Source organism: Aulonocara sp. 'chitande type north' Nkhata Bay, linkage group LG20 (genome assembly GCF_057382095.1).
Source record: "Aulonocara sp. 'chitande type north' Nkhata Bay isolate Kocher_YH1m ecotype deep benthic linkage group LG20, A_spYH_male_GT1.1, whole genome shotgun sequence".
Taxonomy (NCBI): Eukaryota; Metazoa; Chordata; class Actinopteri; order Cichliformes; family Cichlidae; genus Aulonocara; species Aulonocara sp. 'chitande type north' Nkhata Bay.
In genome coordinates this window covers 2,761,839-2,833,589 of record NC_141363.1, presented here as the reverse complement: position 1 = coordinate 2,833,589, position 71,751 = coordinate 2,761,839, and the positions used below count along the sequence as shown (strand labels likewise).

Below are 71,751 nucleotides of genomic sequence, written 5' to 3'. Positions count from 1 at the left end.
AGTCCAGTGGATTTTACGATTTCTGTGTTTTCAGATTTGAGGGCAACAACAAGAGATCTTCATTCAAGTCAGATGTGATTGGAAATCTAACAGCAAACTCCTGCGTAATACTGAAATCTGTGATGGGAAATTATTGAGTTTATTATTGAGTTTGAGTTATTCTTTCTTCTTTTATTAAAAAATAGCTTTAACATATATTTCAATTTGCGCGCAATCGTGGTACTTGTAGACCTATAGCGGCAATAATTTTGCAACACAACTTAAAATTAGAAAAAAAAGTAGGATAAGGCGGGATTAGCAGAAGATTGGAAAATGATTAGTTTTGTTTTAGACATAAATATATTTTTAGATAGTGGTATAAGCAAAGTCACATTTGGGGAAAGAGTCTTATGAAAGGCTGTAAGATGCTAAATAACACTGCATGTGCTCCTTAAACTGCTACCAAGTGTTTTCAAGTTCCTCTTTGTTGGCCGCTGTGCATTTCTGACGTCCTATACACCCATCCTTTCGTAGTTCACGGACTTCATGATTAAAAAAATGTTATGCATGTACCCTGTCTCACTCTCTCGCTCGCTGCACATTTGCCAAAACTTCTGGTCACGAGCACGCCACGCGCGTTTGGATAAGTTGACGGTGGGTGGGGCGGCAGAGGGAGGGACTTGCCGGTTAAAGGCAAAAAGAATATCAGCCCGATCGTGTCATTTGGAGATGAAAGTTCCAAGCGTACTCATGGCCATCTGAGGGAGCAGAAGATTAAGGGACACTGGCCGGTGCGCGAAGAAAGAAACACAGCAGTTGTGGACTTATCACTCTTTTATTAGTCTGTTTAACATTTAAAAATCTGTTGTGAACGAAGCGAAAACGGATCCCAAACAGGTGAGTTGACATTTTATGTCCAAGTCTTGTGAAAGAAATAGAAAAAAACCCATATGGCTCACATTAGAGCTAATAAATTTAACACATGAAATTTTTGCAGAAAAAAACTCTTAAGCTTATTTACAGCTGTGAAAACCTTTCAAATCACCCAAGCATCATCCTATTATTTACAGTTCTATCTTTTTTATGTTCAGTGGGATGTACAGTAAAGACAGAATTACGAGCCCAAAGTTCGCTCTACAAGTTACTTTAAATTACTTTAAAAATCACAAAGTAGGACTTTTTTGCACAACAATAACAAATATTCTTCGTTTCACTTAACATTAAAGTACAAAATAACATTTAAAATGTGATTTTGGGGCGATATAGATTGCTCTGCAAAAAGTATAATAATAATAATAATAATAATAATAATAATAATAATAATGAAGGTATTCTAACAGAGAAATGTGTGTGTGTGTGTGTGTTGGGGGGTTACATGTTTGTTGATTTGTATGTTGCCTGTTTAATCTTTGAGCTTTATATACTGAGTAAATCCCGTGGTGTCCCAGATTGACAGCGTCTCTGAAAGACTGGAGAATAACAGCAGGGAACCACTCATCCATCTCATTCTGAAAACAGCCATTTATTCATTAATATCCAAATTTCACAGTGAGATTGATTTGAAATAATTACTGGATTTATTTCAGAACTGTTATGCGACAGAGGTGCTTGCACTTCATATAAGTGATCTGTCCATACTGCCCTGCTGAAATGAGAGCACTCTCAGTCAGTGTGTGCTTCTTCTGGTACCCATCAGTTATAAATAATAATACAATTTTATCACGTTATGGGGAAATAGCCTCAAGGATTTACATTCACAGACACTGAATCCCAAAGTATTGAATTTGTTGTGTGGGCTCTTTTTCTTTAGATCAAAATGATGACCAAATCATTTGGGAAAAGTGGGGATGTGAGTGAGCTGGTGAGCTCCCTCAGCTGGCTCGATGATGACGGCAGCTCACAGGATGGAGATGAAAGCCCAGAATTGACGGGGCGCCATGGCCTGACTGTAGGGGGTCGCCTCCGCTCCTGCACAGAACTGGGTAGTGAGGATATGGAAGAAGAGGAGGAAGAGGAAGAGGATGAAGAGGATGGACCAAATGGAGAAAATGCTCCCAAAAGGAGAGGCCCTAAAAAGAAGAAGATGACCAAAGCTAGACAGGAGAGGTTTCGTGCACGGCGAATAAAGGCCAATGCTAGAGAACGTTCTCGTATGCATGGGCTAAATGATGCTCTGGATACTCTGCGCAGAGTGATGCCTTGCTACTCTAAGACACAAAAGCTGTCGAAGATTGAGACTCTGCGGCTGGCCCGCAATTACATCTGGGCTCTGTCGGAGGTGCTGGAAAGTGGCCAGTCTCCAGAGAGTCATGGATTTGTGGAAATGCTGTGTAAAGGTTTGTCCCAGCCTACCAGCAACCTTGTGGCTGGCTGCCTGCAGCTGGGACCCAGTCCGATGATTCTTAATAAGCTGGAAGACAAGTGTGGAGGTCCAGAAATGGGTAGTATGGTGGCTGGCCATCCCCTCAGCTACCCATCCCCAGGCCTTCCCAGCCCACCCTACGGCTCCCTCGAGGCATCGCACCTCCTCCAAATGAAAGGATTCAAGGGGCCTGTATATGACAACCCCTCCCCTAACGAGTGCAGCAGCAGCACTCCTCCATACGATGGGCCCCTCACTCCCCCACTCAGCATCAGTGGCAACTTTGCCCTGAAGCAGGAGCCATCTCCGCATGAGTCAGAGAGGAACTACACACCCCACCATGCTCACTACCTCTCATCCCACCATTACCCCACGTCCACGACAGGCAGCCTACCAGGGGGGCCTCAGGCCCACCCACTCTTACAGGCTTCTCGCTACGAGTTGCCCCTGGATGTGGCCTTTGACTCCTTTGCTCCCCCTCACCTCATCACCTCTCACATGGGTACCATCTGAAATGTGATAGTACCAGTGAATGAGTGACTGTTATGAATAGCCAGAGTAGAAGCACTGCTCCTGTATAAACTGCTGTAAAAAAAGGATGACTGTGGTACTGAGTGTATAGAGAAAAATGTTTGCTTTTATGTTGTCTAGTACTCTGGGAGAGCACTGAATGCTCAGAGAGAAGACTCATCACCTCAACTCAATCTACCTGAAACATGCACCCATAACATTTATTATTGTATTTATTTCACTTTTGTTTATATGTTAATCTTCTTTTGAACACATTGCTCCGTCAGTTTTTAAAGAGTTGAAGTAAAAATTAGTTTACCAAATCAGATGTCCTTGCTGAAGCATTATTCAGATGCTTATGTTTGAACAAATACTTTATTATTTACACGTCTACGTATAAAAAGAAATTGATCAAAAAGTCCCCCATTGTGCACTGAGGCCTACAGCCAGTTTCCTTCTGAATTTAAGAAAAGCAATGCATTTATTTATACCTGTATTTAATATTTATTTTGATAATGTCTTGTCTGTTTTATATTTTTCTCAGCACAGTTTCTGTTTCACTGTCTTGGGTTGATGCCAGCCACTGGTAGCTGTACTGTATTTAATTTATTTATTTTAAGTCTTTCAGGTACTTGTTCATTTGGTGTCACAATTTTTGTCATACTGTACTGTTAATATTTTGCTGTTTCGCACTTAATTAAATAAATATTCTTATATTATATGCTATTTCCATAGTAACACGTGTGCCATGTCTTTTTGTGATGTTATGCTCTCATCCATTTCTTACATTTTAGTTTAACAGAAAGACAAACGCATGCACTAACTGGCTGTAAACACAAGCTTGGTACAGTGATGTTTTCATTCATTTAGATTTCTTTTTGCGTTTTAGTATTACACTTATATATAAAGCACAGTAGATAATACAGAGATGACTCTTTTTGCTAAGCCCTCACATCAGAGGACAAATTATTTTCATCAACTCGATTACAATTTCAGTTAAATTACAAGTTCTGGTTTTAAAAAATAAATAAATGTGAGTCAGCGACAGCTGTTACATCGCTCTCACTAGCTTTGTGCATCGTTTTAGATGCATCATTTTCAGAATATCCCTGTAATCTGGTCATGATTACCAGCAGGTGCAGTATTGGGCATTTTTCTGTACTCATAAATGCATTTTTACATGCAAAATAAATATTACACAAACAACACAGATAGCTAATTAGTATATTTAGATTTCTGTGGCTCTAAATCATTTTACAATAGAAGAGTGTGCCAACTAAAAAAAAAGGGGGAAATCAGCAAGACTGGATGAAGGAGTACTTTGTGGCTGGGAAATAGAGATCTGTTGCATGATATGAGTGTGTGCATGTGTGTGTGAGAGAGAAAGAGTCTGTGCATGATGTCATTCAAAGGCTTGCTCCGGGGTTTCTATCAGGTCAGGCGGGAGGCTGTTGTGGGCCATGGGAAAACTGCTCCGGGGAACAGGTGAACCTGTCACAGCTCTGAGCCTCTATCGTTGGCTTTCTCTCCCATGTGTCCCATTTTCCCATGTAGCTCATGCCAAAACACTGAAGGGCAAGAACTCATTTTCCAATAATTCATCCAGTTTTACTGAATGGTAAACTAGCCTGGCTTTTCTTTGAGACACAGCACATGTGTAAGAAGGATGCTATATAGTAGCTAAGAAGATTAGCTTTTATGAATATTAAAATAATGCAGTCTCTACATACTAATGCCATAAATGGGTAAAAAGTTCAGCAAAGCAGAAATAAGGATACATCAATCCAGAGATAATGTAAAGCTGGCAAAGTTCCTAAAACATTTATATCACTCAACTAATGACCGGAGTATCAGTTTTGACTTTCATGATTGTGCTGAGGGACATGATGACTCTTGAAATAAACAAAGAACAGGGCGGCAGAGTGCAAAGATGAAGTGCATGAGTGTATTTATCCTTGTGGTCTTTTGGCCAATTGTTAAAAAAAAAAAAAAAGGGGGAAGGTGCTTTTGGATGCTGTTCTCTAAGAGGACTCCCCCTTCGTTTCCTTCAGCTACCCCTCCAGAGATTTGTCATTTCCAGTCCTGGCAACAGTGGAGAAGGGCTGGAAAAGAAAAGGGAATGATTGTTTTAGTGGGCGCCACTGGTCTATTGTGAACGCAGCCTGTTCTTTCTCTTGACCTGTGACCTGTATTGTTGTTGGGCTCCTCGTTTGGGGAGGTCAGACAGCTGGGGGAACGGTGGGGGGCTGATGGACAGCTGGGCCAATTTGGGGAGAAAGAGAGAAAGAGCAGAGAGTGAGAGCATAAAAGAGAGAAATGGGAGAGGCAAAGGGAAGTAAGTGTGTTGTGGAAGAGTGGAGAAGTGGAGAGAGGAGCAGAGGGCAGCAGAGGTGACCGAGGTCCTTGATCCTCAATTGCAAGTTTGTCCCCTCTGCTGCTGTGTGTCAGCCGTGATGAAGGAATGACACATAGCTCTACACACAGGCAGACAGTGTGAGAAAGTACTCGTAGAGTAGCTGATGCATGCTCTTTGTGTCCTTGCTATTCGGCTACAGCAAAAACAGTGTGTGCGTGTGAGAGAGAGAATGTAGTGGTTATTTTTTTTTTGGTGGTGGTGGTGGTGTTGGGGGGGCTGTTACGACTTATCCTCCATAGTCCAAATAATACATGAGTGGGTGGATATGGACATAATCCCTATAAATTGACTTTGGATACAAGATTAGAAAACACAGGACAGTCTTGCGCGAGGAGCATGGCGGAGATTTTCATGCAGCAATTTCAGAAATATATACGTGCCATAAGCTTTTAAAATGTAAATTTTTCTTGCTAATTTGTGCAAAAAACCCAAATTATTTTAAAATGAAAAAACCCCCCCAATAATTATTGTAATAAAATACTTAAAAATAGTAGAAAGGTTCATAACTTTACAGTACCATATATCACAGGCGTCACACACACATCAAGTGGCTCTTGTCTATAATAAGGGCATGATGATGAGGGTCTAGTAATGGGAAGGGAACACATGCTCTGTGATGCCATCTTGGCTGAGGCGACAGGCAAGGGAACACAACCTGTAGCTCAATCCCCTGGGAGAGTGAGGTCATGTCAGATATCAGCACACAGGGGTTATGGGTCCCATGCTTCAGCTAATGATTTCTCAACTTTAGTACTTTTTATTGATATATGAATATAGCCCAGTAGTTGCTGACAGCATGAGCCTATGTATAGCTTTATGTCTATATAAAGCACAATTTTTCCTCTAATTCACTTCTCTGCTTATATTTTCTTGTTTTCGTGTACAGCATGCCTAATCCGCTAGCTAAACAAGAGTAGCTCACAGTAAAATGAAAAGGTCCTGATCCATAGGAGGTAGATGGAGGGATAAAGCATTGTGATTAAGACTGTATTAATGGGGCCATAGGACGTTGGAAGGCTTTAATCAGTGTCTGTGTGCCGATAATCCCTCTGCCTTTAAGCTGAGGGTGAACACAGTGATTCTCCCTCCTCTTGGGCCTCAGCGCACATGCATAAACACACATGCTTGCTTCTGTGGGGTGCATAAGGCAATGGGTGGCTTGGTTGAGATGTGGAGCACCCCCAAAACAGAAACACCCTACACTCAGGAGCAGCTAGGATGACCAAGATGATGGCTGGAAAAAAAAGGTATGGGCAAAGACAGAAAGAGAAAATGGAGCACGGTCTGACTGAGTAAAATAATTTTTTAAAAATGTACTGAGCCAGAGGTTTAACTTCATTTATTAACTAAATTCTAAGTAAGGTGTTGTTAAAATGACAGCTTTCAGTCATAAATAGTCAATGATGTTTTTTTCCCTCTGATAAAACACTAAAACATCAACTGAAAGTTTAAATATTTATATTAATGTCAGGAAAAAATAATAAAATAGAATTTAAGGGCTCTTTTTAAAATATGAAACATGAACTCAGAAATGGAGGGGGAGGAGGAGAGGAGGAGGAGAAGAAAGAGGGTAGCTCCCAGGTTCATTACCTATGGAAGTGGGTGTAAAGGTGACATTGTGTGCAAGTGGATGAGGGGTGGACCTTCCCCTCCCAGACTTCTCTCCGAGCATTAGGGTGTTAGAGTTAAAGAGCTTCTAATGGGATCTGGATGCTGTCGTGTTTACCCTGGCCCCCCTGCACACGCCCACTACATTGTGGAAGTTTCTGGGCTTAGGGACACCACAATGGGCTGAGTGTAGGGACAGATGGAGGTCCCTTTGGAACAGGGCACAAAACACAGCCAAGGTAGACGGGCTGCGGTGTCTTAGAGGAGAAGCAGCCAGAAATGAGAGAATATTTGATGAAAAATGAAAATGAAGTGAATGTTTATCTCCCCCCCCCTTTGTAATACAATGAACAGTGCAACTCATTGTCCTTAATCTGGCCGTCTATCAGCAAATTCATCATTTAAACACACTCACAGACTGTGGTCCACAATCACAATGGCGTCTAAGCTTCTGTGTCAGCTGGCTTCTTTACATGCCAGTCATTTATCCTTTTTATAATATTCCCATCAGAACTTTTCAGACGGAGACAAGAGCGTGAGACTTTAAAAGTTACATTAACATCATCCTGCCTTTCTCAGTGTATCCATTGCGCTCATGACATCTTTTAATTTGCCCTTTGTTTATGAGGGGTTAAACCGGGTCATATGAGGGGGTAAATGCTGATGTCATTCATTTTGGGCACTATGGAGAATGAGAGGAGAAGATTCAGTGATAGATGCTGATGAGAAACGTTGGAGGAGGGTAGAGGGAGGCACTGGTTGCAGGAGCAACAGATGGGGCCGGACTGGAAAGCCCAGGTTGTAAAGTTTCTGTTAGTAACATCTGTCAATTTGTCCATCTGCTACACTTGCCGCTTACAGTTTATTAAAGAGAAACCTATTTCATGACCAATCCTTTCTCACAGTCATTAATAAGCTTAGAATTAGATCTGCATGTGTCATAGTGCTCTGTGGACTCCTGTTATTTTAAAGTGTGATTTGTTAGGTTTATTCAGGTCTTAAATAACAGGATGGGAAAAGGTGAAAGGGCATCTTCCCAGCTTAGTTATGATGCAGTAATTTAAAATATTTTACTCCATTCCCACAGATAAGCTCATCTGTTACATCTGTGCCACTTGAGGACAGAAGTCATACCAAGCTATTCTCTTTGTTCATTTTCTGGAGCACACATAAATAAGTGGATTGACACAGGATGTGGGTATAAGCCCCGATTAGAGTTACATTAGCAATTACTGCACACATCCCCCTTATGATCCATGTATTCACGCAAAACCACACCACTTACCCAAACACCTCATCAGTAAAAAGCTTGGATCTTTCCCCATACTAACTCAACATACACCTTCATATCCTTTAACTTTTTTAAATGAATGCATTTAGCTTAAAGAACAAAATATAGTTTGAGGAAATATTTTACAACAGCACTGCAAGAAAGAGACCAGAGGAAATTATAAAAGCAGAACAGTTTATTAAAAATGTTACATCACCTATGAGCATTTTACTTTAGTTTTGTCTAAAAATATTCTCTTCAATTTGCTCTGCAGTGAGCAGATAAGAGAGAATTAAGCAGCTGATCTGGGCTCAGTGGCCAGAGTGTTACATTAGACATTAATCCAGAACAGTGGAAGGTTGGGGAAGGGATAGCATCTCTTAATCCTTCACGTCATCCAACCAAGCCTTCCACAAAACACAGTGAGAAACAAACAGAGCCCTGCATCAGTTTCTCTTGCATAAAGACAGGAGAAAAATTAAAATGATTTTCAGAGTTAAACCGTTGTTCTTTAAGTGCAAAACAAACCCAGTCAAGTGCTTATCATGCAACCATCGTTCCCACGCCTTCTACTGTCAGCTGCAGCATCTCTTGAATTTCAGTCCCCCTCAGAGTTAGAGAAGTATCCTGGCAAGCCCTCGGTGCACTGTCCCCCTATATGTAACAGATGTTACTGGGGCAACAGTTGGTATTGAAAAGGAGGGGCTTCAGGCCATCTGTCCAGGGTCAAGGTTTGAAAAGGGGTGGTAGGGATGGTGGCACGTTCAGGGAGATGATAAGTAAGTGTTTGAAAAAAAGAGAATATAGCCCGCATTGTAATCCAGCTCAATGTGCGCTTTCATTTCAGAGTGAGGTGCATTTGTTAAGGTTTTGATGAGAGATTGGGAATTTCAGAAAGTGTATCAGCGTTATAGCAAAACTGCAGCTTTAATGCAAAAGCACCATCTTGTGGTCAAAGACGGTACTGTAAAGAAAGTGTCGCATTCGCCTAAGGCTGAATTTTATGAACTGCTATCCAATCCGACCAGTGAGTCAGGCTGCGGGTTCTTGTTTAACACTCAAGACTGGTATTGAAATAAAATAAGATGCAATGAATAAATGCATAGAATCAGTCCAGCTTAGATTTAAGCTCCGCAACTGTATGGTCTATGGCATCCCTCAAAAAAGCCATCTTCTTGTGCCAGACCTTTTTCTAAAGGGAGAATGTTGGAAAAGGGGGGGAAAAAAAAAAAAGTAAGAATTGAGGAAGAGTTAGTGTCTTTGCACACAGCCAACTGATGGGCACTTACGTAGTAAATCTTTAGCCTTTTGTTTTCCAGGTGACAGAATTCAGCCATTGTTAGCTTGGTGAAGTCTTTCTCCATGGTTAAGAAGTCACATTTAGAGCGCCTCTCATGTTCAGACCTTGTCAGATGTACATAATAAGCAAAAACACAATTAAAAACAACATAATGCTGATTAGGCAATAATCAGGAGCCATGACTTATCAACTTCATGTAGCAGTCAGTCTTCTGCATATAGGAAACACATTTGAGTAATGTAGATACAAATTAAATGTTTAACTGCTGCACCCCAGGTAGCATATTTTTTCTTACCAGGGATCATCATCTGGTTCCCAGCCCTCGAGCTCGAGCAGACAGAAGAAGCAGCAGGCAACATCTGGTTCATTCTCACTGGGGCAGTGGACAAACCCAGCTTTGGCCATCTGCAAATGTAAAAAGCAAGAGAGACCATATTGTCTGAACCCTTTTGTTGCCAGGCAGGCCAAGAATTAAGAAGTTTTTTTGCAAAGGAATAAGTTTCATTGAAAATGAAACCTGACGATGGTCTCCTTTTGACTTCAGAGGGTAACATGGCACATGTTGTTGCTCATAAAGCAAGATGTCAGCAGCCTGTTTATCATGACAAGACTAGAAGGTACCGGGACAAACCTGTGCACTGGACACTTGAAACTGAATCTGGCACCTCCCTAACCATAAATTGCACACTGCCAGGCTTTCATAAAAGTATGTAGTGGAATACCAATGATCATCATCAGTTACAATTATGATTCATGGAGATGAGTGTAAATACTCCTGTGTACAGTTTGAACCACCTACACTTAAACTTAATTACATATTACCTTTAAATACTTGGTGTCAATACAAATTGTCAAGTCATATTTAGAAAGCAGTTCAACTATTTAAATAAAAATATTTTCCCAAGAAGTCCCAGTTAAACCAACCTGTTCGAAAATAGATTTGACCAAAGGTAACCGCTGTGTAAATCCATAACATATTGTAGATACAACAAATATGATGGAAACAAGCTAGCTAATCATGTTCCAAAGCATCAAGATTTCAGTTACTTGCAATGGGCGTCATACCTTTTCAGGCGTGCAGTTGCAGTCCTCTCTAAATGGCCAGTCTACAAAACTTTGCTCACGTAAAACATGACTGTACATTTTGCCAAATGAGTAAAACCTTTTTGCCAGCACATCAACGCTCGCCATAATGTCACCAAGGATGGACTCAGCCTGACATGTGCTTAAATCACTGCCATGCACACTTCTGCAGCTGTTTTCACTTTTCACTGATTAAATCCTCCCCAGGTTCAAGGCCGCGAGGATCTGTTTAGACTTGCTTTTGTTCTTATGTTCTACAGTTTTTTGTTCTGAATATCTTTATTATATTAAGATTGAAAGTTGTTATACAAGTAAAACTTTACTAACTTACAACTGTGGGCAAAATTAGGCCCTGCTAGTAAAGAAGAAGAAGAACCACTGCAGATATACATTGAGGGGAAAGCAGTGAATGGGAATGAGTCAAAAGTTCAATTAAAAATCATTTAGGTAAAGAAAACAAACAAACAAAACAAAGCAAAAATTTAACTTGTGAAGTGAGGTTTTCCACACAGACATCTGTTTGTCTTTATTGTTGAAATAAAATTGGCAACCTAACCCGCCTTGCCTTCTCTCCTTCCCTCTGGCTTTGAACCAGCTTACAGTATTAACCACAAATACGATCCAGCATTCTTACTGAGAAATTATTAATACGCTTGAGTTTTTTTCCCCTACATGTGTATGTGTCAGAAACCTAACAGTAAATAGAGACACTATAGCCATTAATGGTTTTTGGTGCTACTTTTAATGGCATGTTTATTGCTGAGAGAGACGGGGGCAGTTTTTTGTCCGCAGTGAGTCTCTGTTACTCTGTAACGCTACCCCGAGGCCCCTGGGTGCTAAAAAAATGCTTACATCTATAAACTGCTGTCCTTTCCCCTTCTAACCTTATCTTTCTGCAGAATGCATGGGGAGGTGGGGGTTGCAGTACCTGCTTATTAGGATGTGAGTGTGTGACTCTGTGTATACACACACTCGCACACTAATCACTGGAGGCACTCTAGGAAGTGATGCTGTGTAAGGACATATCAAACAGTAGGCTTTGAATGAGTTGGACATTCACTGTACAGCTGATGTCACATTAAAGCTAGCTCCAGTTGGCCTATGTGGTGGATGACTGCTTACTGCAGAATAGAATTTACCTTTAAATTTCTTCGTGTGTTATGTCGTCACTCTGCTTTTATTTATATCTGAATTTTTGCTTTTTTCATCAGATTTTATTAAACACTGCTGTTGGTTTGAGGTACAGCAGCTGTGCTGTGATCCAGTGGGACCACAGGGTTTATTTAGAGGTTGAAGAATTTGCAGATGTAGAAAGGCTTGTGTGCTTAAGAGTGTTTTGCAAATGTTGGAGAATTCAATCCACATGCTGTACCAAAAATCCTTTCACGGGTGGGTAATTCTCATCTGTTGGTATTGGATCTGACTTCCTCACGCCTTCACTGACATTTGGCTCACCTTTCTGCCCTCTTTGCTGCTGATGAGTCCCCGCTACAGCATTCGGCAAACGGCTCGCTCCTTCCCCTGACACGACTGCTCTCACCAGGTCTGTCAGTAAGAGGGAGGGAGGAGGTATGATGCAGAGAGGTGGAGGGGAGGTGACAGAGGCAACGTGTATGTATGCGGTCTCTATGTCCACATGTCCTTCATATTACTCAAGTATATGCTGTTTCCTTTCACTGATCGTGGGAATCTTTTCAAAATAATGAGAATTTAATTGTTTTTCTTCTACTTGCAAAAAGCCAGATCAGTTTAATTGTACAAGGATTCAACAAAGGAAATAGTTGTTTCTCATTTTACCTAGCTAGTGTTAGAGACTGGACCCGGTCATTAAGAGCAGGAGTAGCTGAAGTCAATGTGGAGCACAGGTAAGAACTGAACCTAATATCATATCATCGTCTTCTGCAATGTGTCTTCTTCCGTATAATGGCAGAGTATGCATGACTTCTATTTTTCTTCAATATTGCAGCTGTGTGGTGCAGTTTTTGGGTTTATAAATATGCCTTGGTTACCTCAAATTAGATTATATTTGACAAATATGTGAACAGGTGTGCTTGAAGGTCACTGCTTGAAGGTCTTTCCTTTTCTCAAGTATACATCTGTGGAGATGAGCGCTGTCCTGACAGCTCCACCTGTTTCCTGCTGCTCTCACATCCAGACTGAGCTCCACACGAGTTTGCTCAAATTTCACACAAACATTATTCAAGGAATACATATTTGAGTGAAACTTGTCCCCGTTAACGAGTACACCACTTGTGTTTAACTGTTAGAAAAAAGCTAAATAAAGAATACTTTGCACACTTTCTTGATGATGATAGATTAGATGCTAGATTTTAGATGTTATCTGGTTGACCCATGTTGAGGTTTAATAATAGAGGACTGGCTGGAGAGATGATAATTAGTCTAAATAAAAATACACTGCTTATAATGTGTTGGCTTAGAGCAGAATAATGCGAATCATCATAGTAAAATTTCAGGAAAAAAGGAGTTGTGATGCAAGTGTGTGATCTGAATATGGCCGGAAAGAGAGGCGCCCTGTGCTCCTGTGGTGCTGGTGTAAAAGTGTCAGGAAAGTGTGAGAGTGTGACAGTCAACAGCGACATTCTCCACCTCCGCAGGCAAGTGTGGATTCACAGGACAGGCACACCCACCTGTGTACACACATCCACATACAGTGTTCTCACAGACTGTAGGAGACAGTCATTGAAACTTTATTAACTTTCTTTCTGAAAAGAAATCATAACAATCATCTTGATAGTTTGATCAAAACATGTTGCTGAAAGGTAAAGAAATAAAGCTTTTAAAAACATGGCTACACGGTGAATTATTAAAATGAAAACAAGCTTAAAACATTTTTATATTTATAGAAATACTCTAAAACACTTCATAGTTTAATTCAAAATTAAGGGAGAAAATCTGTACACAAGGGCACATTGAGTGCTTCTCTAATAGTGTGTCTCATCAACTGTTGGAGTAATGGGGAAAAAATGGATTTCATGCTGGTAAGTTATTTTTGTCGTACTGTATCTGGAATGACAGGAAAACATTTTTCTGTTCGTCTGTGTTTTCTGAAGTGGGACAAAGAATTCAAGCAACATGTTATATGGCTGGCCACATTTCCTGCACACATCCACACCTGATCAATAGTCTAAATTTAGTGGGATGATTATCCCTCACATTTGGAAAGTGATATGCCTGTCAGACTTGCAGGCTCAGGCCGATTCAAGGGGAAAGCAGAGGTCCTTGTGCTCCTGCTCAGCTCCACTTACTCACCAGACAGATTGGGTCCTATGACAAACTCATTATTTGGTTAAAAAGAGAAAGATTGCTGTTTTCCTTTGACATGGTGACTTATTTGTCACATTCTAAGGCAAAGCCAAAGTACGCTGATGGCACCTGCCTGGCCGGCTCACTTTTGACTTTCATAGCCAGTCTCTAAATTCACCACCACAGTGACGAGAGGCACCCAAAGCCCAATATGTGAGCGAGGTTGGGCCTGTACATCAGCATCACCATGCAAAAAAACAGACTTTAGAAGAAGAAAAGAGAAAACTAACACGTCTGGAGAGTCACATACTGTAGTGCCTGCAGGACTCGGAGATGAACTATGACTTGAATTTATGATCAAAAGAAGCTGCATTTTGACTGCGCTCGAGCTCTTGAAGAGAAGTGAGTTACAGTCACCATTGCAAATTTCAGTGAGCGTAGATTTATTGTGTGTTCCCCCAGTAGGATAGCAAGAGGAAGACTTATCTTGGCATTATTTGAAGGGTTGAGTTAGATGTGCACGCTCTTCCTCGGGTTTGATATACAGTATTTCTCACAGTCTGTTGCTGAACATCATTGGATGAGTATTTATAAGCCTTTCATACTCAGCAGTCATTCCTTTTGTATCTGACACTGGCCTCAACAGCTTTGTCTGTTCAACAAATCTGTTGTATATATTTTTCCACTTGAGTGAGGTGTATCTGTCTCAGTCTGACAGGCTTTAAGGCCATAACCAGTTGTGTCAGCTTTCTCTTTGGTTCCCTTATTTACTTCTATGTGTGGTGATGTGGCTCTGAGAACATATTAGCCTTTCAGTTTACATGAGATCATTTTACATTTTGGAAGTTTTCCAAATGCTTGTCTAGTACCAGAGCAGATATTCTGTTTATGCTCAAACAGAAGCAAGGCACCCTGTATTAACAGGCTTACACCAATAGAGGGTAGCATAGATTAAACATTAGCTGGAATCCAGAATTACTTCTGCATACTTTGGCACCTTCAGACTCACTTAAAAGTGATGATAAAGTTCAGTATTAGTCTGTTCTGTGTTAGCACTTTAAAAAAGACTTACCACTTAAAAAAAATAGAGATTTATATATAAAAGTCAAAGTTAGCGTAAGCCTACTTTAGATTCAACACAGTGTCCTCAGAGGTAAGTGAAAGCTCGCTGATAGAAACGGCTCAAGAAACAGAGTAAAAGCGAAGTATGTTAAAAATTTTGTAAACAAGTTGCAGGATTGTTGACATCATCCTTCAAAACATGGTATGTCAAAGTAAATGTTCGGTAATCATAACAAATATCAAGAGTAATAAAAATAATCTTAAGAAGAATTTCTATATTACATTAACCGTCTTCGAGACTACTTAAATTATTGTACTCTTCTTTAATCCTGCCTTATCTCAGCTATTGCACTGACCTATGGGGTAAATCATACAAAATTCAACATAAGACACATAACATATGTCTTATTATTATTTTGCATTACCTTATTATAAATTATTAGTTTGTACAAAAGGCGGGTGTACGACCTTTTAGTTCCCTTTGACCTATGTGTGAAAGTCATTGTGATTTTATAACTTTTGAAATAAAATCAGAAATAATGATAATTATTTTTTTAATCATTGAAGGTACAGATGCAGTTTTTACACTTACATTTTACACTTTCTTGCAATACTTGCAATACTCTATGTAGTGTGACCTAAAGGTTTGTAGCAGTAAAGCACAACTTTCAAACTTGGGAAATCTGACAGTCTCAGGGACACATTTGAATGCAAACAAATTCCTTTAAATGCTTGCTAAAACGACTAAGCACTTTAAAGTTGAAAAACAAAAGCAGTATCTAGCAGTTAATACCCTGCCAATTAAATCTCTATAATTAATTGCTTGTGTAGCGAACAGATGTTTCAGCTGAATGCAACATTGTGTCTGTTTATATACACGGAGCTAATTTTTAGGAAATTCCCCTCCTCTACGATTAGTTTCTGTAATCGGATCACATCGTTCGTGGAAACATTTTTAGAAAATAGTTTTGTAACTATAGACATGCAAATTAAATATGACCATACTTGTTATTTCCTCCACTGATTGTGAAGCAACATTAGAAACACAAGTGGATGGGAGGTGAAATGATGTCAGTTCATTATTCATTATTATCATTCATTATAACAGGTCCCTGGTGGCATAAGTGTCTCTCTCATCGAGAGGTGACAGAGATTAGCTTTAGAAGGCTCTATGAACAAACAGAGGAACCAATCGTAGTAGAGCAGCTTCCTCCCTTCTTGCTCTCTTTACACAGTGTTTCTCTACATCACCTTTCTCCAAACATACCAGTCCAATAATACCATCTGTCCTCTCCCCAGTGGCCTTCACCTTATCCCTGAGCTTCTTACCCCTGTCCCCCTCTCCTGCCGTCTGCTTTGCCCTCCCTTCTTCTTCTTCTTCTTCTTGTCTTTGGACGATACAGGATCTCCATGCTCCAATTTCACCCTCTCATCATGACATCCATTAAAGTGGCGCTGGGCCCTGGGCCCCTGTTGGTCCGACAGCACATTAGCTCTCGGCCCATTGAACAACAACAAGGACCGGCTCTGAATTATTGATACCAACACAACTAATGAGGAAACACTATCTCAGCTCTTTTGCTGACACACAAACACACACACACAAATGTTGACGGAACAACTTGCAAGCACAACTATATTAATAACAACTATTGTTCCAGCTGCTAGTGCCACATTTTCAAAAACGAATATTTTCTGTACTCAGTCCATTTCCTGCAGACGTAATGTATGTCTGCGTGGTTTGTCCAAGGAGCCAGAGGCTAAAATTCTTCTTCTAACCTGTCTGTTCCTTTGCACTTAAAAAAAAAGCTTGTTCCACATCAGTAAAGTCCATTATTTTCTCTGCTGGATGTGTCAGATCTTGCTTGCAGTTGTGAAATTTTCTGTGTGTCTTTAAGAGCTACCATATGTTCCATAATACCATCAGTTTTTAGTCATTGGATTTTATCCAAACGTAAGAGTCTGTAAGAATTTGAGTGGGTGTTTGTGTGTTTACATACAGTAGCCTAAACGTATGCAGTGGAGCTGCTGTAAAGAGAGGTATTGGAGGTGTCAGCCAGCCTCCTTAGTATTCACTCCAACACCCTGTGACTCACAGCCTCAGCCTGAGAGAGTGAGAAGGGTAGTGGTGGAGCTAGAGATAGAAGAGAAAGAGGGAAAGAGAGAGCAGGACAAGAGGAGGCACAATGAACATCAGGCAGCATTTTCTGTAGCCCCAGGCTCACGTGTTTATATCTGTATGTGTTTGCAAGCATGCCCGCCCAAGGGGATTAATTTTTTGACAGCTTTGTTAAGCCTTCTCTTAAGCGCTGAGCTTCTCAATAACATCGTGGCTGTGTGATTTTCCGAATGTCTCTCTGTGATTTCTCTTCACAAGGGAAGCTGGAGAGAGAGACAGAAAGAGAGAGGCAAAGACTAGTGCTCAACATGACAGCAGGCATTCTTTGAGTGGCTCCTCGGTGTGGAGGAAGTGGACCATAAGAAGCTGGCTGTGAAGCTCCTCTTCATTCACTGACTGCATTGCATTGGTCGATAGTTAAATTTTTCCGCAGCCCATTTTCTGCGTCCGACTCTGTCTGTCTTTGTCTCAATATTCAATCCTTCTGGTTGTCTCTTCTTGTCACTCAATGTCTCTTCATTCCTCTGTCAGTTTGTATTTAGTTTAATCTCTGCCCCTCCTTCTTCTGCTTCCTCCGCTCTGTCGCTTTCTATTTCATCTCTCCTTTTTGCTTGCTCCCCCCCAGTCCCACTCCCAGTCTCAAGTCTATCCCCTTTGATGAAACCACAGATGTTGATAAGAATGTGTAACTTTGTCTGGGTAGGTTGAAAAGATGGAGGGAGGAAAGGGAGAGAAGCACAAACGCGCACAGCGTTAAGGTTAATCCCCTTACAAGTCCACACACACATGGAGTCAAAGGGTAGCGAGGCGGAGGTAATAAACAGCGAATGCAACAGACAGAAAACCAGGCTCACTGTGAGGGGGAGATGGGTGAGGAGAGTGTGGCAAATAAAAGTGAGAAATTGGTTTTGGGAGACAGCATTTTCAGTCAAGCTCTGTCTCCCCTTCATGACTTCCACTCTGCATGATGACAAGTGCCTGCTGCTGTTCCCATTGGTCGAACCTGCCACCAATCAGAGCAGAGGCATGTAAGGTGCCTTTAGGTTATATCCAATCCCTAAAAAACAAGGAGCAGAGAGAGGGAGAGAAAGCCAGAATGGGAAAGGGAGTTGTGTGCTTCATAGAGAGAGACCAAAGCAGATGTTGACTTTAAAGTAGATCGAACTGCTTTCCTTTTGAAGTGATACAGTAGACAGGAAACTGATTGTCAGCTGTTTGTTGGAGACCACACCACAATTCCTCCTGGCTGCTGTGGAGAAGAAGATCTTGGCTCTGTAGTCTCCCCCCTGCCAGCGTGATTGGCTGTCACACTTTAGGCTCCCCCTTCTCTCTTTTTCTTCTTCACTCTCTCTCTCTCTCTCTCTCTCTCTCTCTCTCTCTCTCTGTCTCCTCTGTGCTGTCCTGAGGCTTACCTGAGCCACCACTGCAGAAACAGAGGACCCCCCTCCTCACACACACACACACACACACACACTCGTGCTGTTTCTTTCTCACACTCAGTTTTTCACCTGGATAGGGCAGGCGCAAGGGACGGCATGTGCAGCAGCAGCAGCAGTCTCTCCTCACATCTAGCGCTACCTCTCTGAGTTGCCTCTTTCTGGAGAGTGGAGAGCAACTCTGAAAAAGACATTTTGGAGCCATTGTACACTTGGAGAAAACAGGAGAGACGGGGGGCAGTGAGGGAACACTTGTCAACCCAGGGACACCAAAGGCAACGCACAGCAATGATTTTGGGTGAGTTGTTGCTTTTTGGTGCATCGGATTTTAGAAGACATCAGTCAGGCTGCTGAATCACTAATCCCTACTTAAACTTGGCCACCAGCAGCTCTGTTTTATTTATTTTTTTAGTAGTCTGCTTGGTTTTGATTGCACAGAGACATCTGTCAATACCAAGCGCCTGGGTCAACCTCTAAATTACAGATAGTGTTTGTAATTACGCTAATAGTGTGCCATTTATGTGGCAGGTGTGAGTGATGACATAGAAGGTCAAAGCATTTGCGCTGGACTGTATCATTATGGTCTGTTTGGTCACATGACCAGACTCCACCACTCTCATGTTCTGTCAGAAGGGGCTAAGTGACAAAGATGGTTTCAGCTGAACTTGGTGATAACTGATGTCATGCGGTTTTATACAAACAGTCAGTGCAGAATTCGTGACTTTCTTCTGATGATTTGTTACTGTGGCACTCAATTTCTCCTCAACCTTGCATTGCTGCCATCCTGATTAATGATAAGCGTCCAAGTCATCAAACACATTTTAAAAAGAAGATTCATTCCTTAGCATGCAGGAGAGTATAGATTCCAGTTACTAGACATTGTTGTGAGTCAGCCAGCACTTTCTTCTTTAGTATGCTGGTCTCATAGTGGCCATGTCTAGGAGAGGGGATTCTGTGTGGTCTGTGTGCGCTTTGCATTCGGCTTGTAGATTCATACAGAGGTTTTAAAAGGAAATTCGCTTGTAAAAATGTTCTAGAGTCTTCTTATTTGCACATGGCCATGACTGTGAAGCCGTGTGTGCTTACTGCCCATGTATTACTTCAAAATGTGTGTGTGCGTTGATGCACGCTCTCCCGGAGAGGCCACTTTGTTTTAACGCATGCCTGGGCTGATTCAGGCGCAGTTCTGCTTCTCTGCTCTCCCGGCAGGCATGTTTTTCAAGCAGATAACTTTAATGATTATGGGGAGTCATGCAGTCTGAGGTGTGGGAGCTCAAAGTGTGTGTGTACCTGTGAGCTAAAGGTTTTCAACCAGTCACTAAACTTTTTTAGAACAGCCATCAAAGAGATAACTTTTTCACTTTGGGAAGGTTTTTAATTTTTGTTAAATAACATTAAAATTTATCTCTATTTTAAGGGTTATATTTTGCACTTCTGAAGCTGGTTAAAAATGAACAATTCCTCGACTTGAGCCTCATGTAACAGACAAGTACTGTCTTGATCAGGTTGCAGGTGGTAGCAGCTCCCGTAAATGATATTTGGGTAGGATATCTTAACACCAACACCCCCCCCCCCCCCCCCCCCCCCCCCCTCAACTACAACTCTGCTGGTTGAGGTTAAACTTTAGCGTAGTCATTGGAGTGTGTGTATTTGAATTTTGATGGAAGCAATATCACACGGAACGTAACTTCTGTTGTGCAGTAACATAAATTTGGCCTCTGCATAAAGACTGATGTCAGTGTTAACTGGTTACGCCACAGATCTTTTTTCTATTTTACAGAAACGGTGATAATGAACTGTGGCTCTAACGTTCAAAATCTGTGTGTTTCTCATTGCATCTAATGATTTGTCAAACCTTTCCACTTCACACCTGCCGAAAAAGCTGACCCAAGGCTTCTGCTTATTAAGTTGTCACTCAGATAGGCATCTTTCATTATTTCTGTCTGAACACTGAGATTTTCTCGTGCCTAACATTCTGCCCCATTTGCATGATGATGTGGCTACTGAGTGATTTGACATTTCTAGCTTTCTTCTTCTGAAAAGGGTAATGTCATTGTAATGACCTTTACAATTCTGGCACTGGTTGATGTCGACCTCCAATCAGCAAATTTCCTGATTAAGCTCCCTGATATAAATCTGCAACGTTGTGATAACATATCTCAATTGGAAATGTGTGTCGTTATAAAAATGCAGTTAAAGAAAGAAATGTGTTTTTGAGTATGCCTGCGAGAACCACATGCTCCAGCGATTGTGTCTGCATGGCTACTGGTGTTTTTCTCTTTCCACTGTTTTCTGTGACCTTGAGCAAACAACCTTTACCAGTGCGGCTCTGTCCCTGATGCTGTACACAATTCTATTGTCATTAGCTTTGTCGGCATTCTGGAGGCCTGACAGAGGCTTTTGGCTGCTGTAATAGTAATGACAATTCTGAAGTTGATCATTGCAATGGCAGTGTGCTTATATACAAAGCTGCAGGCAGCCAGCATAGCTGTCTGTCTGCTGTCTGTCTGTCTGGCATGGGCTCTGCACCGAGGTATTGGTATGAGACTGCTGCTGGTCAGTACATGCGTGTGCGCGCATGTGTGTGCGCGTGCGTGTGTGCATGTCTGTGCACGTGTGCATGTGTGTGTTTGTGGATAAAAAAGAGAGAGAAACAGCAAGAGAACAATGGCGACCTAATAACGAACATGATCGCTGGGCTCCTGTTAGTGTAGAGCTTCTCAGTTGACTGTGGAGTCATGGTGATCAGCCGCCATGATGTCTAGCACAAACCATCTACGCCTGCAGTGAGTTCCTGGTGTGGAGTCCACATTTAGACAGGAACTGTCTGTATTGCCCTCTTACTGTCACCAGATATTGCATGGTGACTATCTGACAAGCATTCCTGGTAAAATCTACTTTGTTAGCATCATTGCAAAGTTTTTGGGGGAGGACCTGTCATGTCATGAGCAGTTCATGTTTAAACGTTGCTTCATGTCTCATCTGTCTTGTCTGTTTGAGTCAGATCTGACCTCCCGAGCTCAGGGCCATGCAGCCGATCTGTCTCTTTGTTTTTGTGTTTGAGCGTCCACTCCTACCTCATCTGTCTCCATAAAGTTTATCTTTCTGTTCCTGTCTGCATAGCTATTGCTTATTCCATTCACCGAGCTCTGCAACCCCCTTCTTTTAATTGACTGCACACACCTGGTTCCAGAGGTCAAGTCAAAGACATCATAAAAAAATGTGTTTGAGCAGATCAGCAATGCCCCCCATCCCCATTTTCTTCATGACTGTGCTGCTCTCTTTGTTTATGTCAAAGTGACATAGTAATTATAACTCATTAATGAGCCAGATATTTGGTATTCATGCCCCAGTATTTTTCCTCTATGCTTCTTTGCATATCCAAGACATAAGGGGAATACTTGAGAGCTGCTGGAACTGCAGGAATTCTGCAACCCCATTTTCTACCTTTCTGCAAAGTGGACCTCTGGTTTCACCAGTTTGTGTTGTAGAATATCATGATGCCATTCAGCAGGAAGAGGTAAGACTATGGCATTGTGCTGTGTGATCTGTGTGATGAGTAGCTCAGTGTGCTTGACCCACTTCACCTTTATAGCTGCTCTGCATACCAAGGCACAGAATAAAAAAGACTTATTCCCATGACAGTAATTACAATATGCCACAAAGGTCAGGGCTGACCTGGCATGTAAGATAAATGTGGCACTCATTTGTAGGGGGACTGTATAATGTGTGTGCAAGGGATATTAGGTGGATATATGTGTGAGCAGGAGCAAGTAGCAGGCTTGCCACTTCTTTCTTTAAGTCTAGCTCACCCCTGGTTTGTGGAGATCCCTCTTCCATCAAAAAGCTGCTAGGTCTCATCCCCTCCCTGCCTGGCTTTTCTCTGTTGCTCCATTTGTTTATGCTGGAGTGACTGTGTGTCAGCAGGTTGTCAATACTGTCTGTAAGAGACTCTAATGAATAGGCCTGTTATTGGACTGGTGGGATGGAAACCCATTGTGTTTGTTTGTGTGTGCGTGTGTGTGTGTGCACGTGTGTGTGTGGCACACTGCGGAGCAGCAAAAGGTAAAGGTGTGTGATTTCCTGACTCCCATGTTTCCACTGGTCTCCCCGCAGTGCCCTGTATTAAAGGTTTTTTTTAGTGAAAATTAGAATGATCCTGGAGTAAACATAGTATTTTTTTGTGAGTTATAGTCATAAAGTAAAAAAGCAAACAGTGAAAATAAAACCGATTTGTGCCGTTTATGAAGCACCCACTAGGGCCCACGGCACCTGCCACCACTACCAAAAAAACCTGGCGCTTTGCTGCTGCGCTGTGAAGCACAGAAATGCACCTGTGCGTGATTATGGTGTCACATTAGTGCATTCACCAAGGTAAGCTGGCTGACTACTTACTGGGAATCCTGGGGCTACAAGACACCTGGGAGTTGAAGCCTGGAAAATGTTCTGTATGCTTCAACAGTCTGTCTGATCACAAAGTGGAAAGAGGCACAGATGATTCTTCACACTGCAGCTCTCTAGTGTTTTCAAAGAGACAGTGTTGCCTTTATCATGTAGAGGTGTAATATTTTTTGTCATCTATTTTCCTGATGTCTTTGCTTAATTGTGCTCTTTTTTTTCATGACAAAGCTTACTAATAACTTGATTGCCTTTTATTTTATGTTCATGAACTGTGACTTTCTTTTCTTTAGGGTTTCCTGTGTGCAACAAAAAATTGTTAATATGTTTATTTACATTCCCTATGCAAGGTGGCTTAACATTGCACAGGTGTTCTCTTTTGCCCATACTGGTATTGAATCACCTTGTGTCATACAGCTGCTTTGATGAAAGACTGGAGATCAAAAGCTTTGCTTCCTTTTTAACACTGCACTGCCACTGGTTAAATATTTAAGTAATCAGTGTTTTTACATTACATGAAAATATAAAAAATCACATTTCAGCTCTCTCTTCAGTACTCTCTCTCTCACTATAAGGGTTAGTGAATCATAACTGAGTTCAGAACAACTCCTGTGAAAATGCTGAGCACTTACATGGCACTCTGTTATGCAATGGTTTATTTTATTCATCTCTAACATAATTTGAAATACTTGGACTATTAGGACAGTGCAGTGACATAAATCTATAATAAGACCATTTTTATATTCACTGCTTGTTGAATTTTTGATTTAATTGCACACAAATTCTGCAAATTAAATTGAAGAGATTTGAGTATTCAGTGTATACTGTTATTATCTGATTCAGCAGTTTGTATGTCATATATGAAATCGTGAAATAATTCCTATACTCAAATGTTTATTTGATCTCTTATTCCTTTTGTTATCTCCTTACTGATCACACTCATGTATAGAAAGAATCAAGCATTTATGATGATGTAATGATCTGATAATTCACTTGCAGTTTTGTAAGGTTCAAACGGCAGCCAAGTGTAAAAAGGTTGAGCAAAGCTAACGTTTGGCTGCGAAAGATGTTGCATTAATCATGCCTGTTCTATTTCTGTGTGCTCAAACGAGAAGAGAGTAGAAGTGGAGGGGGAAGAGAACGAGGAAAGCAGATAGATAAAATGGAGTGAAAAGTGTCCTCATGAAAGAGAATTAGCTCTTTCCAGCTCTGGGGGGGAAGAGGAAATTCCTCTGAGTGCTGTTGAGATAGGGTTTCACACAAAGACAGAAGAGAAATCAATTGAGTTGCAGCAAGGTCATTTCATAGGAGCATGGCTAGCAAGGAGGAAGCTAAAGGGTAGAAGGAGGATCTCCATGAAGCACAGAATGAGAAGCGGGATTGAGTGAGTAGTGTAGGAGGACTGGGACCTAAGCGATAAAGAAGGAAATGAGAAAACAGTGAGATGAGGAACGCTGGATGTGGGGTGGAGTGACAATTCTTTGGTTACAGCTAGGCTAAAGGGTGAAATCCATGCTTCCTTGTGACAGCAAACATGGAGCACTTCTGTCTCTGTATCATCTGACTCATACCAAGAGGAAATATGAGCAGTATATCTAACATACTGCTGTCCTAAAGCTCTGGCTGAACTTCACTTATAACCACAAGGACATGTCCTCACTATGGTACCTCAGTCATCTAAACAAATCTCACTTTGCTCAACTACATACTGCTGGGCACACAGACTGAATGAATGCTACCAGCGTTTGGTTCCAAGAAGCCTTAAGCTAGCTTTTAATCCTTAATGTTACATGAACAGCTCAAAATAGCTTAAATCTCCACCCCTAACGCCTTCCCTCTGCCAACTAAATCTCTTCCAGCATGTTTAAATGTATGTCATGAGTAGCAGAAAGGCTGGGTGACAAAAAGGCGTCAGTAGGTTGAGCTCCGACCTGCCCTCTGTGGAGTCTTGCCCATTGACAGCTAGTGTAGCTAGAGCTATCAGAAGGGTTTAGCGCAGTCTTGGATGAGTGCCGGGGAAGCCTCACTAGCAGGTAGTTATGGAAACCGCATGGCGTAGGTCTTAACACAGGCGTCTGGTATGCACACCTGTCTTTGAACAAGTTCTCCCCTGAACATGCGGCCCTACCCCTAAGTAGGAAAGCGGGAGGGATGATAAGGGACTCTGCCGGGACCTGCACCACAGCTCCCTGCCTTGGGGGTGCACAGGGAAGGTAAAGAGAGGTGTGGATTAGAAGGCTGTAAGGGACGCAGGGGTGAAGAGGTACCTGAGGTCATTCATGTGAGTCGTGTATCTCATTGAAAAAAACACCTTTTTGCATTTATGCATGTAAAGATTTTCCACTGGGCAGCTTTGCCTAATGCAGCAGCAGCAGCAGCAGACACTGTTGTGGGACGCACAGATGGAGGAATGGTTGCTTATATATTTAACATAACTTTCAGCTAACATGCAGTGGCAGTAAATGTAGTTCAAAAGAGAACTGATAAAATGTAACAAATGGAACCGAAGAGGAAGGATGGAAACAAACATTTCCATAAAATTAGCATAGTCAGGATTGGTGCACTTGTCCCAGTGAGACAGGAATTACCGCATGAACATAAGCGACTTCACATTACATTTGTCAAATCTGAATAATGGTGGTTAATGTTTGGGCTTGTAGTGGTTTTGCTTATTAACTGTAGCATGAGACGTTTGACAGCACAGCAAAGCAAAACATTTGCCAGCACATACGCTATAAAAGTAACATTTCTGCCTCCAGCCTAAGTTTTCTCATTTTCACCTGCAACCGTTTGTGTAAATGCGAGGTTTTATTTACAGTAGCGAGAAGATGGCTTTTGTGTTCGTTCTAGGCCAATAATCACCAAGCAGCCACTGCCACAAATCTTCATTAGAAGATTAGCCTGCAGAGAGACAGCTTGTGTGTATTGTTTATTTATTTTGGGGAGTTTTGCTGTTATTAGTGCTGCTGCATACACCAACATCAGCCTTGGTTTCAGACTGCTGCCAGTTAGAATTTGTGAATATGAGCAAAATTCACCTGAGACTCGCAGTCTTCAAAACACATGCACACCAACAGTCTGTCCTTGTGGTGTTTTATTTTTCAAATCCTTACCCTCCTCTGTCTGTCTGCATCTTTCCCATGCATATGCTCAAAACAATATATGTATATATATATATATATATATATATATATATATATATATATATATATATATAATGCTGTCAGCTTGCTCTCTTAAGGTGCATCAGCTGCCCAGCAGGTACTCATACTCAAGACAGAACAAATTAAGGTCACAGCAGGGAGAGGACAATGCCATGTGTGTCTGTGTGTGGGTATATATGTATATTTTTTATATATATATTTTTTTCCTTTTCTGACCTCCAAACAGTGGCATGACTCCAGAGAGTGGTGTTGTCAAATGGCTCCTGTCCCACTCAGAGGACACTGACCCTCACTGCACCATTTTGCAGGATAAAAGGTGCCATCCCCCACATTTGACTTCAAACTAGGAAACAGAGTGACGACTGAAGACCGTGGTATTAAATTTCCCTTTTGTGCCTGCGATTGTTGTTTCTCATCCTCAGCTTTTAGTTTCATTGTACCTCTACTAAGAAAACCTATTGTGTTTAATGTTTAAATTTAATAACACTTTCAAAGCGGTGCCAGTTTCAGCAGCACCTGCTAAAAACAGAAAAATAAAATCTTTTCTTGAAATTGCCTTTTTTTTCTTAATTCACACACCATACTAGATAAATAAAAAAGGTAAGAAAGAAGTAACAGAAGGACAAGCTGGAAACTGAAGCATCTTCTATCATCTGCAATCAGCAGTGTTGGGAAGGTTACTTTTAAAATGTATTCCACTACAGATTACAGATTACATGCCCCAAAATGTATTTTGTAACGTATTCTGTTACGTTACTCAATGAGGGTAACGTATTCTGAATACTTTGGATTATATAATCATGCTTTTTACAACTACATGAATGTACTATTGCTGTGTGAATTATTACTTTTACTGAAGGTTACTCGCCATAAGCTCGTCAGGCACTCTTTTTGGCTGCAGTGGTTATTATTATATTTACATGCTTCCAGCTCCCGTTTCTGCTCGGTGACAAATCGTACTTTTCCACTCTCCTTTCCTCCCCTCCCTCGCTCACAGAGTTGCAGTCCATTCTCCCTGCAGCACGGACTACACTGCCCATGAGGCTACATGCTATGCCTGTAACACTCTGCCTATTGCCTTCATATTAAATCATTTTTGTGAATATTTTTTTTAAATATTGCTTCACATCATTATGGGTGGCGAGATTGAGACACGGGCATTAGAGCCTCCTAATGCGTGTTTTGTTTGGGGCGTGGAAACCAGAAATAGAGAGGGCATAGCTGAACATATGAAACAGGAAAATACCGCTGTGTAATCCATTTATTTCAGCAAAGTAACTGTATTCTGAATACCACCTTTTTAAACAGTAACTGTAACGGAATACAGTTACTCATATTTTGTATTTTAAATACGTAACGGCGGCACATGTATTCCATTAGTCCCCAACACTGACAATCAGTTTTATTCTCCTTCACTAAAAAAATTTGTCATATTGTCCATATATGTGTGGGTCCTAACTACCACATTGTGGACCTTGACCCGTAGCTGCTAACTGGCTTAGTTTAAGTGTTTTCACATCACACAGCTGAACGCTAAAATTATGACACTTTAACAACTAAGTTCCTCTCTAAAAATATTTTTAAAAACCCTTTTGATTCCACTGTTTTATCCTTTATCCACTGGCAGTTTTTCACCCGGCCCTAAGCATGAAATACTTGACCCATTTCACTAGAAACCAAAGATGACTATTGATTTTAATCCTTTTAGACCAGCCTTGTATTATTCAGAGCGCTGAAACAGGGCTGGTCAAAGTAACTAATGACCTTAACAACAGCCAACTGTTCGCTGCTAATTTTCCTCAATTTTCGCCCAGTCTTCAGTCAGTCGGAATCATGCAGATTTATTGGACAGTCTTTTTTTTATTTATCATTTATCATTTGTTAATGATAAATGTTTTTTTCTTCACCTATGCCGCCCACGTGATATGTTCCAAAAGCCTCTATCCATAGCCATTTCCCCCCCTCTGTCTATATGCTTCCACTGGAGCATATTATTAGAAAGCACAGTATTGATTTTTCTTTTCTATTTATATTTGCTGCATCTTCTACTGTAGCTTCCATTTAAAATGACTATACAAAGCAACCAAAAACACCAAATCTGTCATCTTGTCTTTCTGATTACTGCCGTTCTGCACACTAGCTGGACTATTCAGCTTTATTGCTCCATTGTTCTTCTTCATGCTGATCTTCAAAAGGTCTTAGTTGCTTCTTTAAATTGTCACATCTAGAATATTGCAACTCATTATATTGGATTGTAAGATTTTGATTTTGTTTGTAAAGCTGCAGCTTTACAACCATGTGTGAATCCTGAACTCCTCAGCTAGGGGTTTTATTTCTATCCATACCTGTTTGCTTCTTTTCTTATTAATATTTTAAGTAGCTTCTATTCTTTTGTGTAATGGTGAGTTTAATGCAAAATCATTATTATTCCTACAGTATTTGTATATATAGTTGTATATTTATTTAATTCTTTCCCACCTCTGAATGGATGAATGTATGAAGTGATAGATTTCTTGTGGTTTTATTCTATTTATTTTGCTCCTTTCCATCCACCTACCAACTCTTGACATGAGGTTGCTTGGTTATCACACTGGCTGGTCCTGGTGGGTCCATAAGTTCCAGAGGCCTTGTCTCTGCCAACCAAAGCCTCAGACCTCTCCTCAAGGGCAGTATCGTATTCTGCCTGACTGTGCGTGCCTGTGTAATCCATAGCTGCAGGGAGAGTGACCTTCACAGCAGGCAGCCTCGCAGCAGGTTGCGTCGCATGGGCTCAGGAAAGAGGACAGGCTGGACAAAAAGGGTGCTGAGGGCAGGACACAGCAGTTCTTAGATAATTAGCCTTTCTTGTTACATTTTTCTACATGTTGGTTCTTCTTTTCCTAAAGGAGCAGATATATATTTTAGAACATTACATTTCTGTGGGACATGTTTCGGTGTTTCCTTTAAATACATTCCCTTTAATTGCTCTAAATTACAGTGAGTGCCACTTGCTTTCGGCCCTTTAAAAAAACTTTTGTATCATTCACTTTGTGCCGCAGATATTAGGTCCCATGGCTTTAAATTGTGGAATGCCCAATCTTGAACATTATGAGGAAATAGATTCATCACCACCTAGTCTGTCTTAAAACTTTCTGCAGTTTGCTGTCTCTAGGACAAAATGCTATTTATGATGTAAAATTTGCTGTCTGCGTCCAGTGCACACTCCTGAAGTAAAGGTGAAGCCACAGCCGGGAAAAAGTTATTGACAGTTATGGGAGGAGATGACGCAGCCAAATAAGTCTCTGCTCATGAATGATGCATGTCCTCACTGGCCCTGACGGAGAAAGAGAGTGAAGCTGGATGACAGCTGGGGTGCTGTGTGTGCATGGTGCAGAACAAGGTGAGACTCTTTACTGTACAGCCCAGCGCCCTCCCTTCCTGTCTGTTCCCTCTTTCCTTCCTTTAGTTTCTCTTATCCAACTACACACAAATATACACAAAATTGGGAGGCGGAGCTGTTACTCTCCACAGTCTTCGGTGTTCCTGTATAACCAAACACTGACCTTTACAATGCTCTGATTTCCTGCGTTCTCCTACCCTTTGCTCTGTCACTCTTAGAGACCCGCTCTCTTTTCTCTCCCTCTCACGGAGCCCCTCTTGTTCATCAGAAACAATCATTGTGTTTTTCATCTCACTGCCCTGCTCTGCCGCAGTCTGAGCCTCCAATAGCAGGATGGAGAGAGATGAGAGTAAAGGGGGTGGGTGTGGGAGGTATGCAGCATGCAGGGCACAAACGGGAAAGTCTACATAATGGTTTGTTGTCGTCATCACTGTAGCGTCACAGCTGTCTATCCTTTTAGCAGCAGCTAGAACACAAACGCGCAGTCTGCATCATCGGCGTGCCATGGAAACTCAGTATAAGAACAGAAACAGACATGATTTAAGAACTGTGGTCAAACCTTTAGAAACTACAATAGCAGCCTTCGATAGACACATGATTTTTGGTCAGAGCACGTTTGCATAAAATGGGGAATCAAATAGAACTGAAGAGAGTTGTGTCATCTGGTTCTCTTGGTCTCCTTCTTTAGATAAATGCACCTGCATACATATGTCAGCATTGACCTTAGGGGAATCTGAAAATCTCACGTGTCCTGTTTGCTATGTTTGAGATAGTTGAGAAAGGGTATAACTTGGAGGATAATTGCTGGTGACAAACTACCTCTTCAGACATGGCTACATTGACTTGGATAGAGTATTTGTCCAAGGGAACCTAACAGTGATAGATCTAAATACTTTACGAACGGACCCAGCGAGCATCTGAATAAAACATTGTGCACGGGAACCACATCACTGGGGAAAGCCATTAATTCTCAGATTAGTAGCAAGTGGCTAATGTAGTCCATCACTGTGTAAAGCCGCGTAGCCCTGCACCACCCAAACAAACACATCAATCTGACTAACAGTGTGTGTCAACATGCTCCTTGATTACCATGCTAAACCCAGAGCAACCCACAGGAGCCCAAAGGAGATCATTAAAATCTAACATGCACACTTGAATATAGCTTCAACTCAAAATTCATTTTTTACACACACACACACACACACACACACACACACACACACACACACACACACACACACACACACACACACACACACTTTCTCTAATATTCGAAGTTTACAGGCCAGTGGTGTGCAACGCTCCTGTTGTGCGTTGCTATTGCACAGATTCCTCCGTACACAGAAACAAATGATGCATCTCAACAGTTGATATTCAGGCACAGATTTTATAGCACTTCAGCAGTAATGTCATGTAAATGTGTTGTGAGTGTCAGAGATTTCGTGTTGTGTTAGTGGAGCAGAGTATGCCTGGAGGGTGCAGCAGGATGAGGGTGTGCGAATGTGTGCGCACGATTGAGTGTCTCTGTAGAGTGCTTAGTCTTTAGGTGTTCTGTGTTTTAGGCTCGAGTTAAGATCATTTAGAAAATGTAAAGTTTTAGGATAATAAATAGCCGAAATGTTGGTTTCATATATAACAAGAAAAAGGGAGGCACGTATAGGTATTTGACCTGGTTCAAAATACTATTTAATATCAAACCACAGTGTTCCTGTGAAATAATGTTGCAACTTAGCTTTCCTACCTGATAAAAAAACACGTTCTGTCAAGAGCAATGTGTTTTTATTGGAGGAATGCAGACCCTGTCTGTGCTCTGTATTCCCTGTCTCCTAAAAAGTTTTCATATAACTAAAGAAACTAAAGTTCTCAATTAACTTGGAAGAAACACTATTTTTATCTAGACCTACATTTGTAATCAACACATCTTTTCCATTTATGGTCTTGTTTTCCTGCAGCTGCTGCTGCTCCTTTTTTATACGACTAAACATACGTCAAATGGAGCTGCATTCTTGTCTCACATAACTCAGAAAATGGAGGAAAAGCTTCAAATGTGAGTAGCTTTATAAATAGCTCCATTTTATTATCTTTTACTAAGCTAACCCAACTAGTTTCCGTGCCTAAGTCTAACCGAAGAGTGTGTGAAAATAAAACTTGAAAGTATTTATGAGGACCCAAAAGGATTGGTGAAATAGATTATTGTTATCTATAGTAAATATACCAGAATCGCAATGGGATGTGATGAGGAAAGCAATGTTGCAATGTTGTGCACTTTTGTGTTGTGCACCCTCCTTTGCTTGTGAGACATCTTTCATTGTCACCTCGCTTCCTTAGGATTGGAAATATGCTGCCACTGCACATGGTAATCTCACACATACACACACATGCACACTCGCTCACCATGGTACCATTGGGCTGTCTTCCAACGTTAATACACAGGGCTGACGATGTTGTGGGACTGCGTGCACGTCACACTGTCACAGCATAGCAAAGGAATAGAGAGTGAGGGAGAAATGGAAGGAGGAGGATTAATTTTGGATGCATGGCATGTGGAGTTAAGATAACCATCTTTTTCTGCGGCTCTTCTCCACCACATGGTTTGTTCAATTACCATTTACTGCAGAGACAGAGAAGGGCAGATAGAAAGAGAGGGAGAGAGGGGAACAGTGAAAGGGAATAGCGGGAGCCATGGAGGAGGTGGAGGGGAGGCGCTCAGTGATGGAGGGGATGAGGAAGTAGACGTGAAAGAGTTGGAGAGAAGGGAGTGAGTGCAAAAATAGAGGAAGACAATAAAACCATTTTGTAAAGGGGTAAGGAGAGAGCATAGGACACGGAGAGGGACGTGTGGTGCGCACAAACGCGTCAGAGTGTCACGTCCTTACCTGACACGACAGCGACAAACATAACATTTCTGGTTTGATTGTGTAACAGCTTCGTAAAAGCAGGGCTTCTGTTACGAAACGCTGCCACTGTTTTTGCTTTGATAAGTGTCAAAAGCTGCGAGTGTAGCTTAAAAAAAATTACTTATTCAAACAGACTATTCCCACTTCTCTGCATGGGGTACCAACTGTACCAAATTGAGATATTCTGAGATGGAGCTCGATCCACCAGCCCCTCTCATCTCCCCCTTCTTTCCAGCATACCCACTTTTAAATCCTAATCCCTCCCTCCTTATGTTTCTTCAACCCTCCCCCCCACAACTATTTTCTCCCTCTCTGTCTCTCTTTCTCTCTGTGTCTCTGGCTTTCTCTGGGTCCAGTATATGGAGCAATTACAGAGATGATATCCACTGTCAGTCAGCGGCTCACAGATGAAGCTGGGCCTCTTTAACATGCTAATGGAACGCCAGATTCAATCAGGGCTTTGTGTGGCAGAGGGGAGGGCAGTGCCGCTCATTAAAAAATAAATCATAATAACAAAGAGGCCCGGGCAGCACAGGCAAGCAGCACCTACACTGCAGCATCGGACTTGGTTTTCCTCTCTGCTTTCTCAGAGCCCTCTCCTTGACTACTGTCCCTCTCTTTATGAGATTATGTCAAATCAGCACTTTGTCCTATCAGGCTTTGTTAATCTTTCCCCCGCTCTTGTCACTGTCGGATATGTAAATTTTGGAAAATTTTACAGAGAGAAGCTGACATCTCTTCCTCCCGTTTCCAGTCTTTGTGATAAGATGAGCAAAACTGGAGCTTCTCCATATGGAAAAGAAATTGAAAGAAGAAGAAAGTAGTTTATTATTTATATGTATTTTATCTCTGAATATCTCTTTGGCTATATACCACAGTTAGCTCAGGAATGTGGCTCCTTTTGTCATTTTGCACATACAACATTAACTTTGGTTTCTTTTTTAGTTAAACCTTTTGGATGAGTTGGACTCCCATTTGCCTTCAGAACTGCCTAAATTCTTTGTGGCTTAGATTCAACAAAGTGCTGGAAACATTTCCCAGAGATTTTGGTCCATATCGACATGAAAGCATCACACAGTTACTGCAGAGTTGTAGACTGCACATCCATGATTTAAATTATCCACACACATTTTAAAGGCGCTCGAAATCCAATGACTGTGGAGGCCATTTGTGTGCAGCCAACTCATTGTCATGTCCGCAAAATCAGTTTGAGATGATTTAAGCTTTGTGACATGATGTGTTATCCTGCTGGAAGCAGCTGTCAGAAGACGGGTACACTGTGATCATAAAGGAATAGACACGGTCAGCAACAATACTTAGGTAAGCTGTGGCATTTAAATGATGCTCAGTTGGCTGACGGGCTCAAATGGTTAACATTTCATCTAATGTTCTGTTTTAACTTTAGTGAGCCTGTGCAGACTGTGCCTAAATGGACAGTTAGTGTCATGTGATTTCCTGATTAGAGTAAATATATGCATCAATGAGCAGTTGAACAGGTGTACCTAATGATGTGGTTAGTGAATGTATTGATAAGCATGAGCTTAAAATAAATAACTTGAAAAAAGAAGGAGGGGCCACATGTATAAGTCATACCGGACATGCAAGCCTTACATGAAACATAAGCATTTACTGTTAGACAGCATGATAAATGCTTTTTATTTCTATTTCTTTTGCATATTGATAAAGACCTTTATTTATTGACCTTTTTGGATAGCTCTCTCCTGAAAAGCAAAAAGGTGAACTTTTCTGCTTGATAAATTGATGTGTATGTTGGCAAAAATATAATTCTACCAAACTGAAGGTAAAACCTCTTAAGCGCCTCACAAAGGCAAAGAGGATATTGTACAACTGATGAGCAAATTGATTCAGATACATACGCCTTGCCAGGTTACCCTTTAATCTTATGGCTCTCCAATTGGAAGCCAGTGTTGCTCATCTCCAGGTGTCCCTGCTACCCTGTTGTAGATTATGATTGAACACAGCTACAGTAAGGTGTCGTCACATGTCAGCGTGAATGTTTGCTTCACAAGTCTTTTGCTTCACAGGGACGAAGCTCTGATGTAATTCAGCTGTCACATTTAACAAGCATATTGCACCACATTCAGTGTCTGATATCCTCATTACTCTCATTACCATACTGCTTTGGATTGCTTCTCAAAAGCCAAGCACTCCTTTTATCCATAATGCGCTTTGTTTAAGATCTCTCCATGGAGGTGTGATTCATGGATGCTCAGTTCCTCTTTATTCATCATGCATCAACACTAAAAGAAGAGAGGCAAGTATGTGTGTGTGCCTTTTGTGCTTCACATTTCTATAGACCAAAGATTTATTATAGCTAAGATCAACCTGAGCTCACTGAATAATGCATCACCTGCTATCATGGAAAAATATGCTGAATATGTCTCAGCTGAGCTTAAAGGTGTGGAAGTGGGTATGAGAAGTGTAAAGCTCGCTCTCGACTTAGCTCGTAAGTACGAGACAACCAAAGGAAAGCATTCCTCTCAGCTTTGACAAACGAGCTGGGGTCTGGTTCACAGAGGTTTCCCTTTTTCATAAAGTGAGCACTGCCATGGGAATTAGCATCCATGCGGGGTGTTTTTGTGTGGCCAAATTTATATTAAAAATCTCTTCAAGAACTTTTTCAGCTCAGCTTTTTGAATTTCAGAATTTCAACTTTATGCCTAAAATTGCTTTGTGGCTTGCCTTCCATATCTGACTGTAGTTGTGGGGTGATGAGTTCTGATTTAAACAAAATTGTCATTTCTCGACCTCAATGACAAATGACATTACAGCAGAGACCCCAGAGCACTTAAAGAGATTGAGCCGTGGTAGGATTGCTCAGAACTGGACAGAGAGCCGTGTGTTAGAGGACATGCTCGTTAGTTATCATATTCATAGAAATGACACTGCAGGCCTGAAATGAAAGCAGCGCTTGTCAACCTCATAAAGTATCCTCCCCCTCTCTATTAGGCTGATAGCATATTGCCCTCCATCCTCCTTGGGGAATGGAAGTCGTTGAAATAGAGTGGCAAACACAAGCAGGGGCACATTATGGTTGCTGCTCCTCAAACACTGCGGCTATATAGTGTTTAACTCCCAGCCTCCTCCTTCCTCCAAGCCATCATGCCTCCTTCCTTTCTCTTCCTTTGGGGTGGGGGTCTAATCTCAGAGAGAATCTCGTGCTTTTGTCGATCTCCTCCGAAGTGTATTTGGGTTGATCCACCTGTTTATTGTTGAGTGATAGAATTCCATACCTGAGGGCACTAGTCTCTGAGCGGTGCATGGGAATGAAGTCACAGGCTATTGTTCCACCTGGGTGTGTGGCTTGAGCCCTGAACAAGGGAAGAAAGGGAGGAGATGGGGTGGGGGTTGGGTGGGGGCTGGGTGCCATGGAATAAATGGGAAAATGGGAGCAAGGAGGAAAACAACAAACAGCCAAAGACAGGTGGAGAGAAGGGAGATAGAGGAGGTTCATGCTCCAGTGTGCTTCCTTCCCAGAAGAACGCCATCTTGTCATCCTGCCTTCTGTCCCTCCTCTCCCCTTTCTGCATAGGTGTAAGCGGCTGTTAAAACAGTAAATTAGTCTTTTTCAAGAGACACAACAAAGCAATGCCCCCCTCTCCCCCTCATCATCCAGCATTCCAACAGTCCATCCATCACTGACTCAGACTTTGCCTGCAGCTAGTGATACTCAGATGCATCTCTTCTGGACAGCAACTGTGATCATCTTACTAGCCTGACTTTTGGCAAGGCTAGTAAAAAGATAGAAACCTGAGAAAGAATGAGAACAGACAGCAGAGAACTTGAAGGGAAGCATGGAGGAATATAGAATCTCAGAATGTTCTCTTAGCTTTTATAAAAGTGTTGAACCTGTTAAGGTTTGATCTAATTGCTCACATTCATGTCACAGTTGTCAGTTACAACTGACCAAATACAAAATGCAACTGTACAGTATTTTTCTTTGTCTAATATCTTTTGATGATCAAACATGACTCTGAAAGGATTGTCACCAGCTTCAAACGATGGCAGCTTATAACATCAGTATAAATTCACAACAGCTGCAGTGTATAATGGAGGGTTCTCAAATAGTGAAAACCCCTTAGAAGCTTCATATAGTCCATATAAAACAGCATCTTTGTAAAGCTAATGTTCATGTATACAGGCAGAAATTATTTAAGACTGACATTTGGTGGCTTTTTATGAGAGATCCAGCAACATAAAATATTTTTGGCTTATTTGTAGAAGCCTAAGTTCTACAAAAAAGACTGAAATTAGTGGAAGCAAACTGCTGTGCTTTGCATTTGCCATTAAAGGTGCTTAAGCATTTAGAGTTTAGTTTAACTGCCCTTATTTGCATCAACACAGGTGATTTTATACTTTTATACAAACTTCCCAATCATTACTCACAATTAAGTGATGATACTTTCATTTTAAGTGAGGCTGCAAAATATTGCACCAAGCATGTATTGTATGTTTTTGTGCCCTTGTTGAACTGGGCCTATGGCTTAAAGTTAGAAAATAAATTCAAACTGATTCCCTGACGAGGGCAGCCACACAGAGTGTGTGTTTGCACATAGAGTGTTTGTGTGTTTGCTTTATGCTCCCATTTTGACCCTGTGTGCCTTGTCTCTAGCTTCTGCCTGTGTTGAATTGCACAGCAGTGTTCGCTCTGTGTTCTCATCATCCCTGGCTGTCCCCTCCCATTAACCCTGACAGCTATTCGTCTGTCATTATTGACCTCAAAACAGCACAAACCCTCACTGTCATCGCAGACACTCGCATACACACACACATAGACAGACATGCACAGACTACACACTTGCTATGCCTTGCCCTGAAAAATCATTTTACGCTTGTGCTATAGTTCAAGTTAAATTACATAGCCCTTTTTATGACTGTTGAGATAAATATCACACTGGAATGCAATGAGTCTCAGGCCAATTCAGACTTATTTTCATTAAATCAGTTCCTCCTCCTGCCCTGAATGGTTTGGTGCAGGTTGTAACATGAGAACCAGCAAGTGGCTACCCCACCAAAGTGTTTCATTTTAAGTGCCATCATTGATTTAAGGTGGAACCACACAAAAACTGTATATTAATCATGTCAAGTAACAGAGAAACATCATTTTATTGGACCACCTTTACTGGGAAATGTTTTGGGAGATTTGACTTTCTAAAGCTGATGAAAGCCCTAAAATATATACACTTAAAGTCCGTGTAGATAGATAGACCATCCCACTTGATATTTGTTCACGCATGTCTATATCAGTGTGTGAGTGCCTCTATCTACACATACCCTGCAAATAAACAAAACCCAGTAGCCTCCAAAAGTTCAGTTTCCAGCAGGAGATTTATCTGAAGCTGGCACCTGTCCTCCTCATTGCCCAGAGGGAACAGAGACATAAGAACTTATATATAAGATCAAACAAGGGTGTGCATCTGCTTCTGTGGATCAAGCACGTGCACTGGCCCTTGTACGCATTCTGGGCAATTCTGGACACTGGGTAACACTGAGTTGTAGATTGGTAGCTAGAGGTAGGTAGGGATCTCAGATGCAGGCTGTCTTCACCTCATTCCATGCCATTATTTTTGCATTATACCTCCTCCCCTAGTGCCCATCTTTCTTCTCTCCATGACTCTTGGAATCCCCAGTCAGCTCCTCTGCGTCTAACGAAGAGACAGACTGGCAATTAAATCCTCCCAGCCTTGATTCAGCTACTTAGAAGAGATCAACGTGGGATCTTTTGGGGGGCTTTTTAAGGCCTGCCACTGTCATATTATCTCAATAGGGTGTCATTACCGTCCCATCCAGGCTATCATTAAGCACAATATTCCCCTCTGGGAGAGCCGGAAGGTTTACCTAGCTGTATATCAAGTATGTCTAGTGCATGTGGGATTTTTTTTTCTGAGGAGAAAATATGTGCCCGATTTTATTTGTAATATTTTAAAGGAAAGCTTGGCTTTCAATAGATCTTGAGTTCAGTTCCCTGATCAGATTGGAAAAGACAAGGCTTTCTGTGTGCATTTGTGTGCTCAGGATGTGGATGATGATTTCCTGTTTGTTTGTACAGTGACCTAAAACTGCATGTAAAGCATGGATCACTCAGTGGAAGCTAGTTTAACTTTGTTTGACCTTCAAGTTGCTGGCATTTTTTTTTATTTGAGCCACTCAAAATAAAACCATGCATGCTGCAGCATGTACTTTTCTTGTACTTTGCAGTGCAATTACAGTAAAAATGTGAAACAGCTCTTCTCCAAATTGGTAGGTTTGGTTAAAAAAATCTAACAGACCTACAATTAGCAGAGAAAATTTAAGCTTCTGCCACCAATGCAGAAAAATGTACACAAATATGCTTGAGTGACTGTTTGTGTGTGTGTGTGTGTGTGTGCTCATAACTCTCTTTCCAGTGTATTTTGTATTCAAGACTGAGGCATGTCCTAACTGATACCTAACATTAAAGACTTGGAGAGCAACCACTGTATCCCTTTTGCAGAAACTAATGACTCAAATTGTTTTTTTACGACCTAACAGGGAACACATCTCTCTTGTCAAAGACAAACACACACAAACATACCTTACATGCAACGTGAACACAAACAGAGAAGCCTACTCTTATTTGTGGCAGTGAAACAAGTTTCAGCTTCCCCCGCTTTCCCCCTGCATAATCCTCCTATTAAAGCGTAGCATAACACCAGCAGTTCCAGGCAGCAAATCAAACAGATCTTAATCTCCGTCCACCTATCTTGTGTGAATGTATTAACCTTCACAGGAAGCTAGAAATTAGCAGAGGCTTGATGTGACTTTGAAATATTCCGATTCACTCAGCAGCACACTCTGGTGGTTGCTTGCTATCAAAACTGCTTGTGTTTTCCAAGATTTTGCATTGTGACATGCGGACCCCTATACGAGCCTTGCTGCATTCGGTGCAGTGTCCAATGAACCACATTGCTACCTGTCATTCACACTGTGCGAATCCATAATTCATTCCTAGCGCCAGCTGTGGCAGCTATCTGAAGGACGGATTCTGCTGGCACAGCTGTCTGTGAAGAGAGCATCGACAGGTAGACAGAACAGGATACAGTCTGTAGCAAGTCTCTTGGGGCTAATGAACTGTACAGTGCTGCAAAGATTTTGAGGTGACAGTTGACATATCAGGACAAACCTGTGTTACAGGTTGCAGAAACATTGCCTGTTTGTGTGTGTATGTGGACATAAAGGTTTCCTTCTCTATGAAGGACACCGCTTTAAACTCATGGACACAGGTGACTCAAGGGGAATTATGCCCTTCATGAACCAAACAGGACATTCTTGTGTAAAAGTGGGTGTTAGACAAAAACTACATTCAGTCTTTTAGAAAACTGTATGTGCGCATGTACTTGTTTCTTTGATGTGCATTGGTTTGTCTCCTGTGTGTGTATGAATCAGCCATCTGTAGAGTGCGAGTGACTTTTTTTTTCTTTGCATTTGTTCAGGGCTTTTGGCCAAGCCTGTGATCCTGTTGATTGCGCTTATGGTCAAGTGAAAGCCAGCCACAGTGTCCTGTTGGGACTGAGACTGGAACAGGAATGGATAAGGGTCAAAATTTCATTCTTTCTCCCCTTCTTATACCCCGTGCCCACTCTCTATCATGCTCCCTCCATGGCCTGTAATGAATTGGCTATTCTTCCAGACCTGGGCTCAGCTGTGTACAGCACAAAATTCACACTGAGCTGATCATAAGGCAAACAAGGAAGGAATAAGAGTAAGAAATTTAGAAAACAAATGGAGACAGATGAGCAGCTGCTGGTTGCACGCTTTAGCCCGTATGGGATATGGAATTGTAAACTAGCCTTGATCCCACATTAGCTTCACAAATAGTTAAATAATAATAAGATTGTTATTAAGGTCACTACACTCTCCTCTTTACTGGTTGTGAAGACAGTTGTCCATCTGCAGTAAATAAATCTGCTGTGAATTTGTCCATTTTCAGGCAGAAATCATCTTCTGATTCAGTCAGACTGGACTGACGAGCATTTATGGTCTGTGGTAACTCAGAATCAGAATGTTTTATTAATCCCTGATGAAATTTTGTGGCCACAGTTGCTCCAAGACAATAAGAACAGTTACTGACCAAACTTAATCGAATAATACAGTATATTACAAGGTTACAAAATATAATAAAATAGCTCAATTATAAATATCCCAGTATATAGCACAAATTAAATATATATGGTTGAAGCCGAGTTGCCCCTCTTATCAAACTTTTGGAGCTCTGGTCTCTTGTATTCATGTCGCTGAATCAGAGTTCTTTAGTCTGAGAGCTTAATGCGCTACATGCATACGATAGGTAAATAAAATCACAGTTCATTACTGAATTTACTTTTTCACATAAAATGTTGAAATCCCAAATTATTTTTCGTAGTTGTCATGGCATGACATTGATTTCAGGCAGCTGCTATGCATCCAGACTTACCAACACATCTGTTGGTTATATTCCTGCATCAAACATATCTGCGGCACTGATTATAATCAGTGCCGCAGATATGTTTGATCTTATATATAAGTTCTTATGTCTCTGTTCCCTCTGGGCAATGAGGAGGACAGGTGCCAGCTTCAGATCCCCGCAGAAGGGCAAGTTGGCATCCTCACTGTTTCCACCTCCTTCTCCCTGCCCCCACTGCCAACAACCCTGGCACATCTGTGGCCGTCCAGCATGGCTGGTGCCAACTACCCTGTGCCCATTGTTCTCCCCTGAATGCATCCAACGCCCATGGGAAAGAAGGCTGAACACAGCGTGGCGCAATCTACACGGCCTGTTAGATAATCTCAAGACATGAAAAGATTCTCTTAGCCTAGATTCTAGAAACAGCTCTTTGTCTAGCAGAACGGGGGAAGGAAAACACACGATGGTGTTTTCTCCAAAGATTCTTACCAAATCAGCTCTATTTCTTTTCTCTTTTTTTCACATGCGTTGGAGTAAACAAAGCTTTGTATGAGCTTAGTATCACATTTTATGTTCGCATTTTACTTTTATTATATGTAAAACGCTGGTTATCGTATGAAAATCATCACCCTTAAGCATGTTTTCCTTTTTGATTCACCGATTGCTCGAACTGATTTTGAAATAGCTTCTGTTCTTTTCACTATCTTTACATTAGTGTACGGTATCATCATTTTGGGTGGGGGAGGCAGGATCAGGAAATACAAAAGAAAGGCAGTAACCACATTAATTTGCTCTGATCAACCATCAGTTATGTGTACTTGTATTTTCAGTTTTGCCTCCACTTGTTCAACCCCAAACAGAAACAGCTTTAGGGATTAAATGTGTCACATGGTGAAGCAGGAATGAGGGTCATTTATTAGTGCGTATGCATAAACAGACTGGTATTTACATAGCACCTTTCTGCTCTAACTGAGCACTCAAAGCATTTTTTTTTTGCTACAAGCCACATTGACCCATTCATACAAACATTCATCTAATGCTTTTTTCTATGCATTTAAGCATTTCTCTAATTAGCATGCATAAACTCACATCTGATGTATGAATGGGGGGCAGTTCAATATCTTGCCCAAGAACACTGACATTCAGCTACAGGAGGAGTCGGCGTTACCTGCTGTTGTATTTATACAGTGTAAGCATGGGTTTGTGGCCATTTTTAGTATTGGCACATATAACTACTTGGAGTGGTGCTTATTTTCGTGCTGTCTCTTGCCCTCAGTACTGTTCATAACCTAGACCTAACTCGACATTCTAATCAAGGTACAAAACTCGTGATGGTCCTCACAACAAGTGAATAATAAAGGCTCATATGAAGACAAACTCTTCAAAAAAGCCTGCAAATCCAAGCCTTCTGGCAGCGTCCCACAGGCTGTTTATGAGCTCTGATTATGGCCCCTGTTAGCCTGGTAGGATTCCTGGCATGTCAGAGGGTTTAACAACATCCAAATCACTGTCTGAGTTCTCTCAGCTCTTCCAGGCAGCCCTGTCTGTCAATTTCTACCACACATACACTCACACAGAACAGGCTCCAACAGCCACAAGGGAATATCAGACTACAGTGAGCAAAGATCCTGTTTTGTCATCACTTACTTTTGCATGCTGTAATTAGTTTTACTAATAACAGTACACATAACAGTTCTTTGATGAACTGTGAAGGCCTTTTGCGATTTAAAGTAAATTGATTTGTTTTTCTTTTAGTCATTTAAAGGGTAGAAAACGCTGTAAAATGCCAGTCACAGACAGCCAAGTTGCTTACTCTGTTTGTCCTCCTGTCTACAACAAAAAATAATTATATATGTGTAGTATTTGCATAGAAGCCATTAGAGGAGACTTCTTGTTATTACTCATTTACAATTTATTGTTTTATCAGCTCTGACTTCATTGAAGTCTGGTCCGTAAAAGCCAAGTGGGAGCACTTAAACACATGCACTTGTTTACACACTGCACATAAAATGCCCATATGTTTGCGAAAATGCATTTGTGCACTTGCCATACTCCTGCACCATATAACAATTTGTTCAGTTAACATTGTAAGGAGATCCCCAGAGAGAGATTAAATTAATGGGATAAATATATGGTGCAGCCACACTCTGATTTATGCACGCTGACAAACACACATATGTCTTGGGCTCAAGGGCCAACTGCTCTTCTTGCTCATGTCTGGTCCACAGCTCCATTCACTTCCTCGGATTTCAGCTCCTTGTGCTGCTGCAGAGACGCGTTTTGCCCTCCACTCAGCCAATCTCTCTGTAAGCCTGCCAGACACTGCCTGACCCGCTGCCAGTAACGGTCTCAGTGTTCAAGGACAGACTCGCTGGGGAGCTGCAAACATTACTGCTGTGCAATTTCAGCTAACAGAGTCTCACTCCATACAAGCAAAACACACATTCACACATGAACTTGTACAAAGATGCTAAAGGAGACGATGTATTGAGACACGGCACGACGCCATGATAAATGCAGTGAAGAATCATTGTATTAGTGATGCAGCCCTGATAGGGGACAAACTGGCTTCATCAGTTACTTCTAATCCTCTTTCATCAGAAGAAGCTACATTCACGAGGAGTTTAGATTAAAGGGTGAACTCTGCATGTTTGCAAGTGTACATATTTAATTAGGAAAACTAAAAAACCTGTCAGTTTTTTTAAACCTAATGTAAAATGAAAGAGTTTAAGATTGCTGAGTCAGACTGCACCAGCTGGAAAACCAGCAGGCAAGAAGCCTCAAACTTGTTTCACATGTTGTAAGAATAATTGTGTGGTTTTGTGCTTTCATACACGTGTTTGCATGTGTATATGTTTGGTTTGTTTAGACTAGAAAATTTAAATGCTTAACTAGAGGTAATGATGCAGTCCTCTGCACCTCGAGGCCTACAGATGCGTAGCAGAAGGCAGCTGAGACAGCACTTTCACTCCAGCCCGACAAAGTCAATCCCCCCCGCTCTCTCTTTCTTATCCCTTTCTCTCCCACTCACTCTAATCCAAACTTCGGCGACTCCATCTGGTAACATAGTCTTCAAAGCAGAAGTCATAATATTTTCTCTGTTTACATTCAGTTGACATAAAGCTTGATGAAATCGCAGAGGTGTCAAATAATGCCCAAATTAGCATGTGGAAGTGTGGAGGAAGGTAGAAAAGCACTGCTGTGGAAACCACGGTGAGGGATGGCAAGTAACAGAGCAAAAAAAGTAGCTTAGAGCAATCCCGAAAAGGAGAGCGGCAGAGCTTTAAGTCTCGGAGGAATTTGAAAGCCATAGAAATCCAGTTGCGGATATTAAGAGGCTTAATCTAAGAGCTTGCTGAGGCTGAGTTTTGCTGTTTGGGCCCCATCACTATCATCCTTGACAGAGGTTAGAGAGGAGACGAGAGGGAATAAGGAGGAAAAGGAAGAGAAGCCAGATGGGAGCAATGGGGAGAATAGGAAACTGCGTATCATTAAGGCAGCCTCACATGTTTCTTATAGGCGAATTAAATATTGCGTGTGTGTGTGTGTGCGCGTGTGCATGTGTATCTCTCTGTGTGCAAGGGTACCCTTGCAGTAGTTTTCTTAAGTGACTGCGTTTTTCGATTTCTTTAGAAATCCAGCCAAATGAAGTATGTGGTACTTCTTCTTTCATTCATACTATAATTAGACTCAACTAAGTGATCCAGCTGTAGTGCACAACACAGGATGACATAAAGCAGCGCTGCCTGAGATGGAACTCATTATCATCTAGCTGCAGATGTCTCCCAGGAGAGGAGAGAAGAAGAGAGCACACTGGCAGACAGGTGGATAAGAGGAATCCCCTCTGCCTCTGTGGCATCCTTTTCTTCCTTATGGCATTCCTGTTTCGGGGATGTGAATCATTCAGTCCACAAAACCCTCAACATCATTCCATATGTATTAAAGCAATGTCACACTTTGTAGATTCAGTCTTGCCAACACGTCTGGAAAACCAGAAGATCTGTGCAGCAATCAATGAAAAGCCCTTAACTGACCAAATGCATCTTTTTTCCTCACTGTGTAGAAACTGTATGCTTCTATGGGGCGTCACATAGCTTTGTTCTGTCCACAGAGAGATAATTGCTTTTGCAGTGAAATTATACATTATTGTGCATTTTGGAATTCACCTGCACCTTCCAGGAAACAACTGTACACAGCCTGTATAAAAAGCACATGTTTTTGTTGTTTTTTCCCTTCCTCTCTCTGTCTCTTGCTTTAATTTGTATTCTTTATATCACCTAAAGACACTGTTTAAATTCTCTGTCACACATTTGAGTAAACACACCCCGGAGCCTGGGCTCATGAATGCTGGAAAATACCGTGCATACTTATGTATCTCTGTCTCTTTCTGTGTTTAGGAGGCATCAATCGAGCTGGGGCAGCAGTGCCGACATTCTTACGGACCCCCACAGTGATCCAACCCCACTTGGACATGAAGCCCTTCCTGCAGTTCCCAGTGGAGACCCCCCCTCCTCCACACAGCATGAGCCTCTTCCACAACTTCAATACGGTAAGAGTTGCTGCAGACAACAAGCACAAACACTGCAGCCTTTTAAGTCATCGACTCCAGCGAGAAAAACGCGCGACGCAAAATTGTAAATGTTGTGCTGGGTGCTGGAGGTTACCGCCGTTATGCTTTAACTTGCACTCTTCTCTACGTACAGTTTTGAATGCAATAGTCAGCTTTAAGATATGCTGGAAACAGGACTATTTTCAAAGCCGTAAAATCGTAGCCATATAATTAAAGAACAGTTTTAAGGCCATCCCTATAACTAACAACATCAAACGCCGCAGTTTGTTTGATGTAATATTTTTTTTCTTTTAAAGGAGAGGAGGCTTCCTGTTCCTTCTACCTCAGGCATTTAGATTAGACCATAGAGACATTTACCATTTCACCAACTCAGCATAATGTGGCACCTGCTCCTCCAGACTCCGCTGAACAATGTCAACACATTTCTCATCAGCAATATGCAAATTCACTGAACTGTATATGTACTCTACTGGGGCAATGCTATTTGCGGACCATGGCTTCAACAGGGTTATGTGTCACCCTGGTATATTTAGCTGCAGTCTGCAACAAGACAACATAATAACCTTTCACTAATTGGAAATATCTGGCATGAGCTTTGACCATGCATGGCCCTACAGGGATTGTAACAGGAGTCCAGACACTCTTAAACACATTTTAACAATATAGTCATTTTAATAGGCCTCACCATGACATAAGTGGAAGCATTTTCACTACCAAACTGCACTACACCCAGCAGACATGCATTAATTGAGATACTGAGATTATGCAGGCACTCGGTTTCCATTCTGGCCTCTGTTAGCGTAGCCCTAAAATCATTCTTGCTTGATTTTATTTCCTGTCTTGCTGCCTCTGCAACACTCCCTCTGGACTTCCTCTCACCTATTCTATAACGTCCATCCGCTCACCATCCTCCTTATCAACGAGTCAACTAGGTAGGAAGGCCCACAGGGACACTGTGAATGTTAATAGGTGTTCCTGCTGATGACTGCGAGGTAACCGTTAGTGCTGTTTTACAGCTCTGTGGCCAGGAGATGGGGCCATAAGAGAAGCTGTAAGGGCATTCTGACCTTACAGCGTACTCATAGTACATTCAAAAGCATGAAGAAATGACTCACTAATATATCACTGTTGGTGTTTGCAAGGAGAGCTTCTGTTGCCTGAAGTGTATGACATAATCTCACATTTTATTAGATATGCGGCATGTATGTGGTGTAAATATGCTGCAGATATGAAAACCGCTTTGTTTGCCCCTATATGAGGCTCTGTTTTAACGTTTTGCTGGGATATCCTAGCTTTACACTTTCCCAGAGTTTATTATGTTCAATGTAGTGCTGTGAAGATGAGTAAATTTATACAGGAAGATCTAGAATAAGAGAGTAAGTGTCCACAGCTCCATTTAGATCTTATACTGTTTTGTTTTGGAGGTTTTTATATGGATTGTTAGGCTGAACTGGGGCTATTTCACATAACATTTCAAGTGCTTTTGATGTTTCCTGGCGCTTTTCTGCACCATTGCACAGTAACACATTATGATCCACAAAATATCTCAATGAAGGTACAGCACTGCAGTGAGCTGACAGCTAGTTGTTCCATCATTCTGCCTTAATAAGTGATCTGTGCTGAGTTTGTACAGCCTTAATGAGGCTCTACTTCACATTGAGGGTTATTAGCCCCATAGCGGAGGAATGGCCTCTCCTAAAGCCATATACAGCTTTTAATAGTCCTTTAATGTGATTTGTCCTCCACCTGCCTGTCTCGTGCAATGTGCCTGTAGACAATGATGAGGCTGAATTATTTATCTGCATCAGCTGGTACTGATACAGACATAAAACTGCTCATAAAACTCTGAGTAAAACTCAGAGTTGTGTTGCCTGCACTGTTTGCTGAAGCTACACAATCACAAGACTTCTTGGTCCAGTATAATCATGTGCAGTTGTTGAATCTTAACTACTATATATATATCTTTTCTCACTCTCCCCCTAACAAAAATAATTGTAGTACAGCAAGACATGACTAATAGCTCATTATCTAAACAGTACACATTTATGTTTTGTCCAGCACCACATGTGGCCCTGTCATCACTTTGGTGTGAATATGTCACATCCAATAAATATTTGTCTAGCTAGAGTTTCATGCAAGTGTGAGTTCTGGGTTTGTGGGGGAGATGCCGGCTACAGTGGTGGATGACGACATTCGATGGATGGTGTGAATTAAAGATGGGAATTGCTCTGCCTCCTCCAGTTCATCAGGACTGTAGGCCTTCCACTTTATCATTTCCTTTTATCAGTGCTCGCATGTTTTTCTAGCAGCTTGAAAGGACACGGCTGTGGCGCTCTTGTACACCTGAGTCACATGTGAACCTCAGCTCTGGCTCATAGGTAGTAAAAACAAAGCTGAACTTACACTGAAAACCTAAAGGAAGCCTAAACAGCAAAGTCAGGAATCAAGAAGTTGATTAGCTAAGAACCTGACCTATGAGAATAATTGATAAAAAAAACTGTTATCAGTAAATTATTATCAATATCCATACCAAGGCTATTCAGCACTCCTAGAAGAGTGAGAGTTTGGCAGGAGGAGAGTAGGATACATAATCCTGGGTGCACATGGGCAGACTGACAGACCATGGGGAAGAGAGGGAGAGGGAGAGAGGGAGGAGAAAACTGGAAAGCAGAGAAGGAAGTGCATTAAAGTGGAGTGTGAGGCAGAGAGGGAATGTAGTTAAGAATAGAGGAGGAGGAGACTGAAAAAAGGGACAGGCACTTGTTAGGTCATGTGTTGAAAAAAGAAGTAAGGGAGAGATTTCTCTTAAAGCATCTCAAAAGAGAAGCAGACGGTGTGCTGAAAGGAAATAAAGATATCGCAGCTACCAATGCTTCACTAGGCATAAGCTCAGTTTTTGTGAGCTAGTCTGTATTCAGCGTTGACCACCTACCAAACAGGCTGAATGAGTAAGGATAGTGCACCACAAGCTCTGAGCCTTGCACATGCTGAGACCCAAACACATACCTCGGCCAGCAGTACACACACAGGAGGACCAATGCAGCTCCAAGCTTCTACAGACAAAGAGGAGATGAAGGTAAGTACCTAAAATTCAAAGAGCTTGTCACATTTTTGTCGGTCCAACTGTGTCTTAAACTGGGCCAGCTTAAACGTAATGCTGAATTTGTGCTTCAAAGGCTGTTTTCGTCTGGCACAGTGTGGACCTTACTGTGACTGTCACAATGGCTCTACTGAGAGTCATGCTGTAGTGCACTCTCCCCTGGTGGGTTTTAGCTGATCAAACGAACTAAAGAAAGACTAACTAAGACCGAATGGAAACACAGTAAAGAATGGGAAGAAAATCAGAACTGTAGAAAATGAAAGATGAAAAGAAACTCTAGAACAGAGGATGTTGGTGAGTTAGGACGTGTGTCATTGTGCAGTGTTGGATGATGCTTGGGTGATATTTGAGTGTTTGGAGTTTTAAGGCTGCATGGAGCTGTTGGCATGACTGCCGAGTGATGCTAAAGTCAGCGGTCTGCGGTCTGTGTGCTTTGCTTACCTCACCACATTCACACAGCTCCACAATAACATGAAGTTTCCATTATTTTCCCAGATAAATGTAAACTTTGTAATATGTTTGATTTCTATTTTTTTATGAGAATGTACAGTTACAGTTATGGATGTTCACAAAATTATACGAGCGAGTTTTGGAAAATCCCTCTGCAGTTACATCATAGTGCTCTCCTCCTATTTCATGAGAACATGTTTTGGAGAGCGTTTGGAGAAGAGGCCATGCGAGCAACATTCCAAAGACATTTGCTGGCAGCTGGACTGTGTTTTCAACAGCTGAATTAACTGGATGGGTCATAACTGACCCACACCCAGACTGGTGGAATGACTGCGGAGAAGCCCATGATTCATGCGGTTACGCCACCAGGCAGGTTCAAATTCTTGCTAAACTCTATCTAGTCTGGGTCACATTATGGACACTGAGAGAAAGAAATTTTTCTACACTTTGGAAAGATTTGATAAAACACAGTGTCACTTTTTAAAAATTAATAGGAAGCTTAATGCAGTCCTGGTGTGGAAGTTTGTGCTGGCTAAAGCTTAGTTCTTGTTGTTTAGATGTTCACACAGTAAACATTTGTAATTGTTCAATATATCTTCCACCCCCACCCCAGCCCTCCCCATTAATCTGTCCTCACAGCCAGAGCAGCAGAGCTTTCTTTATACAGTTTCTTGGGAGAGAAACAGAGACAGTGTTGGAACGTGGAAAAGAGATAAGCATGCTTGATGTGAGGATGTCCAACTTGGGCCTCTTTCTCTTTCCCTCCAACTCTCTACTCTTCTTTTTCTCATTCGCTCACTCATTCTCTCCTCCAGATGGTATGTTTCTGTGCCTTCCGGCCACAGCTGGGTGGCTGAAATGTCTTGAGGCTCCTCCCCTTGATCTTTTATTTTTCTTTATTTTTGCTTCTTTTTGTTGGGAGTTGCCAAGCAACGAGCACTGTGCAAAAAAAACAAACTTATTTGAGTCTAAGTAACAACAATATTTGTTTAAGCCCCTTCTATCCTGTCCTTCACTCCTCGGGATGTTGAGCTGCTTCTATATTGGATGAGACTGTGCCTCTCAGTGTAACAAGGCTTAAAGAAAAGCTTAGTAAATAGTCCAAAATACAGTAATGAATCAAAAGTGAGTTATTTTGCATCTGCCTGGCACTGCATTATGCTTTCATTACTCTTGGTGGACACACTTGAACGTTTCCTCGCTGTCTTTTGAATTCAAAATACAAAGTTTTGTATCCTTTTGTTCTTCAGGCCACGGATTTTTTTGCTTCATTCTTCTTGCATACCCGCGCACTGCTACATCAGTCTTTGTTTATGATTGTTGCTTACTTTAGCTGTAGACAGTTGTCTGAGGCTGAAATATAAGCCAGCCACTGAATCCAGAGTAATGCTAAGGTCAACCAACAGTGATTGCTTGATAAATTCGGCTTCAAACACAAACAGTCCAGTACGGGCCGGGTCTTTTGTGTCTGGGACAGAATTTATATGGGCAGCTTAACTACTGAGGGCTGCTAAGCAAGTTAGTTAAATTTATACAAGGTGCTTAACACCACAGAGATGATGGATGTCCCAGCTGAAGCAATTAGCACAGGGACAGTATTATACTACAATGTAGTGAGGATCCAGAACCATCAGATTCCTAATCGTGGGGATGCAACAGGTGTCTCGGTTGTAGCAACAAACTGTCAACACTGCTGACCACTGTTTGCTGAAGTGAATTACAGATATCATCGAACAGACTCTGCAACCGCTCTTTAACTGTGAACCTTATGCATTCTGCATGTGGTCATTTTGGTTTAGTCTATTGCACGTTATGACAGCTTGGCCCATTGAGCTGTGGCACCAGTGTGAATTATAGCTGCTCTCTGTCTTTCACTCGCAGATGGACCCGGTGCAAAAGGCTGTGATCAACCACACATTTGGAGTTCCTCTGATCAAGACCAAGCGACCAGTCATCTCCTGTAACGTCTGCCAGATCCGCTTCAACTCAGAGGTAAATAAATAAATGACGACACACACACACACAACATCACTGCCTCTCATCTTGTTTTCATTTTCTTTATGGCACTGAAAATATTTTATTTTTCTCCAAGTAAGAATCAACCTTTTATTTGTTTCGGAGGACTGTTTGTCCTGGTTTGCTCCCCCTGGAAGCTGGAACTAACAAAGCGGATGTGGTGCGTTTGTTTGGGTTATGTGTTGGCCGTTGCGACCTGACTGGAATTTAATTTGTTTTAAGGCAGCAGTAGTGCACTGCAGCACAGAGGCTTAAGCGGTCCTGACGAATGTGTGAACGAGGAATAAAATTCTGGATTTTCTGTTGTTCATCAGTACTGATAAGTTTGATCTTAAAGTTGTAGATTTCCATTTCTCTCTATAGAAAATATTAAACTTTAAAAAGCTTAATTAATTGGGAACTCCTAATTGGAATTTATTTGCACGTTATACCCTCGGGCAATTCGCAGACACAACTGATGACAAATTAATGAAAGCAAAAAATCATATGGAAGTATTTTATGAGTTGTGATGCCAAATATTTTTTCTGTTTTTTCCTTTTTTGTGTCAACAAATAGGATAGACTCATGACAAAACCAGTACCAAATGTCATATGTGTAGTGTATAATTTGGCTGCAATACTCCCTATTCAGTGTTGCAGACTTCAGGGCCAGGGCGTTCAACCATCCACAATACACAACATTAAGGAGTGGGTCAGGGCTATATATACACATCAGATCTACAATCATGGTTTCCGTGTGGTCAGGGAGCTGCAAGGCTGTAATCATGAAGCTTCTCTTAGCCAGGATCTGTCCTGTATATCTTCACAAGAAACAGGAAACAGTTAACTCGAGATGTTTATATAATGGAATACTTTAAGACCCAAGGATTGAGAGCCAATACTGACTTTTAGTTAAGATGTGTTCTTTTGTATGAAGTTACAATCAATAAAGAATCTGAAGACTTTGAATATTAGATTTTATATTTAAAATATTGCCTAAAGAACAAGAAGGTACTTGCTGTGAAGAACCTAACCTGCTGTCCCCTGAAATCATATGAAGGTTAAAATTTAACCAAAGCAAGCGCAATTATTTAGAAGTATGCAGGGAGCATTTCTGCTTGGAAGCCATGTTCATGTGTGAATGATCTTTACACCAGCACCCTGCAGAGATTAATTTCTTCTCTTTGTCATTCACTGACGTCAGCTTGAGAGTGGTATCTGGTGTGATCTTCTCTGCTCAGGGAAAGGTGACTCTTTTTCCCTTAGTACTATATCAGTGTTTAGTGCAGTGGTGTGCGTTGCCAAGTTTGGGAGATATCAGGCTGTAGAGATGTCTGCTTTCTCTTGAATCTAATAAAACAGATGAGCATTTGGTGGTCAGAGAATCAAAGAAATACTTTTCTTTTCAAATCCAGCATCAGTATTTTTCTCATTCTGGGTAGGTGGATGCAGGGCCTGTGTGGTGGCTGTAGTTTGGAAAAACACAACAAAGTTTATTTGATGGCTACTAGAAAAAGATGTTGTTACTGTCAAAAATATGCAAAGCAACTAACATTGCCAAAACTCAGCCGCTCACCCCAAAATAACGTAAATGGATAAACAACACTACAAGCCAAGTAAAATATGTGTTACGACCGATTCAAAAGCCACAACATAAAGTAAAAACTGACAGAGATTGTAGAGCTATTGTTTAAAAATGACATAAAAATCTCAGCTAAAGCTTACAGCCCACAATGAGAAAAAAAAAGTCTAGTCCAAGTGGACCTTGGGGATGCCTATGTCCACACCTCATCAAATATACAATAAGCAATAAGCAATTAAGCCTTCTGGCAGTATTACTGCAAGGAGAGTAGATAGCAGGGGGATATATCATGTAAATTTAATTCGGCTATATACTGTCCCTTTAATCGAGTAAAAGTCTTGTTAATAAGTTAGTGTTTTTCCAGATCAGCTTTAACTCCCATTACCTGGACAGGTAAAAACATACTGCAGTACATCATCAATGTCAGACTTGCAGTCTTGCCCTAGGTGTGACTCCCCATCCACACTTTTTGCATCTCAGGCGTACAAGGCTGATGGGGTGGGTGGGCGAGTGGGCAGCGTGGACAAGTTATTGAATGCGATCACTTGAGAATGAGGCAATGTAGGAGCTTTAAATTGAAAGCATAGGTGTATCTACTAAAATCTCAGGCGAGTTTGAATCACAGCGATCTCGTCCCCAAGGTCAAAGTTTCCTTAAATTCTTGTGAATGGGATAAGTCCAGAATGTGGCTATTTAGAACTTTTAAATTGATACCATTTATGTATCTACTGGGAGAATGAGAGGAATACAGGCAGATGCCAGTATTTTTGTTTTTATTTGGAGATTATGTATTCTCCAAACACGCTCCTTCCGGTTGTCATCTATATAGGTTCCTCCAGTTCTGCAAGCTGTTCATTCTCGTTTACGTGCCCCACCCTTCCTCCCTCCTTGTTCTCAATTCTTTGACTTCTTCATTTCTATTTAGTGCGTGGGGATCTGCCGGGCCCGGGAGCCATTGCCAGTCCCCTTCGAGGCCTTTCACCAAACCGCAGCTCGATTCATGTCAAAGCATTCACTTACCTACTAAAACACTGTCAAACCTAAAATGAGGACGTGGGCCTCTGAGCTAGTGAAATCAAATTCAAATGAATATATGATGGATGAAGATAATGCAGTGAGAAATACTTCAGGAGAATCTGATGTTGCATTCTCAGCTTCATTTTCAAGCTCGGGCACTGTCCTTGATGTAGACATTCTTTTCCTTTATCTGCCACATGTGAGCTGAAAACATTTTGGGTCAAAGAAGAAAGCGAGTGGGCTTTTTATGGAATGTCATGGCTACTGTATTTGTCTTGCTTTACCTCCTGTCTCCCACCCACGTTCTCTTCATTTCCCACATCATTTTGCCATCATTTCTTTCATCCCATATGATCATTCTCTACTGTCTCTCTCTCTCCAAAGAACCTTTTCCCCTTCTTGCTGGCTGTCTCCCTCTCTCATGCTGCATTATTTACTGTGTGGAAATGCCCAAAATTGCCTGCCACTACTTATTATAAGATGCATTCGTCAAGGGCATGGATTAGTGTCTGGCTCTGACAGCCCCAGTGCATGTTGGGAAAGTGGTAGAGAGGAGACTTGAAGGGGAGGGGCAGGAGGAAAGGATAAGGGGGGAGACAGTTTGTGCCCCATTGTCTCTGCATTGTGTGTGTCCGTGTAAAGAACTTAATGGTGGTTTATGCAGAATAACCTTGATGCCACGCTGCATTAGTGACATCACAGGCTCTGTGGAGCTGCATTGACCAGCGTCACAACTGCTGCAGTATGCTGATATGCATCTCTTATTTTCATCCGCTTCCTCCCTGCTCACGTCACGTTTATCTTTTCTCCTCCAACCATATTCACTTCGCTTCTTGCTTGCTTTTTGTCTCTCTTTTCTTTTTCTCCCTCTCTTCCTATTTCTTCCTTTAGAAATGCAGCTCTGCAGTAGCTCTGCTTTAATAACACAACTCCCCCCTCAGAGTGATGATCATGTAGGAAAGCAGTTGTTCACTTCAAACTCTCTGCATAATGAAACACATGCATCACAAACTGGCGTGGTGCAGTTTTTATTCTCTCTGAGATTTGTGTCTCTTTATATCCTTTCCATTCTGAGAGCAGCTTTTTTTGCGTTTACCTTCTCTGACTTTCAGTTTCCTGTGCTTCCTTTTCCCTTCATTCTCCCTCCCTCCTCTCCGCCCAGGACCTCATAGTGACACTCAGCTGCTTGGTAGTTGATCCCTTTGACTTGCTGGGAGAAGTCAAGAAAACCTCTGTGCCCGCTTTGCCACGCACTGCCATATACCTTTTAATCTTCCCACATTCCCCTCTTCATCATGAGAGATTACTTCTCTTTCAGCAGTCTACACCTCCACCCCTTTCTGCCTGCATGCAGCTCTCTCCACCTTGATCTGTAGGCTTTGCAAGTGCAGGTCCTTAAGACCCCTTTGACAGGGTACAGTTACAGCCTGATGTGTCATCCTGGTTTAAAAGAAACATGTGATCTTCTTACTTGCTTCAGCCAGTGCTCAGTGTTTGCCATGCCAGCTCGTTTGATAGATGCTGCCAGGCACAGGCACACACTCCCACAGACACACACAAAGCAAATATAGACAACAGGGTTCGGTAACATTACTCATCACCCCCTGCCTGTTTTGCCGAGCCAGTCTATCGCCACACTTGAGCCTCTGGTCAGCACGATGTCCTAAGTGTCAGTCAAATTCCTGAGGCAGCTGTCAATGACTCATCCCTGGTAACCAACTGTAATCCTGCTACTTAATAAATATCTTCATCATTGGTCCCTTGATGCAATCGTTTGGCCGACACAGCACGTGCCATGGCACATCAGTTCACTTCACTTACAAGTGCAGTACTGACTGAATATGTCTGTATCAGCAAGTAGCTACTTATTTTTTCATAGTTGGACACATACTGTGAGAGAGGGGTGATGAAAAAATAATCCTATATTTGTGTGAGTGTGAGTGTGAGTGTGTGAGAGGGAGTCAGTGAGCCAATGAAATAACGTGTGTTTCTGTTTTATAGTCACCATACTGTGAAGCCAGACAGCTATGTATAGCAACCCCGCATCACATACGCCGCATTTTACCCGACTTCCAAACATCTGTGCAGTAACACAGAGGCTAGAAACAGACTCCCATAATGTCCCATATTCTCTTCACAAATAACTCGCTTGTTTACTCAGTGAGCAAACACATTAGGCAGTAGAGAGCATGTCATCAGGAGATTGGACACAGTGACTTCCATAATAAATCTCTGCAGCATTTTTTGTCTTTGCTGGAATGCCGGCTGAGCGTGCAGATCCTTATTTTATATTTCCTGCCAGATATTAAAGACAACAGCATTGATGCCGTGTAGTAAGATGATGTATATTAAGATAAGATAAGATAAGATAACCTTTATTAGTCCCACACGTGGGAAATTTGTTTTGTTTTTTTTCTCCAAGACTGATATTCTCCAAGACTGTGCATATTCTATAAGAAAGGGAAGAAAGGGAAGGCTTAGAAATGGACTAATGCGCCCTCTGGTCTTATATGGCAGTTTCCTGATCCTTTAGTTAGCAGGCATGGCAACTTCAGCCAATCCTCCACATAACCTATACTGTTAATGTTTCAACACACACCTTCATAATTTGTTCTTAATTCAAATAAGGGGACAAGGAGGGCAGGCAGTCACTTCATCATTGCATCTCTCTTAATATCTTGCATGTAATCTATCTCTCTGTTCACTGCCTGCTGCTCATCATGACTTTAGTCCCCAGAGTATATTAAATATCGTGCTGTCATAATGGCATGCATGCATGCCAGGTGCCACACCGAGTCTAATTCCACCCTGTTATATACCTGGCATCTTGGCATCGGTGTTCACTGATGAAATAACTTGTTTTCCTTTCCATGCTCTTCTTTAGAGCCAGGCAGAAGCCCACTACAAAGGGAACCGCCATGCCAGGAGAGTCAAAGGCATCGAGACCTCTAAGAGTCGTCCTCAAGAAGGAGACAAACCTCACACCCTGCCCCCCACCTCCTCCCCATCTCCGCCTGGAGCTCCTGGCGCAGCCCCAGACAGTGAGCCCAGCAAAGCAGGTGAGAGAACAGAAAACTACTGCCACAAGCAAAAACTGGGAAAAGGCTCGGGAGGAACCTTGTTGAAATAATCATTTCAGTCCACGCAGGATGTTCGGCAGCTTATGGTCTTTGTCAGAAAATGAATAGAAAAATATGCAAGAATAACAAAAGTGTCTAATCACAGTGGCTCCGCAGCGTATTGCTGTTTTTATGAGCATCTCGTCTCTATTTGTCATCGGATTTAGCCGCAGCACATCTTATAGTAGACAGTGCGGTTCCACAAACTGCTGAGACTGATAATGACTGTCCCACCTAAAATCTAAAAAATAAACATTTAATTTGGAAGATTAATAGCTGAACACATTTTTTAGTTGCCAGTATTGGGGGAGTCTTTTAAGTATAATTGTAATGAGAGTTCAGATGAAAATGTTGAAATTCAGAATATCGGGAAAGTTGCTTTGACCTTTAGGAGTTGGAAATAGCTGAAGCAATAAGTTCAAATTGCCTTTACTGCCTAGTCACAAAAACATATATTATTAAACCTAATTGAGCCTTCAAGCTCAAGTAGGCAGAATTATACAAAAGGAAAACAACCCCAACAAAATTTGAAAATAGACTGCCCTCCTCCTGCAGCTCTCCACTCTCTTTCTCAATACCCCGCCTAATAAAAGTATGTCCAGTCTGATAAAAGACAGACTTTTGGCTTCATGTGGGATTCAAGCTCTGCTTTTCCTCACCTGATCAGGTCTGAATTTAATTGGCCAGAGTCTTTCATAATGGATTAGTTTTTTCAGACAAGAGGATATTCAGGAGTCTATTTCCCATTCAAAACAATTACAATATGCCACAAAGTTTGTATGAATTTTCTTTTTTCCACTGACATCCAGACTATTTTGGCTTTTCCCAACTATGCTTCAAAACTTTTGGTCATTTAAAAAAATCCTTTTCAGTCACAGTAGGGTGTAGTAGAAGTAGACCTCTTACACTGAAATCAAACATGACATGAAAGGCTGATCGAATCATCATTACTGTGCCAGAGTTAATCTTCTGTGTTAGTCAAGATAAACAGCAAGACTTTATTTAGTTGTTCTATCTAAATCTGGTTTGTGTCAGTCCATTTAGTCTATGAGCAGGAGAACATGGTATGGCAACATGGCAGTTTCTCTGCATCAACCGCTCTGTGGTGTGTGGTGTGTCTTTGTACAGTAGTAAGCTACTGGGAGGTACCACACCATGTATACCACATTCAACATAGACTACGTTGCCTGACCATCCACTTGTCAGTAAAGAGTCCTAAGACTGATTAAGACAAATGAATAAACGAAAATCTCATCCAGCCTTTAAAAGGACAGAAACAGCAGCTGATCTGACTTTAATGAAAAGTAATTAACTGTAAGCAGATTAATTTATTAGTTAATATGATGCAAGGCGTGATCAAAGCAGTGCAAGATCTTTCTTTAGCAAAGGATCTTTAACTTTGTTCCCGTTGTCTTAGTCTTTCCTTTATCCCTCTGGTTCATCTTTGCATTTCACAGTATAATTTAGAGGCTGGGTTCTGTGCGCGTCTGCCATTCTTCTCTGTGCACCAAACATTTCCATTCCCTTAGTGCCACCACTCTGGTCTCGGATCAAACGCCAGCCAATGAACAGACCAGTCGTGTTTTGGTGACATTTACAAAGGTTTCTGTAGCCTACTGTTTACCAGACATTTCCACCTTATTGATGGGAGGGAACAGAGCAAACACGATAAATTAAAAGATGAAACTCAGGTCCAGAAAAAGCCTCAATACAGCATGCCAGAGCGAAGAAGCAAAGGTTTTCACATTTCAGTGTCTCTTTCTGTCCATGAACATAACACTTAAGGTTTTCTTATAGTTAGTCTCAGGCAAGTACCAAGGCCAGTCCTTTGTGCTGTCTTCCCTCATAGGGGATCTAAGGTCAGCTAAGATAAGTCCTCATTAGTGAAGCTTCCTGCAGTGAACTCCTAGATCATGAGAAGCCGAACAAGCTTGCAATGATCGAGCTCTGAAAGTAGCAACATGTGAAAAATGCCTTTTTCCAACCAAGGGTCTTTCTTGTGACCTTGGAACCTTGCCTCTTCCTGATTTTTTTGCATGCTTGTTTGTGTGTATATATGTTCGTGTATGCATGCCCTGAGTGTGATCTCAGTGGTTGGGTGGGGGGGGGGGGGTCTCTCGGAGGAGAGCCAGATGTCCATTTCAAAACTGGGAAACTACTGTCTGGGGAACAGACATTTTTTTGGGCTGTGGAGTTTTGGTGGAATTCACCTCATAACATAGAGCAGTATTTGTCTTTGATGCTGAGCAACATTTCTTATCAACAGCTTCTTTGTTGCTCTCAGATTTCATACAATATCAATGTCATTTTAGACATTCAGATAGTCTGGGCTACTATCAGATATATCGTTTGTGAAAAAGAATTCACCATAATTTGTGATTAACATATCAAAAACAGAGTACATATACATACTTGCTGAGGGCCGAAACAGTGATAGGTTATTCAATATTGTTTAAAGAGTGCTTCTTGAACCTTACAGATTTTCAGAGCAGGTCGTGAGTTTTACACCAGTCAAAGGATATGTGGTTAGCGTTGTCCCCAAAAAAGGAGGCACTTGGCTCTGAGAAATTTGGACTGGTGAGCTGAGGTTTGGCTGAGCCTGCAAGTGATGGAGAGCCAGCTGTTGTACTGGAGAGAAACTCTGGTCTTCCCTCCTTCCTTCCTTTCCTCTTTCTCCCTCTGCCGTCTGACACTCCCATCCTAATGAGGGGCTCTGTTAAAACCACCCTGATATTATAGCACTCTTTGGTCCACACAAACATTCACAGGCGCACACACCCAAGGTCAATTAAACAGATGACTTTCATGTGAGGGTTCAAATTGCATGGCTATGAGGTGACTGTAGTATTGAGTTACACTGAGCTAATGTTTGCTCCATCCTCTGTCTGTTTATTGTTAGCATTTGAGTCTAATTGAGGAAATCTGGGAATTCACAAGCTTTTTACCTCCTTTGTGAATTATTTGATGAAACTGCCTGAAATAACAGTACCTGATATGGGATGACTGTGTGGGTGTGTTTATGTGTGTGTCCGTGTGTGTATGACTCAGGGTTCGGATGCAGGCCAGACAGGGAAAAGGCACCCAAATGCATTATGAATGTGGCTCAACTCTTGTAAGGCCAGCATTGAGTTTCGTAGCTCGTTAATCATTGAGAATGGGCATGATGGGGGCAGTGGTGACACTCAGAGTCATCCTGCCTATGGCACACATGTAACACACACACAAAGAGACAAACCGCTCACACTTAAAGTCAGTACACTAGTCCTGCCGTAAACCTCCTGGCAGTTTTGCCTGACAAGTAAGATGATGACTTATAACTCTAAATACTGCAAGCATCTTTTTATGGGGGTGGGGGAACATTGGATCCATGAGGGGGGAGGGTGGGGATTATATTACATTAGTTTCTTTTGGCATTTAAAGTAAACAAAGCAAAAGTATCCCTGTGTAATTTTCCACCTACACACAACAGAATCATACCAACAATAACTCTCTTGTTTCAGTAAATAGACTGGTTTTTATATAACGCTTTTCTACTCTAAGTCAAACACTTTTTTACAGCTTGGCTCATTTACCCATTCACACCCATTTAAACAAGCACTTTTTCTTCTGCTTTTCCTATGCAAGTGCTATCTATCATTAACACATATTCATATGGGTTAGTTTCATGCCCAAAGATACAGTCTGGAGACTGTGCCAGGGCTCGAACCACAGACCACCAACCACCAACCTTCTGATTAGTAGGTGACCTGCACTACCTCCCAAGCCACAGCCACATACATGCAGTTTATGTGCTTTATATATGGTGTGTAAACATCACGCTGTATCAAATAATATTATATCAGACAAAATAAATGTTCACACTTCAGGAATAGGGATTAAGGATATGGATTGAAGAAAACACTGTATTAAATCCTGCAGCTTAAACAACAAAACTTTTCCACATGGACAGCATACCATACCAGCTTTAATTTCCTGAAGTGGATCAAGGCAATACAGGCATAGCAGGCCATAGTGTAAAGCATCTGGATTGAGTTATCCTTCTGTTGACCTCTCCCCATGAATAACACTGTCTTCTGTTGTAATTTGAGGTCAGCTAGCAGAGAGAATGGTCAGTTAGCCAATAGAGAGCCAAGTCTCATTAGAGAGTATCCTGTACTCTTAAACAATGGAGTAACTGACAGTGGGAATCTTGGGGTAAGAAAAAATAGCGCTTTGTATTGCTACCCTGAGAGGATGTTTCATGATTTAAATTTTAGTCAGTAAAAATGACATAAAAATATTTAATATAATGAAATATGATTTTCAGTGGATTGTGAATTGTTTTGGCCTGGAAGCCTAAAGGGGGAAAAGTGCATGACACATTTACCGTAGTGCTGTGTAAGGTGCAATAGTGACTGGATGTTGGTTTGGTGTGGCAGAACTCCAGGCCATCATGGATCATGAAGTCCCTCATTACTATTTGGCCAGCCAACACCATTCCCACTTGATTTTAACCAAAACCAAATGTTATAGATGTGGATTTGGGGTTTGTTTCTTAACATTTCTTTGCACAGACACGTGCCTAAGTGTGCATAAAGCTCATAACAGTGCGGATAACTACTTTGGTTTTTCTGTTATGCTGCCTTTTTGCACTTACAGGTACAAGCTCTTTACTCAGCTTAACATGTTCAGTCAGTGCTGTGAAAAAGTGGGCATATTATGAGTCATAAACCTCAAACAGCACTTTGATCCAGGACTGCTTTATGGGATCCTCAATGCCACATAGAGCTAGAGATAGTCCTTTTTTTCTTCTTTTTAACGGAACATCTGTTTGAGAAATGCTCTGTGCAGCCAGCAGCTCTGCAGCTGGAAACTTCCAATCTGGAAAGAGAGGGAATTCTAATCTTGGAAAGTAGTGGAATGGAAAGCACTTACAATGGCATCTTCATGAGAGATGATGCAATGGGGTAGCCAGGCCAGAATATACCAAACAATATAAAGTCATAAGACTAAAAGTGGAACAATAGATAAACATATCATGGTCTCTGTCATGTGAAAAAATCACATGCTCTGTGAACGCATGATAGAATCTATAAAAGGAAGTTAAGCAATTAGAGTGAATTTTTGTTTTCTTCCCAGAAAATATCATATATCATCCCTTTAGTACCCTAATCCATAGAGACCTGGTTTTGACGCTGTATCCTGTGGAGTGGAGTTTGGAGAAAGACCTTATAGTCCCTGCTAATGAGGGTAGCTCTGAATACTCCATCCAAATTTAGATGTCTTTCTTCAGCTGACACTGAGTGCTTAGTGAATGCTGAAAGCTCAAAGGTATGTGGGTGGCTAGTCCGAAACGTATACTGTATATAAACATGTTGTGCGATAAATACAGAAAATGTAACCATGAACATGTGCAGTGAGGAAGCTATAGAAAGAAAATCAGAGGGCATGGAAAAGAAAAAGTGAGAGGAGCGCTCACTTAAAGATATTTTCTTTGGATTGCATGTATTGCTCGTTGACAAAGCAAATGCCATTATTACTTCTATCCCAGCCAAAAATAACGGGGGTGGGACAGAGGGGAAAAGCCAAAACATGCTCAGGTTCAATTATCTGCTTCCTTGGAAACATTTCAATAAGATGAGCCCACAGCACTGACAAATTGACTTGAAAACTTCAAAAAGCTTGGAAACATTAAACGCTTGCCCATCCGTTCTTATATTTGGGTCATATGGTTTCCTCCTCTGATCTACTTTATGTGTAACTCAAATTAAAAGGAACTCTTTTGACCAATTATGGGTTGCAGTATAGGAAATAAAAAGCACTTCTAAATGTGCTTTATGCGCTTTATGTTGGTTGTTCTGATCTATAGAGCAGACTTTGGCTTCCATATTTAATTGGGAGTGGTAGGGATGTGGTTACACAGAGTTTCCATGTTTTTTTTTATTGCTGTTTGACTTGTGAACTCTTTGTTCTTCGTAATCATCTTTATTTAGTTATTTAGTTTTACATTTAATGTGTTACTTTCAAGCTGGGGTAGGCTCCAGCTATGGTAAGGATTAGCAGAAGACAATGGATGGATGGATGTGACTTTCATTATAATTTCCTTTGTTTGTCTGTTTTGTTTTTGTTTGTTTTGTTTTTTTTTTAGATGAAGCACGGCCTATGTCACGGATAAATGGACCCTTACTGGCACCGGGGCCCCTTCCACCTCTTCAAACCCCACCTACCCCACCCATGGACTCCCCTGTGCCATCAGTGTGCCCTCTCATTCCCACCCCTACTCCTCCACTGGTCCCCCCGACCTCTTCTTCCCCAGGCTGCGGGAGCAGCCTCACCAACTCAGAGCAGGTTGGATCAGGAACCCCGGTTTCAGGAGCCGTTGGCATTTCGGCTTCAAACAGCCCATCCAACCCAGAGACCGAGGAGGACAAGGCCAAGAAGCTGTTGTACTGCGCACTGTGCAAGGTGGCTGTGAATTCCTTGTCACAACTGGAGGCGCACAACAAAGGTCAGTAATCTCTGAGCAATGATATGCTGAAATAGTTGAGCTTTCCTGAATTTAGCGGGAAATACAGTCATCTGGAATTAACTGTGGCGCCTTTCTTGTTCTGATTAAGTTTGGCTTGGATTCCTCTCTGTTTGCACAAGCCACAGTGTTTTTGATGGAAACAAAATGTATCACATCCTGACTGGACTTTAGCCAAGAAATACACATGCAAACACTTGCAGAGATGTTGTTTTGAATTCCTAAGGAAGAAATTAAAAATCACAAAAAGTAGCAAGTCTAAACAATTTGTTTTTATTTTTCTTTTTTTTTGCATTTCCAGATAATCAACTGAAAGAATTGCTCAGTTTGTTGAAAGCCCAGTTTGAATTTCACTGAGGCTGTTGTGCACTTGAATTGGCAGCTATAGTTTTGTATATTTTACAGTGTGTAAGAGTTGTCTTTTAAACAACTCCCAAAGTATCTACTGAGTTCCTGGAATTATCGCAGTAGCCCTAATGCAAATTCAGTAATAATGAGAATGATGATTAAAAACACATTACTGAGTTGTTGTAGCATCTAAAACATACTAAAACAGAAGGTGTTATGTGAAAAAAAATTTAATTTTTGAAGACTTTATGTTATAAATTTACACTCGGTTTTATCAAACCTTAACATATTTAGTGTATTTAAAAATGGCACTGGTAAGTTTCTTTGCTTTTGTTAATTTAGTAGAGAGCATTGTCAATATTAAAGTGATTCATCTGCTAATTAGTATACTTTTAATTGCTTGGCCGCTGTAACCAAGGATTGCTTGTTTTCAAGGGTCATCTGTACCTCACCTGTGTCAGTCCAGTCTTTAATACTGGAATCCCAGCCATTGTCAAGCCTACGTTCTTATTTTACTCTTGGCACAATTAGTGTAAATATACCTTCCCCGCTGAAAGATTCGATTTTAGCAGCGGGGAGCATCCAGAAGAAATGTGATGTTTAAGGTGTTAAAACCACAGCATGAATGAGAAAATAAAAGGAAATGTTGGTTATTGTGTGGGTGAGCTCACCATAATATGGGTTTAAATATTCTGTCAGACGGCTTTCACACGACAACACTTTCATGGTTACATATACCTCGAGGAACTGGCTGCATCCTATAATCCTTTCTGCACTGCATACTTGGATAGCTGCTGCATGTCTCACAGGACAATATGTATGTGCTGGGCTTTCTATCTGTCTTATGGGAGTATAGTATATGCACATGCACATGCATGAAGTACACTTAAACTTCACCACAGACAGAGGCCCCAAATAAACCTTATAAAGGACTGACTCCTCTCTGCTTAGAGTACTCTCAGCCTGAGCCGGCTGAGTCAGACATGAAAGCAGGTGATAAATGCTGCACTTATAATATTGCCATAGCATTCACTAATATGTATATATTACCTTTTGTATATTTTGGAAATTCATATTTTTTGACCCTCTGATTACTAGTTTATCAATTTCCCAAAAACACATCAGTATTTTTGTGTTGTATCTGTCTGCAAGAAAACATTTGCACATTTACTGTGTTTATAGTATTAAAAAAGATCATAGACAGCTTAAACATGATCCTGGGTCAAAGCCTGCTGGCACCCAGTGGGCTCCAGAGTTCAAACCCTGAATGACTAAAAGTTGAAATAGCTAAAACTGCACGAGGAAAGCCATCTGGAAACAATCAAGTTCACTCATTCTAAAAATCAGAGCTGTGTGTATTAGCAGGGTTCAAAAATGGAAGCATATGTCACACAGACACCCAGACATGAACAGTGTGCGTGGCACACCATGACCTGCCCAAAACCATGAAAACAGGAATAAAGATTTGTAAGTCATGTTACTTCATGTAACATTCATGCAACAATGTTGTCCCCTTTTGTTTGGTTTACACCCTGAGTCAACTTTGCAAAGACAAAAAAAAATTCCACTGGGCCAGCCATTGCCAGACCAAAATAGAACAAAAGCAAAAACAGGCACCCAAGAGCACATTTTTGGCCACAAGCAAACCTTTCTCCACACTGAAGCCCACAGCCTCCATGCTCCCCACTTCCACCCCACCCAGATGACTTGTCCAACTTCTGTAACCTTAACACTGTTCAAAGGGAATTTAGGGAGTGGGGCAAATTAGTATTTCAAAGTCAGAGCCAAAGACAGTTGAATGCTGTTTTTCAGTGTAGTGGAGCATTGCAGTAAAATGGAGTGGGAGGTTTCATCCAAGTACAAAATGTGTGATTATTTAATGAGAGACTATTTTAGCACACACAATAATATGCAGTATGCAAAAACATATTTCTCTATGATGTCCTTTTTGCAGCTGCAGCTAGTCGAGGACTTGTCCAAATGAAGAACATATTGTTAATAGGAAATTAGCTTTTTATTTATTTATTTTCATTTTTTGACTCATGACTGAGTAGATAACGTCATGCCAAATGGGCTCTGTCGAGCAAACATCTAAAGGGGCTAATCTGTTTTTATGTCAAACGGCTTCATTTCCGAGAAACGGCTCTAGGAGCTTCAGTAATATATGTCTGGTTGCTACAATCTGCTATGTAACCTGCCCTGTTTCTTTGCTCAGCAGTGTTAATGTTTGGAATAATACTGATCTCTTCAAACGGTACAAAGCAGGGTGCCATGCTCTTACAGCATAACGAATGCCTGATTGAAGAGCCATTTAAAGAGCAGACCAAGCCTGCATCTCATAAAAATGTGCTCCTAAATTTCCAAACACTGACATTTATTGTCAGTATTTTTTAATGTTCTATTAAAGGCTCAGTGATTCACGTTTTCATTGATAATGCCAGATGTGGATCATGGATAATGGATGTAATATTGTACAGTACACACTATTTGGCCTTATCCTACGCACTCCACTGAGTCAAACATCATGAATCACTTATATTATTAGGTTATTATTAGAAAGGCTTTGAGTTGACCTTCCCGATCACTAACTGCACAGATGGGTGACTGCTGCCCTCCTGTGGGGAAAGCTTTGCTCTACAACTTCAGGCAGAATTCATTCTTTCTGTTGTGCTGTGCTATGTGGTTATTCAAGCCAGTGGATTGTAGTTGTGGTTGTTTCTTTTTTTCTGCCATGATGTGACACTTTTCACTGTCTTTGTTCTGCAATGTTAACTACAGAGAAATTCTGTCCAGTCTCATTTTACTTCAGACAGGTGGAAGCAGTATGACTCATATGTTACAATTAATGTTTCGCTGGCACCTTATTATTTCATTTTATTATATTAGCTTTTAAATTCTTTCTTTCTCTGCAGGTACGAAACACAAAACTATCCTGGAGGCACGGAGCGGGCTGGGCCCTATAAAGGCATATCCACGCCTGGGCCCCAAGCCCAGTGGAGAGCAGGGAGGAGGGCCGGTGGACCCCAACACTCAGGAACGAACCTTCCACTGTGAGATCTGCAATGTGCGGGTCAACTCTGAACTGCAACTAAAACAGGTAAGGTAGCAGTGGATATATTTCTGTACCTAAAATCTAAAGATTAGACAGGCATTTAGATTTGATTTTTTTTGTTAAGCACAAGATCAATTCAGTGGTCAATATTCTAAATTTTAAATTATGTTGTTTTATTCATGTTTATTCAAGTTAAACAATTGTGTAATTACATAGCTGTATTTTTTCATTATGTTTTCTCCAGTCAGTGTCCATGGTGTAAGGCAATAGGAAAAGTAATGCAGTTTGCTGTGATCTTTATTTTTTAGCACATATCAAGTCGAAGGCACCGGGATGGTATGGCGGGCAAGCCTAACCCTCTCCTCAGCCGACACAAGAAGCACAGGGGAGCTGATCTAACGGTAACATTTTACTGCTGATTTTTAGCTCCTATGACAAAGCACACCTGAACTCCAGAGATCAGATAGCCAGTGATACTTAAGGACATTAAGGTTGTGAAGCTTTGGAGTTGGTTTGATCTCCACAAAAGCCCATCAGGTGTTCTGTCTTCATCCTCCTACCTCAACCTAACTGAACTTTCTGAATTACAAAAGTGCATGGTGTACAGTTGTTTCACTTGCATGTGTTGACCTTCTGAAACTAATCAATGTTACCCCCCCCCCCCCCCCCCCTCCTTTCTCTCTTGTCTTGTACTGTTATTGATTCTGTTTTTAGTCTTCTTTGACCTTCTCCAAGGATCTCACCAAAGCTTTGGGTGCCGGGCTGTTGCCCAACCCTTTGGCGCTTGCGGCAGCAATGGCCGCCGCTGCGTCCTCAAACCCACTGGCTCTCCGCGCGGCTGCTCCCGCACACCATCCACCTCATCACATTTTGCAAGGCCCGCCTCTCAGCCACGCAATCCTGAGACCTGCCCCGGGGCCCATCCGCACCACTCACGGGCCAATCCTCTTCTCTCCTTACTGACACATAACCATCTGACTTCAGCCAGTCAGGAACATCCACTCCAAAAGCACACTGTGAAGCTACAAACATGATCAACTAACAGCAATTGATAAGGGGGGGGGGGGGGGGGGGGGGAAATCTGATAATATAAATATCTGACTGAGAGAATAGCAAGGGAACAGTGGAAAGGAGTACAAGTCTCTATTTTTCCCTTTACCTGAAACTCTCCATTCACTCTCCCTCCATTTCAAAAGACTTTTTGAGTGATCTGCAGATGGAATTATCAGAGATTGATAGTCATTATGCATCAAACTCCCTTGTACATTTCTCACCTCCTGGTCCCTCCCTTGCACTGTGGCCCTCTTGTGGCCACCTCAATAGCTACAGAAGAAACACATGCAGACCTTTCTAGAAACGTTCAACCACATGTAGTGTTACATAATTATTCCGGGACAGGTTGTTTTTTCCACCTGTCACCATGGCTAAATGTGTTCTTCTCATCCTATGCACCTCAAAAACAAAGACAATAATGTTATGTCAGTAGGGTAGCTGCTTCCATCAGTCTTTACTGTGTGCGCCACATGTAGCTGTACAGGCTTCAACGGCACTGTACATGTCCTGCTCCGTGCCGGAGGTCAGCAGCTCTCCAATTTGTGACATTAGGTCTCCGCTAGATACAACATGACTTTGGCTGACAGGCAGGTGGTAGCCACATCCGAACATGTCTGATGGTTGGGGGGATGAGTGGAGCAGAAAAGTGACTGTGGGGGGTTGTTCTTTGCTGTCATTTCCTGAGAGGGTGAGGTGAGAGGAAGGCTGGCACGGGTCACTGGATGGATTCACCACAGGCAACTTGCAGACATACACAGGCCTGGACAAATATGTTTTAAAATAGATTGTACCAACAAAAATTGCTACAGGCCACATCTGCCAACCTCCATAACAGTCAGAGAATAGGCTCACCAAAGGGGAGAGGAGATGAAAGAAGCAGCAGAAATCACACATTAATACATATTGTACTGCCGGGTTTAAATACTCGATCACCATCTTTAGCTTTGATTGCATTTTATGGAAAGAATTCTGCAGTTTTACGAACAGCAGTTTGAAATAAAGTACTTGGGAGCGAGAAAGAGAGAATAGGTGTTATGCTTCAGCTTGGATTATTTCAAAGCCAATCATCATCCTCACATCTCCCTGGTCTTCATTCGCAGGCTGACTGTGTAGGTGGGCAAGTATGACTTGTGTACCACCCTTTGTCCTAATTTCTTCTCCATGCCACCTCACAACAGGATGCTACACAGCGTTCTGCATCACTGGGTTGACCTCTCCCAATTCCTGCACTATCCTTCTCCTCAGCTCCCTATTATCCAAAGGTTCATATGAGTCTATTGTGGGAGACACATCAACACTGGCAACCACGATGCTGAAAGGCAACAAATTAAATAGAGGAAGTTGAAAGCCAAATACATTCTTTGACAAATGATCTTGAGCTGAAGCGACAACCAAGCCAGAAGCCCAGAGAAGCCGCCCGGAGCAGGAGCCGAGACGTCCAGCCCAAGGCATCTATTGATACTTCCTGTCTTACAACTGAAAGCCATGAAACACACCATGATTTGTTTTCTTTTACAAAGACTGGTGAGCACTTTGTTTTTCTTGTTTGGTTTGGACTGTTGGTTTACATTTATATCACACATTTTAAAAAAAGAGCAAAATAGAAAACATGATAAAAAAAATATTTTTGTAGGTAGGAAATGTTATTAACGTCATCAAGGGAAACAAGGAAAAGGGTGAAATTATCAGAGAGTGAATTATATAAGGGACTCAGCCAGAATGATATAAACAGGCAGATCGACTGACTCGGTGGGGAGCCACAAACACTAGCTAAGCAGCAGCAGACTTATCTTGCCTGACAGCTTGAAACTAACACCCTTTTCTGAACGAGATGTACACTGTGCCCTTTCATTGAGAAGCAATGAGCTCTAATGTCTTACCTTTGTCTGAATATTGCAATGCAATGAGCAATTTTTATCAGAGTGACTTGTTATCATTGTGACATGTTGTGACATATTGTCTGGAGTCATGTGTAAAGTGGGAGCACGCCAGCTGACTGACTTTTCTGTTCTTCCATGGGGAGTGCAACTTCTTGAGGGGATTGAGGTGGGGACGGAGAGACAGAGGTGTAGCTAGAGATAGGGACTGACCCTTCATATTAAAGGGCCTTTTTACTATGGTAATCTCTGCTTGGGGAACAGGGTACAACACCAGGTATCAAGGGATTAAAGCTAGATCTGTTCAACGGGTTTTTTGTTTTATTTGGACTTAACGAATTGCATTTTGTTGTTGTTTTTGTTTTTTGTTTTCTGTGTGTGAGAAATATGTCTAAGTGAAAACCTAGAGGAACATTATCAATGCCATTACTTAAAAAGAGAAGCTGGCTCTGTGTCAGCTTCCACCATTGTGCTCTTTTTGTTGCTGAACGTAATCTTCAAGTTCATTTTGTGAGTGAAATGCTATTCCAGCATCCTTGCTTTTCTTCCTGTTGGTGTGTGTACTATAAGTATTCTAGTGTGTGTTGGGACCTGCTCTGTCCCCACTCCCCACCAATCAGAGACAGAGGCAGCCTGGATCTATAGAGTGGCCTAACACAACTATGGGGACAAAAACCTGCGTGTGTTTGGTACAGTGAGATTCATCAGTCGTTCTGGATTCAAGTCACAGAGTTGACCAATAACCGAGCCTTATCAAAGTACTGCAAAGATGTCCCTGGTAGGTCAGTCAAGTAGCACCACTTGTCCTTGATATGTTCATAAAGTGGTAAACACCAGAGAGTCATTTTCATCATTCACATGTGGGAAATAAATGGTATTCCTATTTTCTGGGCAGGTATTTCATGTTAGCTGTGTTTAGGCTACTAGCCTTAGCCTTATTCTGCCCTCGGTCTTTCTCAGAGCAGAGAGAGAGAGATGGAGAGGCTATGGTGTAATTTTGTCTTGCCAATAAATTTATTTTTGAATTTCATTATTAGAGGGACAAAGACTTTGTATGGCGAATTGTAGCAATACCTGACTCATTCTGGCTACTCTTGTTTATTGCAATAAGAAAATTAAACAATAAATGTGTATGTGAGTAAAACATTATAAATGTAATTTAAATGAAAAAGAAACTTTATGGTAAGTACTACTGGTATCAAGAGAAACCATGGTGGAAAAAAGTAAATGTCAATAAATCATTAAATGATACTGTCTGTGGAGTTTTTATGAATCAAACAGTGTGGTGCTTTCTAATGCCAGCCATCCAACTGCATGACCCTAGCTGGGAGTGTCCAGTCACAGAGCTGGAATTAAAATGAGTGAACTGCTTTAAATCATGGGTGGAGACTCCAGGCCTTAACGGCCAGTGTCCTGCAGGTTTCAGATATCACCCTATCAACAAACCTGAATCAAATGATTAGCTCATTACCAGGACTCTTACTCTGGAGAACTTTAAGACAAGTCGAGGAGGTAATTTAGCCATTGTTGGATCAAGGACATCTAAAACTTGCAGGACACCAGCCCTTGAGGCCTGGAGTTCCCCGTCCTCTAATCAGTCAATCACACTTAATATATTTAGGCATGTACACATGGTCAAGCCAACCTTCTGAAGTTCAAACCAGGCATCAGAATGTCGAAGAAAAGCAATTTAACAGACTTGAAACGTGGCATGGTTGTTGGTGCCAGCTGGGCTGGTCTAAGAAGCTGCTGAACTACTGGGATTTTTCCACACAACCACGTCTAGGGTTGAATATAACTATCCAAATTAAAGATTACATCCTGTTTGCAGCAGTTCTCTGGGTGAAAATGTGCTGTTTTCAGAGGTCAAAGGAAAATACCCAATTGCTTCAGGCTGAAAGGAAAGCATCAGTAAACTGAACAGCCACTTGATACAACCAAAGTATGCAGAAGAGTACTTCTGCAGGTACAACAGCAGAGGGGCCGTAGCAGCAGAAGACCACACGAGGTACCACTCCAGTAAGCTATGAGGAAAACTGAGGCTACAATTTGTACCCACTCACCTAAACTGGACGACAGAAAATAACATAGCAACATAGAAAATAACTGTTCCAACAGTCACAAGAACACAAAGAGAACAGTAAAGACAATAAATGGCTCTGTGACACAAATTCTGTTTGTCTTTCTTTTCTATTAGGAAAGGTGATTATTATGAAACATATGAATCTATTAAAAAAGAGCTCATGTCTCACTGTTATGTCGAACCTGTCAGAAAAATCACAAAGTGACTTATTTTAAATAGGTCACAAGTAAAAATGGCTGCAAATCCCTGCATGAAGGTGTAATTTAGCTAGACAAATAAAACAGTTTTTAAAAAATAGCCCACCAACTCTATGAGCTCAGTGGTCAAATAT

At 41.5% G+C, this 71,751-nt stretch overlaps 3 protein-coding genes across 8 annotated transcripts; 2 read left to right on the top strand and 1 right to left on the bottom strand.

Annotated features, from left to right (window-relative positions):
• Positions 1-726: 726 nt before the first annotated feature.
• neurod4 (neuronal differentiation 4) lies at positions 727-3,585 on the top strand. Its single transcript, XM_086278438.1, has 2 exons — positions 727-876; positions 1,790-3,585. Exon 2 carries the CDS (start codon positions 1,796-1,798, stop codon positions 2,852-2,854), a length of 1,059 nt encoding a protein of 352 aa, XP_086134564.1. The 5' UTR covers positions 727-876; positions 1,790-1,795; the 3' UTR covers positions 2,855-3,585.
• A 4,738-nt stretch (positions 3,586-8,323) lies between these two features.
• On the bottom strand, positions 8,324-10,668 carry birc5b (baculoviral IAP repeat containing 5b). Its single transcript, XM_086277161.1, has 4 exons — positions 10,511-10,668; positions 9,741-9,850; positions 9,435-9,549; positions 8,324-9,337 (listed from the first exon to the last, which is right to left on the bottom strand). Exons 1-4 carry the CDS (start codon positions 10,634-10,636, stop codon positions 9,254-9,256), a joined length of 435 nt encoding a protein of 144 aa, XP_086133287.1. The 5' UTR covers positions 10,637-10,668; the 3' UTR covers positions 8,324-9,253.
• A 1,569-nt stretch (positions 10,669-12,237) lies between these two features.
• Positions 12,238-67,463, top strand: znf385a (zinc finger protein 385A). 6 transcript variants are annotated; one of them, XM_086277419.1, is made up of 9 exons: positions 18,063-18,707; positions 21,796-21,929; positions 45,067-45,218; positions 50,671-50,781; positions 56,268-56,442; positions 62,630-62,989; positions 66,268-66,452; positions 66,716-66,808; positions 67,122-67,463. In XM_086277419.1, the coding sequence occupies exons 3-9, from the start codon at positions 45,141-45,143 to the stop codon at positions 67,368-67,370; spliced, it is 1,251 nt and encodes a 416-aa protein (XP_086133545.1). In that variant the 5' UTR covers positions 18,063-18,707; positions 21,796-21,929; positions 45,067-45,140; the 3' UTR covers positions 67,371-67,463. The 6 variants fall into 6 exon arrangements, with proteins under 6 accessions (XP_086133542.1, XP_086133545.1, XP_086133543.1 ...); XM_086277416.1 differs by lacking the exons at positions 18,063-18,707; positions 21,796-21,929 and adding an exon at positions 12,238-12,393; XM_086277417.1 differs by lacking the exon at positions 21,796-21,929.
• Positions 67,464-71,751: the final 4,288 nt, after the last annotated feature.

What these genes read in the sequence shown, in the direction of transcription:
- neurod4 (XM_086278438.1), top strand. Translation starts at nt 1,796, where the DNA reads ATGATGACCAAATCATTTGGGAAAAGTGGGGATGTGAGTGAGCTGGTG.
- birc5b (XM_086277161.1), bottom strand. Translation starts at nt 10,636, where the DNA reads ATGGCGAGCGTTGATGTGCTGGCAAAAAGGTTTTACTCATTTGGCAAA. An exon ending in GAACCAGATGATGATCCCTG is followed by an intron (nt 9,550 to 9,740) that starts GTAAGAAAAAAT and finishes ACATCTGACAAG; the next exon opens with GTCTGAACATGAGAGGCGCT. An exon ending in AAAGGCTAAAGATTTACTAC is followed by an intron (nt 9,338 to 9,434) that starts GTAAGTGCCCAT and finishes TTCTCCCTTTAG; the next exon opens with AAAAAGGTCTGGCACAAGAA.
- znf385a (XM_086277420.1), top strand. Translation starts at nt 49,292, where the DNA reads ATGCAGTCCTGGTGTGGAAGTTTGTGCTGGCTAAAGCTTAGTTCTTGT. An exon ending in CAGTGAGCCCAGCAAAGCAG is followed by an intron (nt 56,443 to 62,629) that starts GTGAGAGAACAG and finishes TTTTTTTTTTAG; the next exon opens with ATGAAGCACGGCCTATGTCA. An exon ending in ACAGGGGAGCTGATCTAACG is followed by an intron (nt 66,809 to 67,121) that starts GTAACATTTTAC and finishes TTCTGTTTTTAG; the next exon opens with TCTTCTTTGACCTTCTCCAA.